Raw genomic sequence first — 55,896 nt, forward strand, 5'->3', positions numbered from 1 at the left:
ATAAGTGGAACCCAAAAGGGCCCATAAGTTTGAGGAGTCTGGTCAGAGCCTACTATGACCTCTAGGGTGGAGTTGTTTAGTAGGAGAACCTGCTGTGACCTGTAGGGTTGAGGAGTCTAGTAGGAGAACCTGCTGTGACCTGTAGGGTTTAGGAGTCTGGTAGGAGAACCTGCTGTGACCTGTAGGGTTGAGGAGTCTGGTAGGAGAACCTGCTGTGACCTGTAGTGTTGAGGAGTCTAGTGGGAGAACCTGCTGTGACCTGTAGTGTTGAAGAGTCTAGTAGGAGAACCTGCTGTGACCTGTAGGGTTGAGGAGTCTGGTAGGAGAACCTGCTGTGACCTGTAGTGTTGAGGAGTCTGGTAGGAGAACCTGCTGTGACCTGTAGTGTTGAAGAGTCTGGTAGGAGAACCTGCTGTGACCTGTAGGGTTGAGGAGTCTGGTAGGAGAACCTGCTGTGACCTGTAGTGTTGAGGAGTCTGGTAGGAGAACCTGCTGTGACCTGTAGTGTTGAAGAGTCTAGTAGGAGAACCTGCTGTGACCTGTCGGGTTGAGGAGTCTAGTGGGAGAACCTGCTGTGACCTGTAGTGTTGAAGAGTCTGGTAGGAGAACCTGCTGTGACCTGTAGGGTTGAGGAGTCTAGTGGGAGAACCTGCTGTGACCTGTAGTGTTGAAGAGTCTGGTAGGAGAACCTGCTGTGACCTGTAGTGTTGAGGAGTCTGGTAGGAGAACCTGCTGTGACCTGTAGTGTTGAAGAGTCTAGTAGGAGAACCTGCTGTGACCTGTCGGGTTGAGGAGTCTAGAAGGAGAACCTGCTGTGACCTGTAGGGTTGAGGAGTCTAGTAGGAGAACCTGCTGTGACCTGTAGGGTTGAGGAGTCTGGTAGGAGAACCTGCTGTGACCTGTAGGGTTGAGGAGTCTGGTAGGAGAACCTGCTGTGACCTGTAGGGTTGAGGAGTCTGGTAGGAGAACCTGCTGTGACCTGTAGGGTTGAGGAGTCTAGCAGCAGAACCTGTTGTGACCTGTAGGGTTGAGGAGTCTGGTAGGAGAACCTGCTGTGACCTGTGGGGTTGAGGAGTCTGGTAGGAGAACCTGCTGTGACCTGTAGGGTTGAGGAGTCTGGTAGGAGAACCTGCTGTGACCTCTAGGGTTGAGGAGTCTGGTAGGAGAACCTGCTGTGACCTGTAGGGTTGAGGAGTCTAGAAGGAGAACCTGCTGTGACCTGTAGGGTTGAGGAGTCTAGTAGGAGAACCTGCTGTGACCTGTAGGGTTGAGGAGTCTAGAAGGAGAACCTGCTGTGACCTGTAGGGTTGAGGAGTCTAGTAGGAGAACCTGCTGTGACCTGTAGTGTTGAGGAGTCTAGTGGGAGAACCTGCTGTGACCTGTAGTGTTGAGGAGTCTGGTAGGAGAACCTGCTGTGACCTGTCGGGTTGAGGAGTCTAGAAGGAGAATCTTCTGTGACCTGTAGGGTTGAGGAGTCTGGTAGGAGAACCGGCTGTGACCTGTAGGGTTGAGGAGTCTAGCAGCAGAACCTGTTGTGACCTGTAGGGTTGAGGAGTCTGGTAGGAGAACCTGCTGTGACCTGTGGGGTTGAGGAGTCTGGTAGGAGAACCTGCTGTGACCTGTAGGGTTGAGGAGTCTGGTAGGAGAACCTGCTGTGACCTCTAGGGTTGAGGAGTCTGGTAGGAGAACCTGCTGTGACCTGTAGGGTTGAGGAGTCTAGAAGGAGAACCTGCTGTGACCTGTAGGGTTGAGGAGTCTAGTAGGAGAACCTGCTGTGACCTGTAGGGTTGAGTAGTCTGGTAGGAGAACCTGCTGTGACCTGTAGGGTTGAGGAGTCTAGTAGGAGAACCTGCTGTGACCTGTAGGGTTGAGGAGTCTAGAAGGAGAACCTGCTGTGACCTGTAGTGTTGAGGAGTCTGGTAGGAGAACCTGTTGTGACCTGTATGGTTAAGGAGTTTAGTAGGAGAACCTGCTGTGACCTGTAGGGTTGAGGAGTCTAGTAGGAGAACCTGCTGTGACCTGTGGGGTTGAGGAGTCTGGTAGGAGAACCTGCTGTGACCTGTAGGGTTGAGGAGTCTAGCAGCAGAACCTGTTGTGACCTGTAGGGTTGAGGAGTCTGGTAGGAGAACCTTCTGTGACCTGTGGGGTTGAGGAGTCTGGTAGGAGAACCTGCTGTGACCTGTAGGGTTGAGGAGTCTGGTAGGAGAACCTGCTGTGACCTCTAGGGTTGAGGAGTCTGGTAGGAGAACCTGCTGTGACCTGTAGGGTTGAGGAGTCTAGAAGGAGAACCTGCTGTGACCTGTAGGGTTGAGGAGTCTAGTAGGAGAACCTGCTGTGACCTGTAGGGTTGAGGAGTCTAGAAGGAGAACCTGCTGTGACCTGTAGGGTTGAGGAGTCTGGTAGGAGAACCTGTTGTGACCTGTATGGTTAAGGAGTCTGGTAGGAGAACCTGCTGTGACCTGTAGGGTTAAGGAGTTTAGTAGGAGAACCTGCTGTGATCTGTAGGGTTGAGGAGTCTGGTAGGAGAACCTGCTGTGACCTGTAGGGTTTAGGAGTCTGGTAGGAGAACCTGCTGTGACCTGTAGTGTTGAGGAGTCTGGTAGGAGAACCTGCTGTGACCTGTAGGGTTGAGGAGTCTGGTAGGAGAACCTGCTGTGACCTGTAGTGTTGAGGAGTCTGGTAGGAGAACCTGCTGTGACCTGTAGGGTTGAGGAGTCTGGTAGGAGAACCTGCTGTGACCTGTAGGGTTGAGGAGTCTGGTAGGAGAACCTGCTGTGACCTGTAGTGTTGAGGAGTCTAGTAGGAGAACCTGCTGTGACCTGTAGGGTTGAGGAGTCTGGTAGGAGAACCTGCTGTGACCTGTAGTGTTGAGGAGTCTGGTAGGAGAACCTGCTGTGACCTGTAGGGTTGAGGAGTCTAGTAGGAGAACCTGCTGTGACCTGTAGGGTTGAGGAGTCTGGTAGGAGAACCTGCTGTGACCTGTAGGGTAGAGGAGTCTAGTAGGAGAACCTGCTGTGACCTGTGGGGTTGAGGAGTCTGGTAGGAGAACCTGCTGTGACCTGTAGGGTTGAGGAGTCTAGTAGGAGAACCTGTTGTGACCTGTAGGGTTGAGGAGTCTGGTAGGAGAACCTTCTGTGACCTGTGGGGTTGAGGAGTCTGGTAGGAGAACCTGCTGTGACCTGTAGGGTTGAGGAGTCTGGTAGGAGAACCTGCTGTGACCTGTAGTGTTGAGGAGTCTAGTAGGAGAACCTGCTGTGACCTGTAGGGTTGAGGAGTCTGGTAGGAGAACCTGCTGTGACCTGTAGTGTTGAGGAGTCTGGTAGGAGAACCTGCTGTGACCTGTAGTGTTGAGGAGTCTGGTAGGAGAACCTGCTGTGACCTGTAGGGTTGAGGAGTCTGGTAGGAGAACCTGCTGTGACCTGTAGGGTTGAGGAGTCTGGTAGGAGAACCTGCTGTGACCTGTAGTGTTGAGGAGTCTAGTAGGAGAACCTGCTGTGACCTGTAGGGTTGAGGAGTCTGGTAGGAGAACCTGCTGTGACCTGTAGTGTTGAGGAGTCTGGTAGGAGAACCTGCTGTGATCTGTAGGGTTGAGGAGTCTGGTAGGAGAACCTGCTGTGACCTGTAGGGTTGAGGAGTCTAGTAGGAGAACCTGCTGTGATCTGTAGGGTTGAGGAGTCTAGTAGGAGAACCTGCTGTGACCTGTAGGGTTGAGGAGTCTGGTAGGAGAACCTGCTGTGACCTGTAGGGTTGAGGAGTCTAGTAGGAGAACCTGCTGTGACCTGTAGGGTTGAGGAGTCTAGAAGGAGAACCTGCTGTGACCTGTAGGGTTGAGGAGTCTGGTAGGAGAACCTGCTGTGACCTGTGGGGTTGAGGAGTCTGGTAGGAGAACCTGCTGTGACCTGTAGTGTTGAGGAGTCTGGTAGGAGAACCTGTTGTGACCTGTAGGGTTAAGGAGTTTAGTAGGAGAACCTGCTGTGATCTGTAGGGTTAAGGAGTTTAGTAGGAGAACCTGCTGTGATCTGTAGGGTTAAGGAGTCTGGTAGGAGAACCTGCTGTGACCTGTAGGGTTAAGGAGTTTAGTAGGAGAACCTGCTGTGATCTGTAGGGTTGAGGAGTCTGGTAGGAGAACCTGCTGTGACCTGTAGGGTTTAGGAGTCTAGTAGGAGAACCTGCTGTGACCTGTAGGGTTGAGGAGTCTGGTAGGAGAACCTGCTGTGACCTGTAGTGTTGAGGAGTCTGGTAGGAGAACCTGCTGTGACCTGTAGGGTTGAGGAGTCTGGTAGGAGAACCTGCTGTGACCTGTAGGGTTGAGGAGTCTGGTAGGAGAACCTGCTGTGACCTGTAGGGTTGAGGAGTCTAGAAGGAGAACCTGCTGTGACCTGTAGGGTTGAGGAGTCTGGTAGGAGAACCTGCTGTGACCTGTAGGGTTGAGGAGTCTGGTAGGAGAACCTGCTGTGACCTGTAGGGTTGAGGAGTCTGGTAGGAGAACCTGCTGTGACCTGTAGGGTTGAGGAGTCTGGTAGGAGAACCTGTTGTGACCTGTAGGGTTGAGGAGTCTGGTAGGAGAACCTGCTGTGACCTGTAGGGTTAAGGAGTTTAGTAGGAGAACCTGCTGTGATCTGTAGGGTTGAGGAGTCTAGAAGGAGAACCTGCTGTGACCTGTAGGGTTGAGGAGTCTAGTAGGAGAACCTGCTGTGACCTGTAGGGTTGAGGAGTCTAGCAGCAGAACCTGCTGTGACCTGTAGGGTTGAGGAGTCTGGTAGGAGAACCTGCTGTGACCTGTAGGGTTAAGGAGTTTAGTAGGAGAACCTGCTGTGACCTGTAGGGTTGAGGAGTCTGGTAGAAGAACCTGCTGTGACCTGTAGGGTTTAGGAGTCTAGTAGGAGAACCTGCTGTGACCTGTAGGGTTGAGGAGTCTGGTAGGAGAACCTGCTGTGACCTGTAGTGTTGAGGAGTCTGGTAGGAGAACCTGCTGTGACCTGTAGGGTTGAGGAGTCTGGTAGGAGAACCTGCTGTGACCTGTAGGGTTGAGGAGTCTGGTAGGAGAACCTGCTGTGACCTGTAGGGTTGAGGAGTCTGGTAGGAGAACCTGCTGTGACCTGTAGGGTTGAGGAGTCTAGAAGGAGAACCTGCTGTGACCTGTAGGGTTGAGGAGTCTGGTAGGAGAACCTGCTGTGACCTGTAGGGTTGAGGAGTCTGGTAGGAGAACCTGTTGTGACCTGTAGGGTTGAGGAGTCTGGTTGGAGAACCTGCTGTGACCTGTAGGGTTAAGGAGTTTAGTAGGAGAACCTGCTGTGATCTGTAGGGTTGAGGAGTCTAGAAGGAGAACCTGCTGTGACCTGTAGGGTTGAGGAGTCTAGTAGGAGAACCTGCTGTGACCTGTAGGGTTGAGGAGTCTGCTAGGAGAACCTGCTGTGACCTGTAGGGTTGAGGAGTCTAGTAGGAGAACCTGCTGTGACCTGTAGGGTTGAGTAGTCTGGTAGGAGAACCTGCTGTGACCTGTAGGGTTGAGGAGTCTAGTAGGAGAACCTGCTGTGACCTGTAGGGTTGAGTAGTCTGGTAGGAGAACCTGCTGTGACCTGTAGGGTTGAGGAGTCTGGTAGGAGAACCTGCTGTGACCTGTGGGGTTGAGGAGTCTGGTAGGAGAACCTGCTGTGACCTGTAGGGTTTAGGAGTCTAGTAGGAGAACCTGCTGTGACCTGTAGGGTTGAGGAGTCTAGTAGGAGAACCTGCTGTGACCTGTAGGGTTGAGGAGTCTAGTAGGAGAACCTGCTGTGACCTGTCGGGTTGAGTAGTCTGGTAGGAGAACCTGTTGTGACCTGTAGGGTTGAGGAGTCTGGTAGGAGAACCTGCTGTGACCTGTAGGGTTGAGGAGTCTAGTAGGAGAACCTGCTGTGATCTGTAGGGTTGAGGAGTCTAGTAGGAGAACCTGCTGTGACCTGTAGGGTTGAGGAGTCTGGTAGGAGAACCTGCTGTGACCTGTAGGGTTGAGGAGTCTAGTAGGAGAACCTGCTGTGACCTGTAGGGTTGAGGAGTCTAGTAGGAGAACCTGCTGTGATCTGTAGGGTTGAGGAGTCTAGTAGGAGAACCTGCTGTGACCTGTAGGGTTGAGGAGTCTGGTAGGAGAACCTGCTGTGACCTGTAGGGTTGAGGAGTCTAGCAGCAGAACCTGCTATTGCCCATTGGTGCTCTGGTAGAAGAGACTTGAGCGATGTGGTCTGCTGATGACCTTTGGTTGGACACCCTTTCCAATGACTTTCACCCTCTTAGTGTTGCTATTTTTGGGATGTTTTTGTGGTGCCTGGGGTTCCTTCAGGTCGTCAGCCTGGTGTTTGGTCTTGCAGTGAACTGGCTGGATCCTGGGCGAACGCTGCGGGAGCAAGGAGTGGATGAAAACGAAACGCTTCTCCTTAGGCGCAAGTTCTTCTACTCTGACCAGAATGTGGACTCCCGTGACCCTGTACAGCTTAACCTCCTCTATGTGCAGGTAGGTCCATTCCCTGGCTCCTCCATTGTTTTTGCTTTGCTCCTGCTGCTCTGAGATGCCTCTGCTCATCTCTCCTAGGCTCGGGATGACATTCTTAATGGCTCGCACCCGGTCTCCTTCGATAAGGCCTGTGAGTTTGCTGGTTACCAGTGCCAAGTGCAGTTTGGACCGCACAATGAGATCAAACACAAACCTGGGTTCTTAGAGTAAGTAATGAGATGGTGGTGGACCACAGCATCATGAAGGTGGGGACGACGACGGAGGTGGAGGTGGGGACGACGACGGAGGTGGAGGTGGGGACGACGACAGAGGTGGAGGTGGGGACGACGACGGAGGTGGAGGTGGGGGCGACGACGGAGGTGGAGGTGGGGACGACGACAGAGGTGGAGGTGGGGACGACGACGGAGGTGGAGGTGGGGACGACGACAGAGGTGGAGGTGGGGACGACGACGGAGGTGGGGACGACGACGGAGGTGGAGGTGGGGGCGACGACGGAGGTGGAGGTGGGGACGACGACAGAGGTGGAGGTGGGGACGACGACAGAGGTGGAGGTGGGGACGACGACGGAGGTGGGGACGACGACGGAGGTGGAGGTGGGGGCGACGACAGAGGTGGAGGTGGGGACGACGACGGAGGTGGGGACGACGACGGAGGTGGAGGTGGGGGCGACGACGGAGGTGGAGGTGGGGACGACGACAGAGGTGGAGGTGGGGACGACGACGGAGGTGGAGGTGGGGACGACGACGGAGGTGGAGGTGGGGACGACGACAGAGGTGGAGGTGGGGACGACGACGGAGGTGGAGGTGGGGACGACGACAGAGGTGGAGGTGGGGACGACGACAGAGGTGGAGGTGGGGACGACGACGGAGGTGGGGACGACGACGGAGGTGGAGGTGGGGGCGACGACGGAGGTGGAGGTGGGGGCGACGACGGAGGTGGAGGTGGGGGCGACGACGGAGGTGGAGGTGGGGGCGACGACGGAGGTGGAGGTGGGGGCGACGACGGAGGTGGAGGTGGGGGCGACGACGGAGGTGGAGGTGGGGGCGACGACGGCGGCGGAGGGGTTGGTGACGGAATGGGTTATGATTCTGGTGTACACATTTTGTGTAACTCATTTGTTTCTTATTTCAGATTAAAAGATTTTTTGCCTAAGGAATATATCAAGCAGAAGGGGGAACGGAAGATCTTTATGGTGGGTTATGTGTATATAGTGTGGGGCGTGTGTGCGGGGCGTGGGGACGTGTGCTGTGCGTGGGGACGTGTGCTGTGCGTGGGGTCGTGTGCTGTGCGTGGGGACGTGTGCTGTGCGTGGGGACGTGTGCTGTGCGTGGGGACGTGTGCTGTGCGTGGGGACGTGTGCTGTGCGTGGGGACGTGTGCTGTGCGTGGGGACGTGTGCTTGGCGTGGGGTCGTGTGCGTGGGGTCGTGTGCGTGGGGTCGTGTGCGTGGGGTCGTGTGCGTGGGGACGTGTGCGTGGGGACGTGTGCGTGGGGACGTGTGCTGTGCGTGGGGACGTGTGCTGTGCGTGGGGACATGTGCTTGGCGTGGGGACGTGGCTTGGGGACGTGTGCGTGGGGACGTGTGCTTGGCGTGGGGTCGTGTGCGTGGGGTCGTGTGCGTGGGGTCGTGTGCGTGGGGTCGTGTGCGTGGGGTCGTGTGCGTGGGGACGTGTGCGTGGGGACGTGTGCGTGGGGACGTGTGCTGTGCGTGGGGACGTGTGCTGTGCGTGGGGACATGTGCTGTGCGTGGGGACATGTGCTTGGCGTGGGGACGTGGCTTGGGGACGTGTGCGTGGGGACGTGTGCTTGGCGTGGGGCGTGTACGTGGGGACGTGTGCTTGGCGTGGGGCGTGTACGTGGGGACGTGTGCGTGGGACATGTACGTGAGACGTGTATGTGGCGTGTTCTCACCCTCCTGTCTCCGCAGTCGCACAAGCAGTGCGGTAACATGAGTGAGATAGAAGCGAAGGCGCGATACGTGAAGTTGGCGCGTTCTCTGAAGACGTACGGAGTCTCCTTCTTCCTGGTGAAGGTGAGTGATGACCCCCCATGTATGACCGGGACATGCACCCTCTTCTCATCATTACCCCCATGTATGACCGGGACATGCACCCTCTTCTCATCATCACCCCCATGTATGACTGGGACATGCACCCTCTTCTCATCATCACCCCCAAGTATGACTGGGACATGCACCCTCTTCTCATCATCACCCCCAAGTATGACCGGGACATGCACCCTCTTCTCATCATCACCCCCATGTATGACCGGGACATGCACCCTCTTCTCATCATCACCCCCATGTATGACCGGGACATGCACCCTCTTCTCATCATCACCCCCAAGTATGACCGGGACATGCACCCTCTTCTCATCATCACCCCCATGTATGACCGGGACATGCACCCTCTTCTCATCATCACCCCCATGTATGACCGGGACATGCACCCTCTTCTCATCATCACCCCCAAGTATGACCGGGACATGCACCCTCTTCTCATCATCACCCACATGTATGACCGGGACATGCACCCTCTTCTCATCATCACCCACATGTATGACCGGGACATGTACCCTCTTCTCATCATCACCCCCAAGTATGACCGGGACATGCACCCTCTTCTCATCATCACCCCCATGTATGACCGGGACATGCACCCTCTTCTCATCATCACCCCCAAGTATGACCAGGACATGCACCCTCTTCTCATCATCACCCCCATGTATGACCGGGACATGCACCCTCTTCTCATCATCACCCCCAAGTATGACCGGGACATGCACCCTCTTCTCATCATCACCCACATGTATGACCGGACCCTGCACAGTGTATCAGGACATGCATCCACTTCTCATCATCACCCACATGTATGACCGGACCCTGCACAGTGTATCAGGACATGCACCCTCTTCTCATCACCCACATGTATGACCAGACCCTGCACAGTGTATCAGGACATGCATCCTCTTCTCATCACCCACATGTATGACCAGACCCTCCACGGTGTATCAGGACATGCATCCTCTTCTCATCACCCACATGTATGACCAGACCCTGCACAGTGTATCAGGACATGCACCCTCTTCTCATCACCCACATGTATGACCGGACCCTGCACAGTGTATCAGGACATGCACCCTCTTCTCATCACCCACATGTATGACCGGACCCTGCACAGTGTATCAGGACATGCACCCTCTTCTCATCATCACCCACATGTATGACCGGACCCTGCACAGTGTATCAGGACATGCACCCTCTTCCCATCACCCACATGTATGACCGGACCCTGCACAGTGTATCAGGACATGCACCCTCTTCTCATCATCACCCACATGTATGACCGGACCCTGCACAGTGTATCAGGACATGCATCCTCTTCTCATCACCCACATGTATGACCAGACCCTGCACAGTGTATCAGGACATGCATCCTCTTCTCATCACCCACATGTATGACCAGACCCTCCACGGTGTATCAGGACATGCATCCTCTTCTCATCACCCACATGTATGACCAGACCCTGCACAGTGTATCAGGACATGCACCCTCTTCTCATCACCCACATGTATGACCGGACCCTGCACAGTGTATCAGGACATGCATCCTCTTCTCATCACCCACATGTATGACCGGACCCTGCACAGTGTATCAGGACATGCATCCTCTTCTCATCATCACCCACATGTATGACCGGACCCCGCACAGTGTATCAGGACATGCATCCTCTTCTCATCATCACCCACATGTATGACCAGACCCTGCACAGTGTATCAGGACATGCACCCTCTTCCCATCACCCACATGTATGACCGGACCCTGCACAGTGTATCAGGACATGCACCCTCTTCTCATCATCACCCACATGTGTGACCGGACCCTGCACAGTGTATCAGGACATGCACCCTCTTCCCATCACCCACATGTATGACCGGACCCTGCACAGTGTATCAGGACATGCACCCTCTTCTCATCATCACCCACATGTATGACCGGACCCTGCACAGTGTATCAGGACATGCATCCTCTTCTCATCATCACCCACATGTATGACCGGACCCCGCGCAGTGTATCAGGACATGCATCCTCTTCTCATCATCACCCACATGTATGACCAGACCCTGCACAGTGTATCAGGACATGCACCCTCTTCTCATCACCCACATGTATGACCAGACCCTGTACAGTGTATCAGGACATGCACCCTCTTCTCATCATCACCCACATGTATGACCAGACCCCGCACAGTGTATCAGGACATGCATCCTCTTCTCATCACCCACATGTATGACCAGACCCTGCACAGTGTATCAGGACATGCACCCTCTTCTCATCACCCACATGTATGACCAGACCCTGTACAGTGTATCAGGACATGCACCCTCTTCTCATCATCACCCACATGTATGACCAGACCCTGCACAGTGTATCAGGACATGCACCCTCTTCTCATCACCCACATGTATGACCAGACCCTGCACAGTGTATCAGGACATGCACCCTCTTCTTATCACCCACATGTATGACCAGACCCTGTACAGTGTATCAGGACATGCATCCTCTTCTCATCATCACCCCCATGTATGACCAGATCCCGCACAGTGTATCAGGACATGCACCCTCTTCTCATCATCACCCACATGTATGACCGGACCATGCACAGTGTATCAGGACATGCACCCTCTTCTTATCACCCACATGTATGACCAGACCCTGTACAGTGTATCAGGACATGCATCCTCTTCTCATCATCACCCACATGTATGACCGGACCCTGCACAGTGTATCAGGACATGAACCCTCTTCTCATCATCACCCACATGTATGACCGGACCATGCACAGTGTATCAGGACATGCACCCTCTTCTTATCACCCACATGTATGACCAGACCCTGTACAGTGTATCAGGACATGCATCCTCTTCTCATCATCACCCACATGTATGACCGGACCCTGCACAGTGTATCAGGACATGCACCCTCTTCTCATCACCCACATGTATGACCAGACCCTGCACAGTGTATCAGGACATGCATCCTCTTCTCATCACCCACATGTATGACCAGACCCTGCACAGTGTATCAGGACATGCATCCTCTTCTCATCATCACCCCCATGTATGACCGGACCCCGCACAGTGTATCAGGACATGAACCCTCTTCTTGTTTTTGTCTCTTATCATTCTGTATTTTGTAGGAGAAAATGAAGGGTAAGAATAAGTTGGTTCCTCGTCTTCTGGGCATCACCAAGGAATGTGTCATGCGGGTGGATGAGAAGACCAAGGAGGTGATCCAGGAGTGGAACCTGACCAACATCAAGCGCTGGGCCGCGTCCCCCAAGAGCTTCACCCTGGTCAGTGCCTGCTGCTATAGCTGCCCCCCGGGCGGCCCCTCCCCTCCTGCCCCCCCCCGGGGCGACCCCTCCCCTCCTGCCCCCCCCCCCGGGGCGGCCCCTCCCCTCCTGCCCCCCCCCCCCCGGGACGACCCCTCCCCTCTTACCCCTCTAGGGGGGACCCCTCCCCTCCTACCCCCCAGGGGGACCCCTCCCCTCTTATACCCCCAGGGGGACCCCTCCTCTCTTACACCCCCAGGGCGACCTCTCCCCTCCTACCCCTCTAGGGGGGATCCCTCCCCTCCTACCCCCTAGGGGGACCCCTCCCTTCTTACACCCCCAGGGGGACCCCTCCCCTCTTACCCCTCCATGGGCACCCCTCCCCTCTTACCCCTCTAGGGGGGACCCCTCCCCTCCTACCCCTCTAGGGGCGACCCCCTCCCCTCCTACCCCTCTAGGGGCGACCCCCTCCCCTCCTACCCCTCTAGGGGCGACCCCCTCCCCTCCTACCCCTCTAGGGGCGACCCCTCCCCTCCTACCCCTCTAGGGGCGACCCCTCCCCTCCTACCCCTCTAGGGGCGACCCCTCCCCTCCTACCCCTCTAGGGGCGACCCCTCCCCTCCTACCCCTCTAGGGGCGACCCCTCCCCTCCTACCCCTCTAGGGGGGACGCCTCCCCTCCTACCCCTCTAGGGGCGACCCCTCCCCTCCTACCCCTCTAGGGGCGACCCCCTCCCCTCCTACCCCTCTAGGGGCGACCCCCTCCCCTCCTACCCCTCTAGGGGCGACCCCCTCCCCTCCTACCCCTCTAGGGGCGACCCCCTCCCCTCTTACACCCCCAGGGGGACCCCTCCCCTCTTACACCCCCAGGGGGACCACTCCCCTCTTACACCCCCAGGGGGACCACTCCCCTCTTACACCCCCAGGGGGACCACTCCCCTCTTACACCCCCAGGGGGACCACTCCCCTCTTACACCCCCAGGGGGACCACTCCCCTCTTACACCCCCAGGGGGACCACTCCCCTCTTACACCCCCAGGGGGACCACTCCCCTCTTACACCCCCAGGGGGACCACTCCCCTCTTACACCCCCAGGGGGACCCCTCCCCTCTTACACCCCCAGGGGGACCCCTCCCCTCTTACACCCCCAGGGCGACCCCTCCCCTCTTACACCCCCAGGGCGACCCCTCCCCTCTTACACCCCCAGGGCGACCCCTCCCCTCCTGCCCCCCCCAGGGCGACCCCTCCCCTCCTGCCCCCCCCCAGGGCGACCCCTCCCCTCCTACCCCTCTAGAGGGACCAATCCATTTCCTTCCTGTTCTTGCCTGTCCTAGGACTTTGGGGACTACCAGGACGGCTACTACTCAGTGCAGACCACGGAGGGAGAGCAGATCGCACAACTCATCGCTGGATACATCGACATCATCCTGAAGAAGGTGAGGAGCTGCCCCGGGGCCACTGTGTACCCCACCCCGGGGCATTTATTCATCGCTCCCATCTTTATTTTTCTTTATTTTTGATAGAAAAAGAGCAAAGATCACTTCGGTTTGGAGGGGGACGAGGAGTCGACCATGCTGGAGGATTCTGTCTCCCCCAAGAAGTAAGAGACCGACAGAGGAGACGACGTCTTATATACCACCCAAGGGGGCAAATAGTACAAGAAAGCAAACCCCAGTATCTCCCCCACACACAATCCTCATTGTAGTAGACTCCTCTAATACTGCCCCCTATGTACAGGAATATAACTACTATAATACTGCCCCCTATGTACAAGAATATAACTACTATAATACTGCCCCCTATGTACAAGAATATAACTACTATAATACTGCCTCCTATGTACAAGAATATAACTACTATAATACTGCCCCCTATGTACAGGAATATAACTACTATAATACTGCCCTCTATGTACAGGAATATAACTACTATAATACTGCCCTCTATGTACAGGAATATAAGTACTATAATACTGCCCCCTATGTACAGGAATATAAGTACTATAATACTGCCCCCTATGTACAGGAATATAAGTACTATAATACTGCCCCCTATGTACAGGAATATAAGTACTATAATACTGCCCCCTATGTACAAGAATATAACTACTATAATACTGCCCCCTGTGTACAGGAATATAACTACTATAATACTGCCCCCTATGTACAAGAATATAACTACTTTAATACTGCCCCCTATGTACAGGAATATAACTACTATAATACTGCCCCCTATGTACAAGAATATAACTACTATAATACTGCCTCCTATGTACAAGAATATAACTACTATAATACTGCCCCCTATGTACAGGAATGTAACTACTATAATACTGCCCCCTATGTACAGGAATATAACTACTATAATACTGCCCCCTATGTACAAGAATATAACTACTATAATACTGCCCCCTATGTACAGGAATATAACTACTATAATACTGCCCCCTATGTACAAGAATATAACTACTATAATACTGCCCCCTATGTACAAGAATATAACTACTATAATACTGCCCCCTATGTACAAGAATATAACTACTATAATACTGCCCCTATGTACAAGAATATAACTACTATAATACTGCCCCCTATGTACAAGAATATAACTACTATAATACTGCCCCCTATGTACAAGAATATAACTACTATAATACTGCCCCCTATGTACAAGAATATAACTACTATAATACTGCCCCCTATGTACAAGAATATAACTACTATAATACTGCCCCTATGTACAAGACTATAACTACTATAATACTGCCCCCTATGTACAGGGATATAACTACTATAATACTGCCCCCTATGTACAGGGATATAACTACTATAATACTGCCCCCTATGTACAGGAATATAACTACTATAATACTGCCCCCTATGTACAGGAATATAACTACTATAATACTGCCTCCTATGTACAAGAATATAACTACTATAATACTGCCCCCTATGTACAAGAATATAACTACTTTAATACTGCCCCCTATGTACAGGAATATAACTACTATAATACTGCCCCCTATGTACAAGAAAATAACTACTATAATACTGCCTCCTATGTACAAGAATATAACTACTATAATACTGCCCCCTATGTACAGGAATATAACTACTATAATACTGCCCCCTATGTACAGGAATATAACTACTATAATACTGTCCCCTATGTACAGGAATATAACTACTATAATACTGCCCCCTATGTACAAGAATATAACTACTATAATACTGCCCCCTATGTACAAGAATATAACTACTATAATACTGCCCCCTATGTACAGGAATATAACTACTATAATACTGCCCCCTATGTACAGGAATATAACTACTATAATACTGCCCCCTATGTACAGGAATATAACTACTATAATACTGCCCCCTGTGTACAAGAATATAACTACTATAATACTGCCCCCTATGTACAAGAATATAACTACTATAATACTGCCCCTATGTACAGGAATATAACTACTATAATACTGCCCCCTATGTACAGGAATATAACTCCTATAATACTGCCCCCTGTGTACAGGAATATAACTACTATAATACTGCCCCCTATGTACAGGAATATAACTCTTATAATACTGCCCCCTATGTACATGAATATAACTGCTATAATACTGCCCCTATGTACAGGAATATAACTACTATAATACTGCCTCCTATGTACAGGAATATAACTACTATAATACTGCCCCCTATGTACAGGGATATAACTACTATAATACCGCCCCCTATGTACAGGGATATAACTACTATAATACTGCCCCCTATGTACAGGAATATAACTACTGTAATACTGCCCCCTATGTACAAGAATATAACTACTATAATACTGCCCCCTATGTACAAGAATATAACTACTATAATACTGCCTCCTATGTACAAGAATATAACTACTATAATACTGCCCCCTATGTACAAGAATATAACTACTATAATACTGCCCCCTATGTACAGGAATATAACTACTATAATACTGCCCCCTATGTACAGGGATATAACTACTATAATACTGCCCCTATGTACAAGAATATAACTACTATAATACTGCTCCCTATGTACAGGAATATAACTACTATAATACTGTCCCCTATGTACAAGAATATAACTACTATAATACCGCCCCCTATGTACAGGGATATAACTACTATAATACTGCCCCCTATGTACAGGAATATAACTACTATAATACTGCCCCCTATGTACAGGGATATAACTACTATAATACTGCCCCCTATGTACAGGAATATAACTACTGTAATACTGCCCCCTATGTACAAGAATATAACTACTATAATACTGCCCCCTATGTACAGGAATATAACTACTATAATACTGCCCCCTATGTACAGGAATATAACTACTATAATACTGCCCCTATGTACAAGAATATAACTACTATAATACTGCCCCCTATGTACAGGAATATAACTACTATAATACTGCCCCCTATGTACAGGAATATAACTACTATAATACTGCCCCCTATGTACAGGAATATAACTACTATAATACTGCCTCCCATGTACAAGAATATAACTACTATAATACTGCCCCCTATGTACAAGAATATAACTACTATAATACTGCCCCCTATGTACAGGAATATAACTACTATAATACTGCCCCCTATGTACAGGAATATAACTACTATAATACTGCCCCCTATGTACAGGAATATAACTACTATAATACTGCCCCCTATGTACAGGAATATAACTACTATAATACTGCCCCCTATGTACAGGAATATAACTACTATAATACTGCCCCCTATGTACAGGAATATAACTACTATAATACTGCCCCCTATGTACAGGAATATAACTACTATAATACTGCCCCCTATGTACAGGAATATAACTACTATAATACTGCCCCCTATGTACAGGAATATAACTACTATAATACTGCCCCTATGTACAGGAAAATAACTACTATAATACTGCCCCCTATGTACAGGAATATAACTACTATAATACTGCCTCCTATGTACAGGAATATAACTACTATAATACTGCTCCCTATGTACAAGAATATAACTACTATAATACTGTCCCCTATGTACAGGGATATAACTACTATAATACTGCCCCCTATGTACAGGAATATAACTACTATAATACCGCCCCCTATGTACAGGGATATAACTACTATAATACTGCCCCCTATGTACAGGAATATAACTACTATAATACCGCCCCCTATGTACAGGAATATAACTACTATAATACTGCCCCCTATGTACAGGAATATAACTACTATAATACTGCCCCCTATGTACAAGAATATAACTACTATAATACTGCCCCCTATGTACAAGAATATAACTACTATAATACTGCCCCTATGTACAAGAATATAACTACTATAATACTGCCCCCTATGTACAGGAATATAACTACTATAATACTGCTCCCTATGTACAGGAATATAACTACTATAATACTGCCCCCTATGTACAGGAATATAACTACTATAATACTGCCCCCTATGTACAAGAATATAACTACTATAATACTGCCCCCTATGTACAAGAATATAACTACTATAATACTGCCCCCTATGTACAAGAATATAACTACTATAATACTGCCCCCTATGTACAGGAATATAACTACTATAATACTGCCCCCTATGTACAGGAATATAACTACTATAATACTGCCCCCTATGTACAGGAATATAACTACTATAATACTGCCCCCTATGTACAGGAATATAACTACTATAATACTGCCCCCTATGTACAGGAATATAACTACTATAATACTGCCCCCTATGTACAGGAATATAACTACTATAATACTGCCCCCTATGTACAGGAATATAACTACTATAATACTGCCCCCTATGTACAGGAATATAACTACTATAATACTGCCCCCTATGTACAGGAATATAAGTACTATAATACTGCCCCCTATGTACAAGAATATAACTACTATAATACTGCCCCCTATGTACAGGGATATAACTACTATAATACTGCCCCCTATGTACAGGAATATAACTACTATAATACTGCCCCCTATGTACATGGATATAACTACTATAATACTGCCCCCTATGTACAGGAATATAACTACTATAATACTGCCCCCTATGTACAGGAATATAACTACTATAATACTGCCCCCTATGTACAGGGATATAACTACTATAATACTGCCCCCTATGTACAGGAATATACCTACTATAATACTGTCCCCTATGTACAAGAATATAACTACTATAATACTGCCCCCTATGTACAGGAATATAACTACTATAACACTGCCCCTATGTACAGGAATATAACTACTATAATACTGCCCCCTGTGTACAGGAATATAACTACTATAATACTGCCCCCTATGTACAGGAATATAACTACTATAATACTGCCCCCTATGTACAGGAATATAACTACTATAATACTGCCTCCCATGTACAAGAATATAACTACTATAATACTGCCCTCTATGTACAAGAATATAACTACTATAATACTGCCCCCTATGTACAGGAATATAACTACTATAACACTGCCCCTATGTACAGGAATATAACTACTATAATACCGCCCCCTATGTACAGGGATATAACTACTATAATACTGCCCCCTATGTACAGGAATATAACTACTATAATACTGCCCCCTATGTACAGGAATATAACTACTATAATACTGCCTCCCATGTACAAGAATATAACTACTATAATACTGCCCCCTATGTACAGGAATATAACTACTATAATACTGCCCCCTATGTACAGGAATATAACTACTATAATACTGCCCCCTATGTACAGGAATATAACTACTATAATACTGCCCTCTATGTACAAGAATATAACTACTATAATACTGCCCCCTATGTACAAGAATATAACTACTATAATACTGCCCCCTATGTACAGGAATATAACTACTATAATACTGCCCCCTATGTACAAGAATATAACTACTATAATACTGCCCCCTATGTACAAGAATATAACTACTATAATACTGCCCCCTATGTACAGGAATATAACTACTATAATACTGCCCCCTATGTACAAGAATATAACTACTATAATACTGCCCCCTATGTACAGGAATATAACTACTATAATACTGCCCCCTATGTACAGGAATATAACTACTATAATACTGCCCCCTATGTACAGGAATATAACTACTATAATACTGCCCCCTATGTAAAGGAATAAAACTACTATAATACTGCCCCCTATGTACAGGAATATAACTACTATAATACTGCCCCCTATGTACAGGAATATAACTACTATAATACTGCCCCCTATGTACAGGAATATAACTACTATAATACTGCCCCCTATGTACAGGAATATAACTACTATAATACTGCCCCCTGTGTACAGGGATGTGTGTGGCTGGAGCGTTTCTGGTTCCGGCACCTGTCAGTGATGAGTTCTGGTTCTTCCTCCTGCAGGTCCACTCTTCTTCAGCAGCAGTTTAACCAGGTTGGTAAGGTGGAGCACGGCTCTGTGGCGCTTCCCGCTATCATGCGTTCTGGAGCCGGGGTCCGGAGAATTTCCAGGTGGGCTCCATGCCTCAGGCTCAGCAGCAGATCACCAGTGGACAGATGCATTGGGGACACATGCCACCGCTGGTGAGGAGCCACCACTGCCCTGTCTGGGCTTTACACTATGTTCTGGTTCTGTTCATGTCTTCAGATCTTTTACCCTCATAGCTTTCTACATATCCCCTCACTCCTCCGCCCCGGGTGCCCTCTCACTCCTCCCGCCCGGGTGCCCTCTCACTCCTCCCGCCCCGGGTGCCCTCTCACTCCTCCCGCCCCGGGTGCCCTCTCACTCCTCCCGCCCCGGGTGCCCTCTCACTCCTCCCGCCCCGGGTGCCCTCTCACTCCCCCCTCCCCCTCCCCCGGGTGCCCTCTCACTCCCCCCTCCCCCTCCCCCGGTGCCCTCTCACTCCCCCTCCCCTCCCCCGGGTGCCCTCTCACTCCCCCCTCCCCCTCCCCTGGGTGCCCTCTCACTCCCCTCTCCCCCTCCCCCGGGTGCCCTCTCACTCCCCCCTCCCCCTCCCCCGGGTGCCCTCTCACTCCCCCCTCCCCCTCCCCCGGGTGCCCTCTCACTCCCCCCTCCCCCTCCCCCGGGTGCCCTCTCACTCCCCCCTCCCCCTCCCCCGGGTGCCCTCTCACTCCCCCCTCCCCCTCCCCCGGGTGCCCTCTCACTCCCCCCTCCCCCTCCCCCGGGTGCCCTCTCACTCCCCCCTCCCTCTCCCCCCGGGTGCCCTCTCACTCCTCTCCGCCCCGGGTGCCCTCTCACTCCTCTCCGCCCCGGGTGCCCTCTCACTCCCCCACCCTCGCCCCGGGTGCCCTCTCACTCCCCCACCCTCGCCCCGGGTGCCCTCTCACTCCCCCCCCCCCCCCCCGGGTGCCCTCTCACTCCTCTCCTCCCGGGGTCCCCTCTCACTCCTCTCCCCCCGGGGTCCCCTCTCACTCCTCTCCCCCCGGGGTCCCCTCTCACTCCTCTCCCCCCGGGGTCCCCTCTCACTCCTCTCCCCCCGGGGTCCCCTCTCACTCCTCTCCCCCCGGGGTCCCCTCTCACTCCTCTCCCCCCGGGGTCCCCTCTCACTCCTCTCCCCCCGGGGTCCCCTCTCACTCCTCCCCCCGGGGTCCCCTCTCACCCCCCCCCCCCCCGGGGTCCCCTCTCACTTCTCCTGTTGTGACTTCTGTTCCTCTCCTCAGACCTCGGCCCAGCAGGCTCTGACTGGAACCATCAACTCCAGCATGCAGGCGGTGGACGCGGCTCAGGCCACGCTGGACGACTTTGATTCTCTCCCACCACTCGGTCAGGATGCGGTGAGTATAAATCGTTACTGCTCTTAGATTTGGCGTATCCCCCTCCCTCATCCCAGGCGCCCCCTCCTCCGCTAGGTATCACTGGTGTCATGTAGCTCCTCCTGTACCCCGGCGCCCGCTCCTCGGCTGGCACGTGGCCAGGTATCACTGGTGTCATGTAGCTCCTCCTGTACCCCGGCGCCCCCTCCTCGGCTGGTATGTGGCCAGGTATCACTGGTGTCATGTAGCTCCTCCTGTACCCCGGCGCCCGCTCCTCGGCTGGCACGTGGCCAGGTATCACTGGTGTCATGTAGCTCCTCTTTCACCCCGTTGCCTGCTCCTCGGCTGGCACGTGGCCAGGTATCACTGGTGTCATGTAGCTCCTCCTGTACCCCGGCGCCCCCTCCTCGGCTGGTATGTGGCCAGGTATCACTAGTGTCATGTAGCTCCACCTGTACCCCGGCGCCCCCTCCTCGGCTGGCACGTGGCCAGGTATCACTGGTGTCATGTAGCTCCTCCAGTGGCCAGGCGCCCCCTCCTCGGCTCACACGTGGCCAGGTATCACTAGTGTCATGTAGCTCCTCCTGTACCCCGTCGCCCGCTCCTCGGCTGGCACGTGGCCAGGTATCACTGGTATCATGTAGCTCCTCTTTCACCCCATCGCCCGCTCCTCGGCTGGCACGTGGCCAGGTATCACTGGTGTCATGTAGCTCCTCTTTCACCCCATCGCCCGCTCCTCAGCTGGCACGTGGCCAGGTATCACTGGTGTCATGTAGCTCCTCCAGTGGCCAGGCTGACTTATTGTCACAGAGCCGGAGAGGTAGAGGGAGAACAAACCACGTGCATAGTGGCAGGACAAAGCTTGAGTGACCCTGGATTTACCCCGTTAAGAAGCTCCGGAAATGTTGAAGTGTTGGTATTAGAGAGCGGCCTCTCCCGATGCACATCGCTCCTCCTCCCTAATATCTTATAACACGTCACGTTCCTCCGCCGCTTCCATGCATCAAACTCTCCTGCACTTACAGGCAGCCAAGGCTTGGCGCAAAAACAAGATGGATGAGTCCAAACATGAAATCCACTCCCAGGTGGACGCCATCACTGCCGGAACGGCATCCGTGGTCAACCTGACAGCAGGTAAGAAGAAGCCACCTGCGCTGCTCCTAGTATGGGGGATCCATGACAGGAGTTATCCTGGTCCAGGAAATCATCGCTCTCTCCCAGCATGGAAGTGGGAGGGGCAGAACATGCATAATTAGCAGCCCAGAGCATGAGGACAAGATGTCCGGTGATCCGAGCTGCTAATTATGCAGGCCCTGCCTCTCCTCTCGCGTGATGTCATGTCTCTCTTCCAGCATAGAAATGGGATATACGAGCCGCGCACCTGCGTGATACACGAGCCGCTCACCTGCGTGATACACGTGGCCGCGTGCTCCATAGACGTGGCCGCGTGCTCCATAGACGTGGCCGCGTGCTCCATAGACGTGGCCGCGTGCTCCATACATGGACTTGTGACTTGTGCTTGTGTTGCAGGTGACCCGGCTGACACGGATTACACGGCGGTGGGATGTGCGGTGACCACCATCTCCTCTAACCTGACGGAGATGTCCCGCGGTGTGAAGCTTCTGGCTGCTCTCATGGAGGATGAAGGTGGGAACGGCAGACAACTCCTCCACGCTGCCAAGAACCTGGCGGGAGCCGTGTCTGAGCTTTTGAAGACTGCGCAGCCAGCAAGCACGGAGGTTTGTATGACCCCTGGCGCTGTATGACCCCTGGCGCTGTATGACCCCTGGCGCTGTATGACCCCTGGCGCTGTATGACCCCTGGCGCTGTATGACCCCTGGCGCTGTATGACCCCTGGCGCTGTATGACCCCTGGCGCTGTATGACCCCTGGCGCTGTATGACCCCTGGCGCTGTATGACCCCTGGCTCTGTATGACCCCTGGCTCTGTATGACCCCTGGCGCTGTATGACCCCTGGCGCTGTATGACCCCTGGCGCTGTATGACCCCCGGCTCCGCATGGCCCCCGGCTCCTTATGACCCCTAGCTGTATGATTGAGGCTCCTTTTGGTAAAGGTCCGGAGGTTATGCTGTACTGTACAGAATGCACGTCTGACTCCACAGGCGCCATCCTTGAAAAATGATTAGGGTTTATTCCAGAAACTCCTAGTGGAGTATCAATGACTGGAAGTCTCCACGCTCCTGTAAGGTGCCTTAATTGGCAAAGTAGTTACCAGCCTCTAGTTCCCTACGCCATACTGATGAGATGCAACCACATCGGAACATTGTACAGCGTCATCTAGATTTGGAAATCTGATCCTTGTGGAATACATACCCAGCATCATGTCATTAGGCTTCCTGAAAGTCATGCTTGATGTTTAAGGGCTGCCTTACAACTACAAGCGTAGTTACAGACAGGAGCCTACAGCAGGGCAGTGCCATGGGCAATGTGGATGCGCTGTCTCTCATCTATATCTCTCCTGTGTATTCAGCCCAGACAGGTCCTTCTTCAAGCAGCTGGAAACGTTGGCCAGACCAGTGGAGAATTGCTGCAGCAGATTGGGGAATGTGACACCGACCCTCGATTCCAGGTAAATGTCCAAATGTTTCTTCTAGTCAAAATCTGTCAATCCTTTTATAAGTATAAACTTCCAAATATAACTCCTAGTTGTTATCCGACAATTTCCTTCACCATAGCTTCCTATCCCTGCGTCTCCTCCTCTTCCTGGAGATGTAAATTACCCCCGTGTCTCCTCCTCCTCCTGGAGATGTAGATTATCCCGGTGTCTCCTCCTCCTCCTGAAGATATAGATTATCCCGGTGTCTCCTCCTCTTCCTGAAGATGTAGATTACCCCCGTGTCTCCTCCTCCTGGAGATGTAGATTATCCCGGTGTCTCCTCCTCCTCCTGGAGATGTAGATTATCCCGGTGTCTCCTCCTCCTCCTGAAGATATAGATTATCCTGGTGTCTCCTCCTCCTCCTGAAGATGTAGATTACCCCCGTGTCTCCTCTTCCTCCTGGAGATGTAGATTATGTTGATGTCTCCTCCTCTTCCTCCTGGAGATGTAGATTATCCCAGTGTCGTCTCCTCCTGAAGATGTAGATAACCCCGGTGTGTCCTCCTCCTCCTGAAGATGTAGATTATCCTGGTGTCTCCTCCTCCTCCTGAAGATGTAGATTACCCCGGTGTCTCCTCCTCCTCCTGAAGATGTAGATTACCCCGGTGTCTCCTCCTCCTCCTGAAGATGTAGATTACCCCGGTGTCTCCTCCTCCTCCTAAAGATATACATTATCCCGGTGTCTCCTCCTCCTTCTGGAGATATGTATTATGCCAGTGTCCCCTCCTCCTGGAGATATACATTATCCCGATGTAGATTTACCTGGTGTCTCCTCCTTTTTCTGGAAAAGTGGATTATCCTTGGGTCTCGTCCTTTTCCTGGACATGTTGATTATCCTTTGGTCTCGTCCTCTTCATTGAGATGTGGATTATCCCGGTGTCTCCTCCTCTTCCTGATGATGTAGATTACCCCAGTGTCGTCTCCTCCTCCTGAAGATATATATTATTCCGGTTTCTCCTCCTCCTGGAGAGGTAGATTATCCTGATGTCCCTTTTCCTGGAGATGTAGATTATCCCAGTGTATTCTCCTCCTCCTGAAGATATAGATTATCCCAGTGTCTCCTCCTCCTGGAGATGTAGATTATCCCGGTGTCCCTTTTCCTTGAGATGTAGATTATCCCAGTGTCTCCTCCGCCTCCTGGAGATGTAGATTATCCCAGTGTCTCCTCCGCCTCCTGGAGATGTAGATTATCCCAGTGTCTCCTCCTCCTCCTGAAGATGTAGATTATCCCGGTGTCCCTTTTCCTGGAGATGTAGATTATCCCAGTGTCTCCTCCTCCTCCTGAAGATGTAGATTATCCCGTTGTCTCCTCCTCCTTCTGGAGATGTAGATTATCCCAGTGTTTTCTCCTCCTCCTGAAGATGTAGATTATCCCAGTGTTTTCTCCTCCTCCAGAAGATGTAGATTATCCCGTTGTCTCCTTTTCCTTCTGGAGATGTAGATTATCCCTGCGTCTCCTCCTCTTCTTGGAGATGTAAATTACCCCAGTGTCATCTCCTCCTCCTGAAGATATAGATTATCCCGGTTTCTCCTCCTCCTGGAGAGGTAGATTATCCCGATGTCCCTTTTCCTGGAGATGTAGATTATCCCAGTGTCTCCTCCTCCTCCTGGAGATGTAGATTATCCCGACGTCTCCTCCTCTTCCTGGAGATGTAGATTATCCCGGTGTCGCCTCCTCTTCCTTGAGATGTAGATTATCCCATTGTCTCCTCCTCTTCCTGGAGATGTAGATTATCCCGGTGTCTCCTCCTCTTCCTCCTATACATGTAGATTATCCCGGTGTCTCCTCCTCTTCCTCCTATAGATGTAGATTATCCCTGCGTCTCCTCCTCTTCCTGATGATGTAGATTACCCCAGTGTCGTCTCCTCCTCCTGAAGATATATATTATCCCGGTTTCTCCTCCTCCTGGAGAGGTAGATTATCCCGATGTCCCTTTTCCTGGAGATGTAGATTATGACCGGGGTCTCCTCCTCTTCCTGGAGATGTAGATTATGCCCGGTGTCTCCTCCGCTTCCTGGAGATGTAGATTATGCCCGGTGTCTCCTCCGCTTCCTGGAGATGTAGATTATCCCGGTGTCTCCTCCGCTTCCTGGAGATGTAGATTATGCCCGGTGTCTCCTCCGCTTCCTGGAGATGTAGATTATCCCGATGTCCCTTTTCCTGGAGATGTAGATTATGACCGGGGTCTCCTCCTCTTCCTGGAGATGTAGATTATGCCCGGTGTCTCCTCCGCTTCCTGGAGATGTAGATTATGCCCGGTGTCTCCTCCGCTTCCTGGAGATGTAGATTATCCCGGTGTCTCCTCCTCTTCCTGGAGATGTAGATTATCCCGGTGTCTCCTCTCCCTGGAGATGTAGATTATCCCGGTGTCTCCTCCTCTTCCTCCTGGAGAGGTAGATTATCCCGATGTCCCTTTTCCTGGAGATGTAGATTATGACCGGGGTCTCCTCCTCTTCCTGGAGATGTAGATTATGCCCGGTGTCTCCTCCGCTTCCTGGAGATGTAGATTATCCCGGTGTCTCCTCCTCTTCCTCCTGGAGATGTAGATTATGCCCGGTGTCTCCTCCTCTTCCTGGAGATGTAGATTATCCCGGTGTCTCCTCTCCCTGGAGATGTAGATTATCCCCGGTGTCTCCTCCTCTTCCTGGAGATGTAGATTATCCCCGGTGTCTCCTCCTCTTCCTGGAGATGTAGATTATCCCGGTGTCTCCTCTCCCTGGAGATGTAGATTATCCCGGTGTCTCCTCCTCTTCCTCCTGGAGATGTAGATTATCCTGGTGTCTCCTCTTCCTCCTGGAGATGTAGATTATCCCGGAGTCTCCTCCTCTTCCTCCTGGAGATGTAGATTATCCCGGTGTCTCCTCCTCTTCCTCCTTGAGATGTAGATTATCCCGGTCTCCTTCTCTTCCTGGAGATGTAGGTTATCCCGGAGTCTCCTCCTCTTCCTCCTGGAGATGTAGATTATCCCAGTGTCTCCTCCTCTTCCTCCTGGAGATGTAGATTATGCCCGGTGTCTCCTCCTCTTCCTCCTGGAGATGTAGATTATCCCGGTGTCTCCTCCTCTTCCTCCTGGAGATGTAGATTATCCCGGTGTCTCCTCCTCTTCCTCCTGGAGATGTAGATTATCCCGGTGTCTCCTCGTCTTCCTCCTGGAGATGTAGATTATCCCGGTGTCTCCTCCTTTTCCTCCTGGAGATGTAGATTATCCCGGTGTCTCCTCCTCTTCCTCCTGGAGATGTAGATTATCCCGGTGTCTCCTCTTCCTGGAGATGTAGGTTATCCCGGAATCTCCTCCTCTTCCTCCTGGAGATGTAGATTATCCCGGTGTCTCCTCGTCTTCCTCCTGGAGATGTAGATTATCCCGGTGTCTCCTCGTCTTCCTCCTGGAGATGTAGATTATCCCGGTATCTCCTCCTCTTCCTGATGATGTAGATTACCCCACTGTCGTCTCCTCCTCCTCCTGAAGATATATATTATCCCGGTTTCTCCTCCTCCTGGAGAGGTAGATTATCCCGGTGTCTCCTCCTCTTCCTCCTGGAGATGTAGATTATCCCGTTGTCTCCTCCTCTTCCTCCTGGAGATGTAGATTATCCCGGTGTCTCCTCCTCTTCCTCCTGGAGATGTAGATTATCCCGGTGTCTCCTCCTCTTCCTCCTGGAGATGTAGATTATCCCGGTGATTACTTTTATCTTTGTCTCTTCTTCCTTTTCATAAGTGAATGTATCTGGACTCCACCTCTGCATTTTGGTCAGATGTCCTTGATATCTTCTGTGGTTTGGCTTCTTCTCTGTGAGGTCCACCCCTCTGTATATAGATATAACCTGCTCTCCTTCTCCTCCATTGTCCTGTGATGTCAAATATTTGGGTTTCTTGTCCACATTTACATTTTTCGTGGGTTCCTACAGATGTCGGCAGCCAGAGCCACCCGCACTCTCACCCCAATGTCTGAACACAGAACGGTAACCCCAGGATTTGCTTTATGGTTGTCTGAAGTTTCTTGGTGTTGGGTCTTGGCTCCAATCATTGAACTGTTAATCTGAAATCTTCTTTTCCCTTATAATTTGGGGTTTGATTACTTCAAAAATAATTTAACAAAATCTGTGGCTGATTCTTTGGTGATTCTGCTTCTCATTGTGATCTGGACTGTTTGTGGCATGAGGGCCGTCCTTAAAGGGGACGTCTGGTTTTGTACACCCTATTAGTGAATTCTAAGTTTATAGAGGAAGTCCTCTGTGTAGGACCTGAACTGAGGAGAGGCTTGGCCCAATGGCAGACCTTGCATGCCCCCTCCCCCTTAAAAAAAAAATATATATACATATTTCTACACACCATATACACACATTTTTACACTCATACACACACCATATACACGCATACAGCATACACACACCATATACACACATGCAGCATATGCACACTATATACACACATACAGCATATGCACACCATATACACACATACAGCAAATGCACACCATATACACACATGCAGCATACACACACCATATACACACATGCAGCATACACACACCATATACACACATACAGCATACACACACCATGTACACACATACAGCATACACACACCATGTACACACATACAGAATATGCACACCATATACACACATACAGAATATGCACACCATATACACACATACAGAATATGCACACCATATACACACATACAGAATATGCACACCATATACACACATACAGCATATGCACACCATATACACACATACAGCATATGCACACCATATACACACATACAGCATATGCACACCATATACACACATGCAGCATATGCACACCATATACACACATGCAGCATATGCACACCATATACACACATGCAGCATATGCACACCATATACACACATGCAGCATATGCACACCATATACACACATGAAGCATATGCACACCATATACACACATGCAGCATATGCACACCATATACACACATGCAGCATATGCACACCATATACACACATGCAGCATATGCACACCATATACACACATGCAGCATATGCACACCATATACACACATGCAGCATATGCACACCATATACACACATGCAGCATATGCACACCATATACACACATGCAGCATATGCACACCATATACACACATGCAGCATATGCACACCATATACACACATGCAGCATATGCACACCATAAACACACATGCAGCATATGCACACCATATACACACATTTTTACACTCATACACACACCATATACACACATGCAGCATATGCACACCATATACACACATGCAGCATACGCACACCATATATACACATGCAGCACATGCACACCATATACACACATGCAGCATATGCACACCATATATACACATGCAGCATATGCACACCATATACACACATGCAGCATATGCACACCATATACACACATGCAGCATACGCACACCATATACACACATGCAGCATACGCACACCATATACACACATGCAGCATACGCACACCATATACACACATGCAGCATACGCACACCATATACACACATGCAGCATACGCACACCATATACACACATGCAGCATATGCACACCATATACACACATGCAGCATATGCACACCATATACACACATGCAGCATATGCACACCATATACACACATACAGCATATGCACACCATATACACACATGCAGCATATGCACTCACCGTACTCACACATACAGAATATTATATATATCTACATACAGCAGATACACACTGTAAGCATCACATATACACACATGCGCTGTACTATTATAACCGTGCACACCCTCCATTCTTTAATGTGGCAGGTCGGGTGCCGGGCCCCCCCCCTGACACTGCAGACCCCCCCCTGACACTGCGCCCCCCCCCCCGACACTGCGCCCCCCCCCCCTGACACTGCGGGCCCCCGGTCCCCTGTGAGCCGGCCCCTGTCACTTCCTTTTTGCTGTGAAACTCCAGATGGGGAAGTTTTCTAGATTCCGGGTCCATTCCGCAGACCTTGAAGATGTTCTTGTTGTGGTTGTTGGGATCGTGTTGCGGTCCTTCCTTTGGCAGACTTGGAGGGTGAAGCCTCGGCGCTTTGTTGCCTCCTCTTCTCTTCTTGTGTGTGGCCTCCTGTGGTTTGGTGGAAGCTTCTCTGTGGTCTCTGTCACTTGTGTCTTCTCGCTCTGCAGGACATGTTGATGCAATTGGCCAAAGCCGTGGCCAGTGCTGCGGCGGCTCTGGTTCTCAAGGCCAAGAACGTGGCGGAGCGGACGGAGGAGCCGGTTCAGCAGGCGCAGGTCATTGCTGCCGCCACCCAGTGCGCCCTGTCTACGTCTCAGCTGGTGGCCTGCACTAAGGTACATGAGTCCAGTGGAGCGGGCGCTCTCAGGTCCCAGGACACCCGGTTCACCAAACCTTTGTCTTCCAGGTCGTGGCCCCAACCATCAGCTCCCCCGTCTGCCAGCAACAACTTCTGGAGGCCGGAAAGCAGGTGGCCAAGTCTGTGGAAGGTTGTGTGGAGTCCTCCAAGGATTCGACCTCCGACCCTGAGCTCCTAAAAGCGGTGGGAGTGGCAGCAGCTGCCGTCACCCAAGCGCTTAACGACCTGCTGCAGCACATCAAAAATAATGCATCCGGAGCGCCCCCCACTGGACGGTACGACCAGGCCACGGACACGATCCTCAATGTGACGGAGAACATCTTCAGCTCCATGGGTGACGCCGGTGAGTCATAGGAGGCGCTGCAGCAGCTGCTAGAGGCATGGGGCAGATCCTAGGGGCAGAGTCTGATGCTGGGTGCGCCAGAAAACTAGGACAAAGTTCTGTCGGGTCAGCGTTGTTTTTGTGGCATGGACCTTGTTTCCATGAGGCCACGCCCCGCCGCGCCATTTAATGTGAAGCTAGTCGTAGGAGACAAAGAACTCAAACCCTTTATAAATGTGGTGCAGACAATTATAACAGATTACAAGCCCTCCCCCATTGAGTCCAGTGTCCTGTGCGGAGCTATAGGTCTCCATGGTAGCCAGCATAGCCCAGGCCCTCCCCCATTGAGTCCAGTGTCCTGTGCGGAGCTATAGGTCTCCATGGTAGCCAGCATAGCCCAGGCCCTCCCCCATTGAGTCCAGTGTCCTGTGCGGAGCTATAGGTCTCCATGGTAGCCAGCATAGCCCAGGCCCTCCCCCATTGAGTCCAGTGTCCTGTGCGGAGCTATAGGTCTCCATGGTAGCCAGCATAGCCCAGGCCCTCCCCCATTGAGTCCAGTGTCCTGTGCGGAGCTATAGGTCTCCATGGTAGCCAGCATAGCCCAGGCCCTCCCCCATTGAGTCCAGTGTCCTGTGCGGAGCTATAGGTCTCCATGGTAGCCAGCATAGCCCAGGCCCTCCCCCATTGAGTCCAGTGTCCTGTGCGGAGCTATAGGTCTCCATGGTAGCCAGCATAGCCCAGGCCCTCCCCCATTGAGTCCAGTATCCTGTGCGGAGCTATAGGTCTCCATGGTAGCCAGCATAGCCCAGGCCCTCCCCCATTGAGTCCAGTGTCCTGTGCGGAGCTATAGGTCTCCATGGTAGCCAGCATAGCCCAGGCCCTCCCCCATTGAGTCCAGTGTCCTGTGCAGAGCTATAGGTCTCCATGGTAGCCAGCATAGCCCAGGCCCTCCCCCATTGAGTCCAGTGTCCTGTGCGGAGCTATAGGTCTCCATGGTAGCCAGCATAGCCCAGGCCCTCCCCCATTGAGTCCAGTGTCCTGTGCGGAGCTATAGGTCTCCATGGTAGCCAGCATAGCCCAGGCCCTCCCCCATTGAGTCCAGTGTCCTGTGCGGAGCTATAGGTCTCCATGGTAGCCAGCATAGCCCAGGCCCTCCCCCATTGAGTCCAGTGTCCTGTGCAGAGCTATAGGTCTCCATGGTAGCCAGCATAGCCCAGGCCCTCCCCCATTGAGTCCAGTGTCCTGTGCGGAGCTATAGGTCTCCATGGTAGCCAGCATAGCCCAGGCCCTCCCCCATTGAGTCCAGTGTCCTGTGCGGAGCTATAGGTCTCCATGGTAGCCAGCATAGCCCAGGCCCTCCCCCATTAAGTCCAGTGTCCTGTGCGGAGCTATAGGTCTCCATGGTAGCCAGCATAGCCCAGGCCCTCCCCCACTGAGTCCAGTGTCCTGTGCGGAGCTATAGGTCTCCATGGTAGCCAGCATAGCCCAGGCCCTCCCCCATTGAGTCCAGTGTCCTGTGCGGAGCTATAGGTCTCCATGGTAGCCAGCATAGCCCAGGCCCTCCCCCATTGAGTCCAGTGTCCTGTGCGGAGCTATATGTCTCCATGGTAGCCAGCATAGCCCAGGCCCTCCCCTACTGAGTCCAGTGTCCTGTGCGGAGCTATATGTCTCCATGGTAGCCAGCATAGCCCAGGCCCTCCCCCATTGAGTCCAGTGTCCTGTGCGGAGCTATATGTCTCCATGGTAGCCAGCATAGCCCAGGCCCTCCCCCATTGAGTCCAGTGTCCTGTGCGGAGCTATATGTCTCCATGGTAGCCAGCATAGCCCAGGCCCTCCCCCATTGAGTGCAGTGTCCTGTGCGGAGCTATAGGTCTCCTTGGTAGCCAGCATAGCCCAGGCCCTCCCCCATTGAGTCCAGTGTCTTGTGTGGAGCTATAGGTCTCCATGGTAGCCAGCATAGCCCAGGCCCTCCCCCATTGAGTCCAGTGTCTTGTGTGGAGCTATACGTCTCCATGGTAGCCAGCATAGCCCAGGCCCTCCCCCATTGAGTCCAGTGTCCTGTGCGGAGCTATATGTCTCCATGGTAGCCAGCATAGCCCAGGCCCTCCCCCATTGAGTGCAGTGTCCTGTGCGGAGCTATAGGTCTCCATGGTAGCCAGCATAGCCCAGGCCCTCCCCCATTGAGTCCAGTGTCTTGTGTGGAGCTATACGTCTCCATGGTAGCCAGCATAGCCCAGGCCCTCCCCCATTGAGTCCAGTGTCCTGTGTGGAGCTATAGGTCTCCATAGTCCTCGGCAGAACATTAACCCCTGTTGTGCTGTCCCAGGTGAGATGGTGCGGCAGGCCCGGATCCTGGCTCAGGCCACGTCTGATCTTGTGGGAGCCATCAAGGCAGATGCAGAACAAGAGAGCGACCTGGAAAACTCCCGCAAACTCCTGAGTGCTGCCAAGCTGCTTGCCGATGCCACAGCGCGAATGGTGGAAGCCGCCAAGGTGGGTGCCGGGAGCCGTACACTGACGGCTGCCCCATCACTGCCTCTGACTGTTCTCCATCCTTCTGCAGGGCGCAGCCGCACATCCAGACAGCGAGGAGCAGCAGCAGAAGCTGCGAGAGGCCGCCGAGGGTCTGCGCATGGCCACCAACGCCGCTGCTCAGAACGCCATCAAGAAGAAGCTGGTGCACAAGCTGGAGGTGGGTGCAGGGTCGGGGGCTACTCAGGGTCTCACATTCGTCTCTTCATTACTATTCACCGCGTTTCTTCTTCAGCAAGCCGCCAAGCAGGCAGCCGCCTCCGCCACACAGACCATAGCCGCCGCACAGAACGCAGCGTCCAGCAACAAGAACCCTGCGGCTCAGCAACAACTGGTCCAAAGCTGCAAGGTGCGAGCCCCCTCCCTGCCCCCAACATTGCGGCTGTCTGATGCTCCCCATTAATGCTGGATCCATGCTTTCTGCAGGTCGTCGCTGATCAGATCCCCATGCTGGTCCAAGGGGTCCGCGGGAGCCAGTCACAGCCAGATAGTCCCAGCGCCCAGTTATCTCTCATCAGTGCCAGCCAGAACTTCCTCCAGGTACCTTACGTGGAGTATTATGGGGATGTGGGATGTGTAGGGATTGCATGTAATCTCATCCGTCTCATTGCAGCCTGGTGGTAAACTTGTTGCAGCGGGAAAAGCCGCAGTCCCTACAGTGTCCGATCCAGCGTCCGCCATGCAACTCGGTCAGTGCACAAAGAACCTGGCCACCGCCCTGGCAGAACTGCGGACCGCTGCACAGAAGGTACAGTGCTCTAAGGGAAACATCTGTGACCAGGGCACTGCAAAAGGTGCCAGCACTTTATGGGTGCTGTGGGCTGGTGCAGGGGGTTTGTGGTCGGATGCTCGGGCCAGGCTTGCGGGGTCGGATGTTCTGGGCCGGGCTTGTGGGGTCGGATGCTCAGGGCCGGGCTTGCGGGGCTGGATGCTCAGGGCCGGGCTTGCGGGGCTGGATGCTCAGGGCCGAGCTTGCGGGGCTGGATGCTCAGGGCCGGGCTTGCGGGGCTGGATGCTCAGGACCGGGCTTGCGGGGCTGGATGCTCAGGGCCGAGCTTGCGGGGCTGGATGCTCAGGGCCGGGCTTGCGGGGCTGGATGCTCAGGGCCGGGCTTGCGGGGCTGGATGCTCAGGGCCGGGCTTGCGGGGCTGGATGCTCCGGGCCGGGCTTGCGGGGCTGGATGCTCCGGGCCGGGCTTGCGGGGCTGGATGCTCCGGGCCGGGCTTGCGGGGCTGGATGCTCCGGGCCGGGCTTACGGGGCTGGATGCTCCGGGCCGGGCTTGCGGGGCTGGATGCTCCGGGCCGGGCTTGCGGGGCTGGATGCTCAGGGCCGGGCTTGCGGGGCTGGATGCTCCGGGCAGGGCTTGCGGGGCTGGATGCTCAGGGCCGGGCTTGCGGGGCTGGATGCTCCGGGCTGGATGCGCTGGATGCGCTGGCTTCCAATGATGGATGCGCTCATAGATGTTGTTGGATGCCTACTCTTCTCATGTTATTCCCTCATCAGGCGCAGGAGGCTTGTGGTCCTCTGGAAATTGACTCTGCTTTGAACCTCATTCGAACCTTGGAACAAGATCTGCAAGAGGCGAAGGCAGCAGCGAGAGAGGGAAAGCTGCAGCCATTACCTGGGGAGACGGTAAGTGAGCAGCGAGACTGCACCCAGGGGGACGGGAAGTCTGAAGACCCATTCTCTCTATTCTATCTTATACAGATGGAGAAATGCTCACAGGATCTGGGAAGTAGCACCAAAGCCGTGAGCTCAGCCATCGCACAACTACTGGGGGAGATAGTCCACGGAAATGAGAATTACACAGGTAAGTGACCCCCTGACCCTGCAATGTGCGCTCATTCTGAAGCATCTTCTGTGAAGTCTGTCATCACTTGTTTTAGGTTCTCCTAAAGTTTCTCTACAGTCTCCTTTGTTGTCTCGCCTCAGCTCCGCTCTCTGTTATAGATCAGGTTCTCTTCTTCGCTGTCTCCTCTTCTCTCTCTGTTATAGATCAGGTTCTCTTCTTCGCTGTCTCCTCTCCTCTCTCTGTTATAGATCAGGTTCTCTTCTTCGCTGTCTCCTCTCCTCTCTCTGTTATAGATCAGGTTCTCTTCTTCGCTGTCTCCTCTCCTCTCTCTGTTATAGATCAGGTTCTCTTCTTCGCTCTCTCCTCTCCTCTCTCTGTTATAGATCAGGTTCTCTTCTTCGCTCTCTCCTCTCCTCTCCTCTCCTCTCTCTGTTATAGATCAGGTTCTCTTCTTCGCTGTCTCCTCTCCTCTCTCTGTTATAGATCAGGTTCTCTTCTTCGCTGTCTCCTCTCCTCTCTCTGTTATAGATCAGGTTCTCTTCTTCGCTGTCTCCTCTCTCTCTGTTATAGATCAGGTTCTCTTCTTCGCTGTCTCCTCTCCTCTCTCTGTTATAGATCAGGTTCTCTTCTTCGCTGTCTCCTCTCCTCTCCTCTCTCTGTTATAGATCAGGTTCTCTTCTTCGCTGTCTCCTCTCCTCTCTCTGTTATAGATCAGGTTCTCTTCTTCGCTGTCTCCTCTCCTCTCTCTGTTATAGATCAGGTTCTCTTCTTCGCTGTCTCCTCTCCTCTCTCTGTTATAGATCAGGTTCTCTTCTTCGCTGTCTCCTCTCCTCTCTCTGTTATAGATCAGGTTCTCTTCTTCGCTGTCTCCTCTCCTCTCTCTGTTATAGATCAGGTTCTCTTCTTCGCTGTCTCCTCTCCTCTCTCTGTTATAGATCAGGTTCTCTTCTTCGCTGTCTCCTCTCCTCTCTCTGTTATAGATCAGGTTCTCCTCTTCGCTGTCTCCTCTCCTCTCTCTGTTATAGATCAGGTTCTCTTCTTCGCTGTCTCCTCTCCTCTCTCTGTTATAGATCAGGTTCTCTTCTTCGCTGTCTCCTCTCCTCTCTCTGTTATAGATCAGGTTCTCTTCTTCGCTGTCTCCTCTCCTCTCTCTGTTATAGATCAGGTTCTCTTCTTCGCTGTCTCCTCTCCTCTCCTCTCTCTGTTATAGACCAGGTTCTCTTCTTCGCTCTCTCCTCTCCTCTCTCTGTTATAGATCAGGTTCTCTTCTTCGCTGTCTCCTCTCCTCTCTCTGTTATAGATCAGGTTCTCTTCTTCGCTGTCTCCTCTCCTCTCTCTGTTATAGATCAGGTTCTCTTCTTCGCTGTCTCCTCTCCTCTCTCTGTTATAGATCAGGTTCTCTTCTTCGCTGTCTCCTCTCCTCTCCTCTCTCTGTTATAGACCAGGTTCTCTTCTTCGCTCTCTCCTCTCCTCTCTCTGTTATAGATCAGGTTCTCTTCTTCGCTGTCTCCTCTCCTCTCTCTGTTATAGATCAGGTTCTCTTCTTCGCTGTCTCCTCTCCTCTCTCTGTTATAGATCAGGTTCTCTTCTTCGCTGTCTCCTCTCCTCTCTCTGTTATAGATCAGGTTCTCTTCTTCGCTGTCTCCTCTCCTCTCTCTGTTATAGATCAGGTTCTCTTCTTCGCTGTCTCCTCTCCTCTCTCTGTTATAGATCAGGTTCTCTTCTTCGCTGTCTCCTCTCCTCTCTCTGTTATAGATCAGGTTCTCTTCTTCGCTGTCTCCTCTCCTCTCTCTGTTATAGATCAGGTTCTCTTCTTCGCTGTCTCCTCTCCTCTCTCTCTGTTATAGATCAGGTTCTCTTCTTCGCTGTCTCCTCTCCTCTCTCTGTTATAGATCAGGTTCTCTTCTTCGCTGTCTCCTCTCCTCTCTCTGTTATAGATCAGGTTCTCTTCTTCGCTGTCTCCTCTCCTCTCTCTCTGTTATAGATCAGGTTCTCTTCTTCGCTGTCTCCTCTCCTCTCTCTGTTATAGATCAGGTTCTCTTCTTCGCTGTCTCCTCTCCTCTCCTCTCTCTGTTATAGATCAGGTTCTCTTCTTCGCTGTCTCCTCTCCTCTCTCTGTTATAGATCAGGTTCTCTTCTTCGCTGTCTCCTCTCCTCTCTCTGTTATAGATCAGGTTCTCTTCTTCGCTGTCTCCTCTCTTCTCTCTGTTATAGATCAGGTTCTCTTCTTCGCTCTCTCCTCTCCTCTCTCTGTTATAGATCAGGTTCTCTTCTTCGCTGTCTCCTCTCCTCTCTCTGTTATAGATCAGGTTCTCTTCTTCGCTGTCTCCTCTCCTCTCCTCTCTCTGTTATAGATCAGGTTCTCTTCTTCGCTGTCTCCTCTCCTCTCTCTGTTATAGATCAGGTTCTCTTCTTCGCTCTCTCCTCTCCTCTCTCTCTGTTATAGATCAGGTTCTCTTCTTCGCTGTCTCCTCTCCTCTCTCTGTTATAGATCAGGTTCTCTTCTTCGCTGTCTCCTCTCCTCTCTCTGTTATAGATCAGGTTCTCTTCTTCGCTGTCTCCTCTCCTCTCTCTGTTATAGATCAGGTTCTCTTCTTCGCTGTCTCCTCTCCTCTCTCTGTTATAGATCAGGTTCTCTTCTTCGCTGTCTCCTCTCCTCTCTCTGTTATAGATCAGGTTCTCTTCTTCGCTGTCTCCTCTCTCTGTTATAGATCAGGTTCTCTTCTTCGCTGTCTCCTCTCCTCTCTCTGTTATAGATCAGGTTCTCTTCTTCGCTGTCTCCTCTCCTCTCTCTGTTATAGATCAGGTTCTCTTCTTCGCTCTCTCCTCTCCTCTCTCTGTTATAGATCAGGTTCTCTTCTTCGCTGTCTCCTCTCCTCTCTCTGTTATAGATCAGGTTCTCTTCTTCGCTGTCTCCTCTCCTCTCTCTGTTATAGATCAGGTTCTCTTCTTCGCTGTCTCCTCTCTCTGTTATAGATCAGGTTCTCTTCTTCGCTGTCTCCTCTCCTCTCTCTCTGTTATAGATCAGGTTCTCTTCTTCGCTGTCTCCTCTCCTCTCTCTGTTATAGATCAGGTTCTCTTCTTCGCTGTCTCCTCTCCTCTCTCTGTTATAGATCAGGTTCTCTTCTTCGCTGTCTCCTCTCCTCTCTCTGTTATAGATCAGGTTCTCTTCTTCGCTGTCTCCTCTCCTCTCTCTGTTATAGATCAGGTTCTCTTCTTCGCTGTCTCCTCTCCTCTCTCTGTTATAGATCAGGTTCTCTTCTTCGCTGTCTCCTCTCCTCTCTCTGTTATAGATCAGGTTCTCTTCTTCGCTCTTTCCTCTCTTCTCTCTGTTATAGATCAGGTTCTCTTCTTCGCTGTCTCCTCTCCTCTCTCTGTTATAGATCAGGTTCTCTTCTTCGCTGTCTCCTCTCCTCTCTCTGTTATAGATCAGGTTCTCTTCTTCGCTGTCTCCTCTCCTCTCTCTGTTATAGTTCAGGTTCTCTTCTTCGCTGTCTCCTCTCCTCTCTCTGTTATAGATCAGGTTCTCTTCTTCGCTGTCTCCTCTCCTCTCTCTGTTATAGATCAGGTTCTCTTCTTCGCTGTCTCCTCTCCTCTCTCTGTTATAGATCAGGTTCTCTTCTTCGCTGTCTCCTCTCCTCTCCTCTCTCTGTTATAGATCAGGTTCTCTTCTTCGCTGTCTCCTCTCTCTGTTATAGATCAGGTTCTCTTCTTCGCTGTCTCCTCTCCTCTCCTCTCTCTGTTATAGATCAGGTTCTCTTCTTCGCTGTCTCCTCTCCTCTCTCTGTTATAGATCAGGTTCTCTTCTTCGCTGTCTCCTCTCCTCTCTCTGTTATAGATCAGGTTCTCTTCTTCGCTGTCTCCTCTCCTCTCTCTGTTATAGATCAGGTTCTCTTCTTCGCTGTCTCCTCTCCTCTCTCTGTTATAGATCAGGTTCTCTTCTTCGCTGTCTCCTCTCCTCTCTCTGTTATAGATCAGGTTCTCTTCTTCGCTGTCTCCTCTCCTCTCTCTGTTATAGATCAGGTTCTCTTCTTCGCTGTCTCCTCTCCTCTCTCTGTTATAGATCAGGTTCTCTTCTTCGCTGTCTCCTCTCCTCTCTCTGTTCTAGACCAGGTTCTCTTCTTCGCTGTCTCCTCTCCTCTCTCTCTGTTATAGATCAGGTTCTCTTCTTCGCTCTCTCCTCTCTTCTCTCTGTTATAGATCAGGTTCTCTTCTTCGCTGTCTCCTCTCTCTGTTATAGACCAGGTTCTCTTCTTCGCTGTCTCCTCTCCTCTCTCTGTTATAGATCAGGTTCTCTTCTTCGCTGTCTCCTCTCCTCTCTCTGTTATAGATCAGGTTCTCTTCTTCGCTCTCTCCTCTCCTCTCTCTGTTATAGATCAGGTTCTCTTCTTCGCTGTCTCCTCTCCTCTCTCTGTTATAGATCAGGTTCTCTTCTTCGCTGTCTCCTCTCCTCTCTCTGTTATAGATCAGGTTCTCTTCTTCGCTGTCTCCTCTCCTCTCTCTCTGTTATAGATCAGGTTCTCTTCTTCGCTCTCTCCTCTCCTCTCTCTCTGTTATAGATCAGGTTCTCTTCTTCGCTCTCTCCTCTCCTCTCTCTGTTATAGATCAGGTTCTCTTCTTCGCTGTCTCCTCTCTCTCTGTTATAGATCAGGTTCTCTTCTTCGCTGTCTCCTCTCCTCTCTCTGTTATAGATCAGGTTCTCTTCTTCGCTGTCTCCTCTCTCTGTTATAGATCAGGTTCTCTTCTTCGCTGTCTCCTCTCCTCTCCTCTCTCTGTTATAGATCAGGTTCTCTTCTTCGCTGTCTCCTCTCCTCTCTCTGTTCTAGACCAGGTTCTCTTCTTCGCTGTCTCCTCTCCTCTCTCTCTGTTATAGATCAGGTTCTCTTCTTCGCTGTCTCCTCTCTTCTCTCTGTTATAGATCAGGTTCTCTTCTTCGCTGTCTCCTCTCCTCTCTCTGTTATAGATCAGGTTCTCTTCTTCGCTGTCTCCTCTCCTCTCTCTGTTATAGATCAGGTTCTCTTCTTCGCTGTCTCCTCTCCTCTCCTCTCTCTGTTATAGATCAGGTTCTCTTCTTCGCTGTCTCCTCTCCTCTCTCTGTTATAGATCAGGTTCTCTTCTTCGCTCTCTCCTCTCCTCTCTCTCTGTTATAGATCAGGTTCTCTTCTTCGCTGTCTCCTCTCCTCTCTCTGTTATAGATCAGGTTCTCTTCTTCGCTGTCTCCTCTCCTCTCTCTGTTATAGATCAGGTTCTCTTCTTCGCTGTCTCCTCTCCTCTCTCTGTTATAGATCAGGTTCTCTTCTTCGCTGTCTCCTCTCCTCTCTCTGTTATAGATCAGGTTCTCTTCTTCGCTGTCTCCTCTCTCTGTTATAGATCAGGTTCTCTTCTTCGCTGTCTCCTCTCTTCTCTCTGTTATAGATCAGGTTCTCTTCTTCGCTGTCTCCTCTCCTCTCTCTGTTATAGATCAGGTTCTCTTCTTCGCTGTCTCCTCTCTCTGTTATAGATCAGGTTCTCTTCTTCGCTGTCTCCTCTCCTCTCTCTCTGTTATAGATCAGGTTCTCTTCTTCGCTGTCTCCTCTCCTCTCTCTGTTATAGATCAGGTTCTCTTCTTCGCTGTCTCCTCTCCTCTCTCTGTTATAGATCAGGTTCTCTTCTTCGCTGTCTCCTCTCCTCTCTCTGTTATAGATCAGGTTCTCTTCTTCGCTGTCTCCTCTCCTCTCTCTGTTATAGATCAGGTTCTCTTCTTCGCTGTCTCCTCTCCTCTCTCTGTTATAGATCAGGTTCTCTTCTTTGCTGTCTCCTCTCCTCTCTCTGTTATAGATCAGGTTCTCTTCTTCGCTGTCTCCTCTCCTCTCTCTGTTATAGATCAGGTTCTCTTCTTCGCTGTCTCCTCTCCTCTCTCTGTTATAGATCAGGTTCTCTTCTTCGCTGTCTCCTCTCCTCTCTCTGTTATAGATCAGGTTCTCTTCTTCGCTGTCTCCTCTCCTCTCTCTGTTATAGATCAGGTTCTCTTCTTCGCTGTCTCCTCTCCTCTCTCTGTTATAGATCAGGTTCTCTTCTTCGCTCTTTCCTCTCTTCTCTCTGTTATAGATCAGGTTCTCTTCTTCGCTGTCTCCTCTCCTCTCTCTGTTATAGATCAGGTTCTCTTCTTCGCTGTCTCCTCTCCTCTCTCTGTTATAGATCAGGTTCTCTTCTTCGCTGTCTCCTCTCCTCTCTCTGTTATAGTTCAGGTTCTCTTCTTCGCTGTCTCCTCTCCTCTCTCTGTTATAGATCAGGTTCTCTTCTTCGCTGTCTCCTCTCCTCTCTCTGTTATAGATCAGGTTCTCTTCTTCGCTGTCTCCTCTCCTCTCTCTGTTATAGATCAGGTTCTCTTCTTCGCTGTCTCCTCTCCTCTCTCTGTTATAGATCAGGTTCTCTTCTTCGCTGTCTCCTCTCCTCTCCTCTCTCTGTTATAGATCAGGTTCTCTTCTTCGCTGTCTCCTCTCCTCTCTCTGTTATAGATCAGGTTCTCTTCTTCGCTGTCTCCTCTCCTCTCTCTGTTATAGATCAGGTTCTCTTCTTCGCTGTCTCCTCTCCTCTCTCTGTTATAGATCAGGTTCTCTTCTTCGCTGTCTCCTCTCCTCTCTCTGTTATAGATCAGGTTCTCTTCTTCGCTGTCTCCTCTCCTCTCTCTGTTATAGATCAGGTTCTCTTCTTCGCTGTCTCCTCTCCTCTCTCTGTTATAGATCAGGTTCTCTTCTTCGCTGTCTCCTCTCCTCTCTCTGTTATAGATCAGGTTCTCTTCTTCGCTGTCTCCTCTCCTCTCTCTGTTATAGATCAGGTTCTCTTCTTCGCTGTCTCCTCTCCTCTCTCTCTGTTATAGATCAGGTTCTCTTCTTCGCTGTCTCCTCTCTCTGTTCTAGACCAGGTTCTCTTCTTCGCTGTCTCCTCTCCTCTCTCTCTGTTATAGATCAGGTTCTCTTCTTCGCTCTCTCCTCTCTTCTCTCTGTTATAGATCAGGTTCTCTTCTTCGCTGTCTCCTCTCTCTGTTATAGACCAGGTTCTCTTCTTCGCTGTCTCCTCTCCTCTCTCTGTTATAGATCAGGTTCTCTTCTTCGCTGTCTCCTCTCCTCTCTCTGTTATAGTCCAGGTTCTCTTCTTCGCTGTCTCCTCTCCTCTCTCTGTTATAGATCAGGTTCTCTTCTTCGCTGTCTCCTCTCCTCTCTCTGTTATAGATCAGGTTCTCTTCTTCGCTGTCTCCTCTCCTCTCTCTGTTATAGATCAGGTTCTCTTCTTCGCTGTCTCCTCTCCTCTCTCTGTTATAGATCAGGTTCTCTTCTTCGCTGTCTCCTCTCCTCTCTCTGTTATAGATCAGGTTCTCTTCTTCGCTGTCTCCTCTCCGCTCTCTGTTATAGATCAGGTTCTCTTCTTCGCTGTCTCCTCTCCTCTCTCTCTGTTATAGATCAGGTTCTCTTCTTCGCTCTCTCCTCTCCTCTCTCTCTGTTATAGATCAGGTTCTCTTCTTCGCTCTCTCCTCTCCTCTCTCTGTTATAGATCAGGTTCTCTTCTTCGCTGTCTCCTCTCCTCTCTCTGTTATAGATCAGGTTCTCTTCTTCGCTGTCTCCTCTCCTCTCTCTGTTATAGATCAGGTTCTCTTCTTCGCTGTCTCCTCTCTCTGTTATAGATCAGGTTCTCTTCTTCGCTGTCTCCTCTCCTCTCCTCTCTCTGTTATAGATCAGGTTCTCTTCTTCGCTGTCTCCTCTCCTCTCTCTGTTATAGATCAGGTTCTCTTCTTTGCTGTCTCCTCTCCTCTCTCTGTTATAGATCAGGTTCTCTTCTTCGCTGTCTCCTCTCCTCTCCTCTCTCTGTTATAGATCAGGTTCTCTTCTTCGCTGTCTCCTCTCCTCTCTCTGTTATAGATCAGGTTCTCTTCTTCGCTGTCTCCTCTCCTCTCTCTGTTATAGATCAGGTTCTCTTCTTCGCTGTCTCCTCTCCTCTCTCTGTTATAGATCAGGTTCTCTTCTTCGCTCTCTCCTCTCCTCTCTCTCTGTTATAGATCAGGTTCTCTTCTTCGCTGTCTCCTCTCCTCTCTCTGTTATAGATCAGGTTCTCTTCTTCGCTGTCTCCTCTCCTCTCTCTGTTATAGATCAGGTTCTCTTCTTCGCTGTCTCCTCTCTCTCTGTTATAGATCAGGTTCTCTTCTTCGCTGTCTCCTCTCTCTGTTATAGATCAGGTTCTCTTCTTCGCTGTCTCCTCTCCTCTCCTCTCTCTGTTATAGATCAGGTTCTCTTCTTCGCTGTCTCCTCTCCTCTCTCTGTTATAGATCAGGTTCTCTTCTTCGCTGTCTCCTCTCCTCTCTCTGTTATAGATCAGGTTCTCTTCTTCGCTGTCTCCTCTCCTCTCCTCTCTCTGTTATAGATCAGGTTCTCTTCTTCGCTGTCTCCTCTCCTCTCTCTGTTATAGATCAGGTTCTCTTCTTCGCTGTCTCCTCTCCTCTCTCTGTTATAGATCAGGTTCTCTTCTTCGCTGTCTCCTCTCCTCTCTCTGTTATAGATCAGGTTCTCTTCTTCGCTGTCTCCTCTCCTCTCTCTGTTATAGATCAGGTTCTCTTCTTCGCTGTCTCCTCTCCTCTCTCTGTTATAGATCAGGTTCTCTTCTTCGCTCTCTCCTCTCCTCTCTCTGTTATAGATCAGGTTCTCTTCTTCGCTCTCTCCTCTCCTCTCTCTGTTATAGATCAGGTTCTCTTCTTCGCTCTCTCCTCTCCTCTCTCTGTTATAGATCAGGTTCTCTTCTTCGCTGTCTCCTCTCCTCTCTCTGTTATAGATCAGGTTCTCTTCTTCGCTGTCTCCTCTCCTCTCCTCTCTCTGTTATAGATCAGGTTCTCTTCTTCGCTGTCTCCTCTCCTCTCTCTGTTATAGATCAGGTTCTCTTCTTCGCTGTCTCCTCTCCTCTCTCTGTTATAGATCAGGTTCTCTTCTTCGCTGTCTCCTCTCCTCTCTCTGTTATAGATCAGGTTCTCTTCTTCGCTGTCTCCTCTCCTCTCTCTGTTATAGATCAGGTTCTCTTCTTCGCTGTCTCCTCTCCTCTCTCTGTTATAGATCAGGTTCTCTTCTTCGCTGTCTCCTCTCTCTGTTATAGATCAGGTTCTCTTCTTCGCTGTCTCCTCTCCTCTCCTCTCTCTGTTATAGATCAGGTTCTCTTCTTCGCTGTCTACTCTCCTCTCTCTGTTATAGATCAGGTTCTCTTCTTCGCTGTCTCCTCTCCTCTCTCTGTTATAGATCAGGTTCTCTTCTTCGCTGTCTCCTCTCCTCTCTCTGTTATAGATCAGGTTCTCTTCTTCGCTGTCTCCTCTCCTCTCTCTGTTATAGATCAGATTCTCTTCTTCGCGGTCTCCTCTCCTCTCTCTGTTATAGATCAGGTTCTCCTCTTCGCTGTCTCCTCTCCTCTCTCTGTTATAGATCAGGTTCTCTTCTTCGCTCTTTCCTCTCTTCTCTCTGTTATAGATCAGGTTCTCTTCTTCGCTGTCTCCTCTCCTCTCCTCTCTCTGTTATAGATCAGGTTCTCTTCTTCGCTGTCTCCTCTCCTCTCTCTGTTATAGATCAGGTTCTCTTCTTCGCTGTCTCCTCTCCTCTCTCTCTGTTATAGATCAGGTTCTCTTCTTCGCTGTCTCCTCTCCTCTCTCTGTTATAGATCAGGTTCTCTTCTTCGCTGTCTCCTCTCCTCTCTCTGTTATAGATCAGGTTCTCTTCTTCGCTGTCTCCTCTCCTCTCTCTCTGTTATAGATCAGGTTCTCTTCTTCGCTGTCTCCTCTCCTCTCTCTGTTATAGATCACGTTCTCTTCTTCGCTGTCTCCTCTCCTCTCTCTGTTATAGATCAGGTTCTCCTCTTCGCTGTCTCCTCTCCTCTCTCTGTTATAGATCAGGTTCTCTTCTTCGCTGTCTCCTCTCTCTCTGTTATAGATCAGGTTCTCTTCTTCGCTGTCTCCTCTCTCTCTGTTATAGATCAGGTTCTCTTCTTCGCTGTCTCCTCTCCTCTCTCTGTTATAGATCAGGTTCTCTTCTTCGCTGTCTCCTCTCCTCTCTCTGTTATAGATCAGGTTCTCTTCTTCGCTGTCTCCTCTCCTCTCTCTGTTATAGATCAGGTTCTCTTCTTCGCTGTCTCCTCTCCTCTCTGTTATAGATCAGGTTCTCTTCTTCGCTGTCTCCTCTCCTCTCTCTGTTATAGATCAGGTTCTCTTCTTCGCTGTCTCCTCTCCTCTCCTCTCTCTGTTATAGATCAGGTTCTCTTCTTCGCTGTCTCCTCTCCTCTCTCTGTTATAGATCAGGTTCTCTTCTTCGCTGTCTCCTCTCCTCTCTCTGTTATAGATCAGGTTCTCTTCTTCGCTGTCTCCTCTCCGCTCTCTGTTATAGATCAGGTTCTCTTCTTCGCTGTCTCCTCTCCTCTCTCTGTTATAGATCAGGTTCTCTTCTTCGCTGTCTCCTCTCCTCTCTCTCTGTTATAGATCAGGTTCTCTTCTTCGCTGTCTCCTCTCCGCTCTCTGTTATAGATCAGGTTCTCTTCTTCGCTGTCTCCTCTCCTCTCTCTCTGTTATAGATCAGGTTCTCTTCTTCGCTGTCTCCTCTCCTCTCTCTCTGTTATAGATCAGGTTCTCTTCTTCGCTGTCTCCTCTCCTCTCTCTGTTATAGATCACGTTCTCTTCTTCGCTGTCTCCTCTCCTCTCTCTGTTATAGATCAGGTTCTCCTCTTCGCTGTCTCCTCTCCTCTCTCTGTTATAGATCAGGTTCTCTTCTTCGCTGTCTCCTCTCCTCTCTCTGTTATAGATCAGGTTCTCTTCTTCGCTGTCTCCTCTCCTCTCTCTCTGTTATAGATCAGGTTCTCTTCTTCGCTGTCTCCTCTCCGCTCTCTGTTATAGATCAGGTTCTCTTCTTCGCTGTCTCCTCTCTCTCCTCTCTCTGTTATAGATCAGGTTCTCTTCTTCGCTGTCTCCTCTCCTCTCTCTGTTATAGATCAGGTTCTCTTCTTCGCTGTCTCCTCTCCTCTCTCTGTTATAGATCAGGTTCTCTTCTTCGCTGTCTCCTCTCCTCTCTCTGTTATAGATCAGGTTCTCTTCTTCGCTGTCTCCTCTCCTCTCTCTCTGTTATAGATCAGGTTCTCTTCTTCGCTGTCTCCTCTCCTCTCTCTGTTATAGATCAGGTTCTCTTCTTCGCTGTCTCCTCTCCTCTCTCTGTTATAGATCAGGTTCTCTTCTTCGCTGTCTCCTCTCCTCTCTCTCTGTTATAGATCAGGTTCTCTTCTTCGCTGTCTCCTCTCCTCTCTCTGTTATAGATCACGTTCTCTTCTTCGCTGTCTCCTCTCCTCTCTCTGTTATAGATCAGGTTCTCCTCTTCGCTGTCTCCTCTCCTCTCTCTGTTATAGATCAGGTTCTCTTCTTCGCTGTCTCCTCTCCTCTCTCTGTTATAGATCAGGTTCTCTTCTTCGCTGTCTCCTCTCCTCTCTCTGTTATAGATCAGGTTCTCTTCTTCGCTGTCTCCTCTCCTCTCTCTGTTATAGATCAGGTTCTCTTCTTCGCTGTCTCCTCTCCTCTCTCTGTTATAGATCAGGTTCTCTTCTTCGCTGTCTCCTCTCCTCTCTGTTATAGATCAGGTTCTCTTCTTCGCTGTCTCCTCTCCTCTCTCTGTTATAGATCAGGTTCTCTTCTTCGCTGTCTCCTCTCCTCTCTCTGTTATAGATCAGGTTCTCTTCTTCGCTGTCTCCTCTCCTCTCTCTGTTATAGATCAGGTTCTCTTCTTCGCTCTCTCCTCTCCTCTCTCTGTTATAGATCAGGTTCTCTTCTTCGCTGTCTCCTCTCCTCTCTCTGTTATAGATCAGGTTCTCTTCTTCGCTGTCTCCTCTCCTCTCTCTGTTATAGATCAGGTTCTCTTCTTCGCTGTCTCCTCTCCTCTCTGTTATAGATCAGGTTCTCTTCTTCGCTGTCTCCTCTCCTCTCTCTGTTATAGATCAGGTTCTCTTCTTCGCTGTCTCCTCTCCTCTCTCTGTTATAGATCAGGTTCTCTTCTTCGCTCTCTCCTCTCCTCTCTCTGTTATAGATCAGGTTCTCTTCTTCGCTGTCTCCTCTCCTCTCTGTTATAGATCAGGTTCTCTTCTTCGCTGTCTCCTCTCCTCTCTCTCTGTTATAGATCAGGTTCTCTTCTTCGCTGTCTCCTCTCCTCTCTCTGTTATAGATCACGTTCTCTTCTTCGCTGTCTCCTCTCCTCTCTCTGTTATAGATCAGGTTCTCCTCTTCGCTGTCTCCTCTCCTCTCTCTGTTATAGATCAGGTTCTCTTCTTCGCTGTCTCCTCTCCTCTCTCTGTTATAGATCAGGTTCTCTTCTTCGCTGTCTCCTCTCCTCTCTCTGTTATAGATCAGGTTCTCTTCTTCGCTGTCTCCTCTCCTCTCTCTGTTATAGATCAGGTTCTCTTCTTCGCTGTCTCCTCTCCTCTCTGTTATAGATCAGGTTCTCTTCTTCGCTGTCTCCTCTCCTCTCTCTGTTATAGATCAGGTTCTCTTCTTCGCTGTCTCCTCTCCTCTCTCTGTTATAGATCAGGTTCTCTTCTTCGCTGTCTCCTCTCCTCTCTCTGTTATAGATCAGGTTCTCTTCTTCGCTGTCTCCTCTCCTCTCTCTGTTATAGATCAGGTTCTCTTCTTCGCTCTCTCCTCTCCTCTCTCTGTTATAGATCAGGTTCTCTTCTTCGCTGTCTCCTCTCCTCTCTGTTATAGATCAGGTTCTCTTCTTCGCTGTCTCCTCTCCTCTCTCTGTTATAGATCAGGTTCTCTTCTTCGCTGTCTCCTCTCCTCTCTCTCTGTTATAGATCAGGTTCTCTTCTTCGCTGTCTCCTCTCCTCTCTCTGTTATAGATCAGGTTCTCTTCTTCGCTGTCTCCTCTCCTCTCTCTGTTATAGACCAGGTTCTCTTCTTCGCTGTCTCCTCTCCTCTCTCTGTTATAGATCAGGTTCTCTTCTTCGCTGTCTCCTCTCCTCTCTCTGTTATAGATCAGGTTCTCTTCTTCGCTCTCTCCTCTCCTCTCTCTGTTATAGATCAGGTTCTCTTCTTCGCTGTCTCCTCTCCTCTCTCTGTTATAGATCAGGTTCTCTTCTTCGCTGTCTCCGCTCTCTGTTATAGATCAGGTTCTCTTCTTCGCTGTCTCCTCTCCTCTCTCTGTTATAGATCAGGTTCTCTTCTTCGCTGTCTCCTCTCCTCTCTCTGTTATAGATCAGGTTCTCTTCTTCGCTGTCTCCTCTCCTCTCTCTGTTATAGATCAGGTTCTCTTCTTCGCTGTCTCCTCTCCTCTCTCTGTTATAGATCAGGTTCTCTTCTTCGCTGTCTCCTCTCTCTGTTATAGATCAGGTTCTCTTCTTCGCTGTCTCCTCTCTTCTCTCTGTTATAGATCAGGTTCTCTTCTTCGCTGTCTCCTCTCCTCTCTCTGTTATAGATCAGGTTCTCTTCTTCGCTGTCTCCTCTCTCTCTGTTATAGATCAGGTTCTCTTCTTCGCTGTCTCCTCTCCTCTCTCTGTTATAGATCAGGTTCTCTTCTTCGCTGTCTCCTCTCCTCTCTCTGTTATAGATCAGGTTCTCTTCTTCGCTGTCTCCTCTCCTCTCTCTGTTATAGATCAGGTTCTCTTCTTCGCTGTCTCCTCTCCTCTCTCTGTTATAGATCAGGTTCTCTTCTTCGCTGTCTCCTCTCCTCTCTCTGTTATAGATCAGGTTCTCTTCTTCGCTGTCTCCTCTCCTCTCTCTCTGTTATAGATCAGGTTCTCTTCTTCGCTGTCTCCTCTCCTCTCTCTGTTATAGATCAGGTTCTCTTCTTCGCTGTCTCCTCTCCTCTCTCTGTTATAGATCAGGTTCTCTTCTTCGCTGTCTCCTCTCCTCTCTCTGTTATAGATCAGGTTCTCTTCTTCGCTGTCTCCTCTCTCTCTGTTATAGATCAGGTTCCTCTTCTTCGCTGTCTCCTCTCCTCTCTCTGTTATAGATCAGGTTCTCTTCTTCGCTGTCTCCTCTCCTCTCTCTGTTATAGATCAGGTTCTCTTCTTCGCTGTCTCCTCTCCTCTCTCTGTTATAGATCAGGTTCTCTTCTTCGCTGTCTCCTCTCTCTGTTATAGATCAGGTTCTCTTCTTCGCTGTCTCCTCTCCTCTCTCTGTTATAGATCAGATTCTCTTCTTCGCTGTCTCCTCTCCTCTCTCTGTTATAGATCAGGTTCTCTTCTTCGCTGTCTCCTCTCCTCTCTCTGTTATAGATCAGGTTCTCTTCTTCGCTGTCTCCTCTCCTCTCCTCTCTCTGTTATAGATCAGGTTCTCTTCTTCGCTGTCTCCTCTCCTCTCTCTGTTATAGATCAGGTTCTCTTCTTCGCTGTCTCCTCTCCTCTCTCTGTTATAGATCAGGTTCTCTTCTTCGCTGTCTCCTCTCCTCTCTCTGTTATAGATCAGGTTCTCTTCTTCGCTGTCTCCTCTCCTCTCTCTGTTATAGATCAGGTTCTCTTCTTCGCTGTCTCCTCTCCTCTCTCTGTTATAGATCAGGTTCTCTTCTTCGCTGTCTCCTCTCCTCTCTCTGTTATAGATCAGGTTCTCTTCTTCGCTGTCTCCTCTCCTCTCTCTGTTATAGATCAGATTCTCTTCTTCGCTGTCTCCTCTCCTCTCTCTGTTATAGATCAGGTTCTCTTCTTCGCTGTCTCCTCTCCTCTCTCTGTTATAGATCAGGTTCTCTTCTTCGCTGTCTCCTCTCCTCTCTCTGTTATAGATCAGGTTCTCTTCTTCGCTGTCTCCTCTCCTCTCTCTGTTATAGATCAGGTTCTCTTCTTCGCTGTCTCCTCTCCTCTCTCTGTTATAGATCAGGTTCTCTTCTTCACTGTCTCCTCTCCTCTCTCTGTTATAGATCACGTTCTCTTCTTCGCTGTCTCCTCTCCTCTCTCTGTTATAGATCAGGTTCTCTTCTTCGCTGTCTCCTCTCCTCTCTCTGTTATAGATCAGGTTCTCTTCTTCGCTGTCTCCTCTCCTCTCTCTGTTATAGATCAGGTTCTCTTCTTCGCTGTCTCCTCTCTCTGTTATAGATCAGGTTCTCTTCTTCGCTGTCTCCTCTCCTCTCTCTGTTATAGATCAGGTTCTCTTCTTCGCTGTCTCCTCTCCTCTCTCTGTTATAGATCAGGTTCTCTTCTTCGCTGTCTCCTCTCCTCTCTCTGTTATAGATCAGTTCTCTTCTTCGCTGTCTCCTCTCCTCTCTCTGTTATAGATCAGGTTCTCTTCTTCGCTGTCTCCTCTCCTCTCTCTGTTATAGATCAGGTTCTCTTCTTCGCTGTCTCCTCTCCTCTCTCTGTTATAGATCAGGTTCTCTTCTTCGCTGTCTCCTCTCCTCTCTCTGTTATAGATCAGGTTCTCTTCTTCGCTGTCTCCTCTCCTCTCTCTGTTATAGATCAGGTTCTCTTCTTCGCTGTCTCCTCTCCTCTCTCTGTTATAGATCAGGTTCTCTTCTTCGCTGTCTCCTCTCTCTGTTATAGATCAGGTTCTCTTCTTCGCTGTCTCCTCTCCTCTCTCTGTTATAGATCAGGTTCTCTTCTTCGCTCTCTCCTCTCCTCTCTCTGTTATAGATCAGGTTCTCTTCTTCGCTGTCTCCTCTCCTCTCTCTCTGTTATAGATCAGGTTCTCTTCTTCGCTGTCTCCTCTCCTCTCTCTGTTATAGATCAGGTTCTCTTCTTCGCTGTCTCCTCTCTCTGTTATAGATCAGATTCTCTTCTTCGCGGTCTCCTCTCCTCTCTCTGTTATAGATCAGGTTCTCTTCTTCGCTGTCTCCTCTCCTCTCTCTGTTATAGATCAGGTTCTCTTCTTCGCTGTCTCCTCTCCTCTCTCTGTTATAGATCAGGTTCTCTTCTTCGCTGTCTCCTCTCCTCTCTCTGTTATAGATCAGGTTCTCTTCTTCGCTGTCTCCTCTCCTCTCTCTGTTATAGATCAGGTTCTCTTCTTCGCTGTCTCCTCTCCTCTCCTCTCTCTGTTATAGATCAGGTTCTATTCTTCGCTGTCTCCTCTCTCTGTTATAGATCAGGTTCTCTTCTTCGCTGTCTCCTCTCCTCTCTCTGTTATAGATCAGGTTCTCTTCTTCGCTGTCTCCTCTCCTCTCTCTGTTATAGATCAGGTTCTCTTCTTCGCTGTCTCCTCTCCTCTCCTCTCTCTGTTATAGATCAGGTTCTCTTCTTCGCTGTCTCCTCTCCTCTCTCTGTTATAGATCAGGTTCTCTTCTTCGCTGTCTCCTCTCCTCTCTCTGTTATAGATCAGGTTCTCTTCTTCGCTGTCTCCTCTCCTCTCTCTGTTATAGATCAGGTTCTCTTCTTCGCTGTCTCCTCTCCTCTCTCTGTTATAGATCAGGTTCTCTTCTTCGCTGTCTCCTCTCCTCTCTCTGTTATAGATCAGGTTCTCTTCTTCGCTGTCTCCTCTCCTCTCTCTGTTATAGATCAGGTTCTCTTCTTCGCTGTCTCCTCTCCTCTCTCTGTTCTAGACCAGGTTCTCTTCTTCGCTGTCTCCTCTCCTCTCTCTCTGTTATAGATCAGGTTCTCTTCTTCGCTCTCTCCTCTCTTCTCTCTGTTATAGATCAGGTTCTCTTCTTCGCTGTCTCCTCTCTCTGTTATAGACCAGGTTCTCTTCTTCGCTGTCTCCTCTCCTCTCTCTGTTATAGATCAGGTTCTCTTCTTCGCTGTCTCCTCTCCTCTCTCTGTTATAGATCAGGTTCTCTTCTTCGCTCTCTCCTCTCCTCTCTCTGTTATAGATCAGGTTCTCTTCTTCGCTGTCTCCTCTCCTCTCTCTGTTATAGATCAGGTTCTCTTCTTCGCTGTCTCCTCTCCTCTCTCTGTTATAGATCAGGTTCTCTTCTTCGCTGTCTCCTCTCCTCTCTCTCTGTTATAGATCAGGTTCTCTTCTTCGCTCTCTCCTCTCCTCTCTCTCTGTTATAGATCAGGTTCTCTTCTTCGCTCTCTCCTCTCCTCTCTCTGTTATAGATCAGGTTCTCTTCTTCGCTGTCTCCTCTCTCTCTGTTATAGATCAGGTTCTCTTCTTCGCTGTCTCCTCTCCTCTCTCTGTTATAGATCAGGTTCTCTTCTTCGCTGTCTCCTCTCTCTGTTATAGATCAGGTTCTCTTCTTCGCTGTCTCCTCTCCTCTCCTCTCTCTGTTATAGATCAGGTTCTCTTCTTCGCTGTCTCCTCTCCTCTCTCTGTTCTAGACCAGGTTCTCTTCTTCGCTGTCTCCTCTCCTCTCTCTCTGTTATAGATCAGGTTCTCTTCTTCGCTGTCTCCTCTCTTCTCTCTGTTATAGATCAGGTTCTCTTCTTCGCTGTCTCCTCTCCTCTCTCTGTTATAGATCAGGTTCTCTTCTTCGCTGTCTCCTCTCCTCTCTCTGTTATAGATCAGGTTCTCTTCTTCGCTGTCTCCTCTCCTCTCCTCTCTCTGTTATAGATCAGGTTCTCTTCTTCGCTGTCTCCTCTCCTCTCTCTGTTATAGATCAGGTTCTCTTCTTCGCTCTCTCCTCTCCTCTCTCTCTGTTATAGATCAGGTTCTCTTCTTCGCTGTCTCCTCTCCTCTCTCTGTTATAGATCAGGTTCTCTTCTTCGCTGTCTCCTCTCCTCTCTCTGTTATAGATCAGGTTCTCTTCTTCGCTGTCTCCTCTCCTCTCTCTGTTATAGATCAGGTTCTCTTCTTCGCTGTCTCCTCTCCTCTCTCTGTTATAGATCAGGTTCTCTTCTTCGCTGTCTCCTCTCTCTGTTATAGATCAGGTTCTCTTCTTCGCTGTCTCCTCTCTTCTCTCTGTTATAGATCAGGTTCTCTTCTTCGCTGTCTCCTCTCCTCTCTCTGTTATAGATCAGGTTCTCTTCTTCGCTGTCTCCTCTCTCTGTTATAGATCAGGTTCTCTTCTTCGCTGTCTCCTCTCCTCTCTCTCTGTTATAGATCAGGTTCTCTTCTTCGCTGTCTCCTCTCCTCTCTCTGTTATAGATCAGGTTCTCTTCTTCGCTGTCTCCTCTCCTCTCTCTGTTATAGATCAGGTTCTCTTCTTCGCTGTCTCCTCTCCTCTCTCTGTTATAGATCAGGTTCTCTTCTTCGCTGTCTCCTCTCCTCTCTCTGTTATAGATCAGGTTCTCTTCTTCGCTGTCTCCTCTCCTCTCTCTGTTATAGATCAGGTTCTCTTCTTCGCTGTCTCCTCTCCTCTCTCTGTTATAGATCAGGTTCTCTTCTTCGCTCTTTCTTCTCTTCTCTCTGTTATAGATCAGGTTCTCTTCTTCGCTGTCTCCTCTCCTCTCTCTGTTATAGATCAGGTTCTCTTCTTCGCTGTCTCCTCTCCTCTCTCTGTTATAGATCAGGTTCTCTTCTTCGCTGTCTCCTCTCCTCTCTCTGTTATAGATCAGGTTCTCTTCTTCGCTGTCTCCTCTCCTCTCTCTGTTATAGATCAGGTTCTCTTCTTCGCTGTCTCCTCTCCTCTCTCTGTTATAGATCAGGTTCTCTTCTTCGCTGTCTCCTCTCCTCTCTCTGTTATAGATCAGGTTCTCTTCTTCGCTGTCTCCTCTCCTCTCTCTGTTATAGATCAGGTTCTCTTCTTCGCTGTCTCCTCTCCTCTCCTCTCTCTGTTATAGATCAGGTTCTCTTCTTCGCTGTCTCCTCTCCTCTCTCTGTTATAGATCAGGTTCTCTTCTTCGCTGTCTCCTCTCCTCTCTCTGTTATAGATCAGGTTCTCTTCTTCGCTGTCTCCTCTCCTCTCTCTGTTATAGATCAGGTTCTCTTCTTCGCTGTCTCCTCTCCTCTCTCTGTTATAGATCAGGTTCTCTTCTTCGCTGTCTCCTCTCCTCTCTCTGTTATAGATCAGGTTCTCTTCTTCGCTGTCTCCTCTCCTCTCTCTGTTATAGATCAGGTTCTCTTCTTCGCTGTCTCCTCTCCTCTCTCTGTTATAGATCAGGTTCTCTTCTTCGCTGTCTCCTCTCCTCTCTCTGTTATAGATCAGGTTCTCTTCTTCGCTGTCTCCTCTCCTCTCTCTCTGTTATAGATCAGGTTCTCTTCTTCGCTGTCTCCTCTTCTCTCGTTATAGATCAGGTTCTCTTCTTCGCTGTCTCCTCTCCTCTCTCTGTTATAGATCAGGTTCTCTTCTTCGCTGTCTCCTCTCCTCTCTCTGTTATAGATCAGGTTCTCTTCTTCGCTGTCTCTCTCCTCTCTCTGTTATAGATCAGGTTCTCTTCTTCGCTGTCTCCTCTCCTCTCTCTGTTATAGATCAGGTTCTCTTCTTCGCTGTCTCCTCTCCTCTCTCTGTTATAGATCAGGTTCTCTTCTTCGCTGTCTCCTCTCCTCTCTCTGTTATAGATCAGGTTCTCTTCTTCGCTGTCTCCTCTCCTCTCTCTGTTATAGATCAGGTTCTCTTCTTCGCTGTCTCCTCTCCTCTCTCTGTTATAGATCAGGTTCTCTTCTTCGCTGTCTCCTCTCCTCTCTCTGTTATAGATCAGGTTCTCTTCTTCGCTGTCTCCTCTCCTCTCTCTGTTATAGATCAGGTTCTCTTCTTCGCTGTCTCCTCTCCTCTCTCTGTTATAGATCAGGTTCTCTTCTTCGCTGTCTCCTCTCCTCTCTCTGTTATAGATCAGGTTCTCTTCTTCGCTGTCTCCTCTCCTCTTCTCTGTTATAGATCAGGTTCTCTTCTTCGCTGTCTCCTCTCCTCTCTCTGTTATAGATCAGGTTCTCTTCTTCGCTGTCTCCTCTCCTCTCTCTGTTATAGATCAGGTTCTCTTCTTCGCTGTCTCCTCTCCTCTCTCTGTTATAGATCAGGTTCTCTTCTTCGCTGTCTCCTCCCTCTCTCTGTTATAGATCAGGTTCTCTTCTTCGCTGTCTCCTCTCCTCTCTCTGTTATAGATCAGGTTCTCTTCTTCGCTGTCTCCTCTCCTCTCTCTGTTATAGATCAGGTTCTCTTCTTCGCTGTCTCCTCTCCTCTCTCTGTTATAGATCAGGTTCTCTTCTTCGCTGTCTCCTCCTCTCCTCTCTCTGTTATAGATCAGGTTCTCTTCTTCGCTGTCTCCTCTCCTCTCTCTGTTATAGATCAGGTTCTCTTCTTCGCTGTCTCCTCTCCTCTCTCTGTTATAGATCAGGTTCTCTTCTTCGCTGTCTCCTCTCCTCTCTCTGTTATAGATCAGGTTCTCTTCTTCGCTGTCTCCTCTCCTCTCTCTGTTATAGATCAGGTTCTCTTCTTCGCTGTCTCCTCTCCTCTCTCTGTTATAGATCAGGTTCTCTTCTTCGCTGTCTCCTCTCCTCTCTCTGTTATAGATCAGGTTCTCTTCTTCGCTGTCTCCTCCTCTCTCTGTTATAGATCAGGTTCTCTTCTTCGCTGTCTCCTCTCCTCTCTCTGTTATAGATCAGGTTCTCTTCTTCGCTGTCTCCTCTCCTCTCTCTGTTATAGATCAGGTTCTCTTCTTCGCTGTCTCCTCTCCTCTCTCTGTTATAGATCAGGTTCTCTTCTTCGCTGTCTCCTCTCCTCTCTCTGTTATAGATCAGGTTCTCTTCTTCGCTGTCTCCTCTCCTCTCTCTGTTATAGATCAGGTTCTCTTCTTCGCTGTCTCCTCTCCTCTCTCTGTTATAGATCAGGTTCTCTTCTTCGCTGTCTCCTCTCCTCTCTCTGTTATAGATCAGGTTCTCTTCTTCGCTGTCTCCTCTCCTCTCTCTGTTATAGATCAGGTTCTCTTCTTCGCTGTCTCCTCTCCTCTCTCTGTTATAGATCAGGTTCTCTTCTTCGCTGTCTCCTCTCCCTCTCTCTGTTATAGATCAGGTTCTCTTCTTCGCTGTCTCCTCTCCTCTCTCTGTTATAGATCAGGTTCTCTTCTTCGCTGTCTCCTCTCCTCTCTCTGTTATAGATCAGGTTCTCTTCTTCGCTGTCTCCTCTCCTCTCTCTGTTATAGATCAGGTTCTCTTCTTCGCTGTCTCCTCTCCTCTCTCTGTTATAGATCAGGTTCTCTTCTTCGCTGTCTCCTCTCCTCTCTCTGTTATAGATCAGGTTCTCTTCTTCGCTGTCTCCTCTCCTCTCTCTGTTATAGATCAGGTTCTCTTCTTCGCTGTCTCTCTCTCTCTGTTATAGATCAGGTTCTCTTCTTCGCTGTCTCCTCTCCTTCTCTCTGTTATAGATCAGGTTCTCTTCTTCGCTGTCTCCTCTCCTCTCTCTGTTATAGATCAGGTTCTCTTCTTCGCTGTCTCCTCTCCTCTCTCTGTTATAGATCAGGTTCTCTTCTTCGCTGTCTCCTCTCCTCTCTCTGTTATAGATCAGGTTCTCTTCTTCGCTGTCTCCTCTCTCTCTCTGTTATAGATCAGGTTCTCTTCTTCGCTGTCTCCTCTCCTCTCTCTGTTATAGATCAGGTTCTCTTCTTCGCTGTCTCCTCTCCTCTCTCTGTTATAGATCAGGTTCTCTTCTTCGCTGTCTCCTCTCCTCTCTCTGTTATAGATCAGGTTCTCTTCTTCGCTGTCTCCTCTCCTCTCTCTGTTATAGATCAGGTTCTCTTCTTCGCTGTCTCCTCTCCTCTCTCTGTTATAGATCAGGTTCTCTTCTTCGCTGTCTCCTCTCCTCTCTCTGTTATAGATCAGGTTCTCTTCTTCGCTGTCTCCTCTCCTCTCTCTGTTATAGAT

At 50.2% G+C, this 55,896-nt stretch overlaps 1 protein-coding gene across 1 annotated transcript; it reads left to right on the forward strand.

The window, feature by feature from the left end:
• Positions 1-6,211: 6,211 nt before the first annotated feature.
• Positions 6,212-34,297, forward strand: LOC140111606 (talin-1-like). Its single transcript, XM_072132398.1, is given in 23 exon segments — positions 6,212-6,487; positions 6,566-6,693; positions 7,619-7,679; positions 8,414-8,518; positions 11,686-11,841; positions 13,153-13,254; positions 13,342-13,418; positions 19,269-19,354; positions 19,357-19,448; positions 20,547-20,660; positions 21,665-21,773; positions 22,170-22,378; positions 23,130-23,228; positions 27,163-27,216; positions 29,434-29,601; positions 29,673-29,967; positions 32,273-32,439; positions 32,510-32,638; positions 32,714-32,827; positions 32,905-33,018; positions 33,092-33,226; positions 33,983-34,111; positions 34,187-34,297. Coding segments are annotated over 23 exon segments (3,030 nt in total).
• Positions 34,298-55,896: the final 21,599 nt, after the last annotated feature.

The sequence above is a fragment of the Engystomops pustulosus genome, unplaced genomic scaffold (genome assembly GCF_040894005.1).
Source record: "Engystomops pustulosus unplaced genomic scaffold, aEngPut4.maternal MAT_SCAFFOLD_515, whole genome shotgun sequence".
Taxonomy (NCBI): Eukaryota; Metazoa; Chordata; class Amphibia; order Anura; family Leptodactylidae; genus Engystomops; species Engystomops pustulosus.